The sequence below is a fragment of the Pelophylax lessonae genome, assembly GCF_965119305.1.
Source record: "Pelophylax lessonae genome assembly, chromosome: 1".
Classification (NCBI taxonomy): domain Eukaryota; kingdom Metazoa; phylum Chordata; class Amphibia; order Anura; family Ranidae; genus Pelophylax; species Pelophylax lessonae.
This window is the reverse complement of record NC_138768.1, coordinates 276293241-276364755: the sequence shown is the minus strand read 5'-3', so window position 1 is coordinate 276364755 and position 71515 is coordinate 276293241. Positions and strand designations below refer to the sequence as shown.

Here is a 71515-nt window from a genome sequence, read left to right as displayed (position 1 = left end):
CCTCGCACTCCACTCTTCCCCCCTGAAGTGCATTCCTCGCACTCCACCCTTCCCCCCCGCCCCCCCGCAGTGCATTCCTCACACTCCACTCTTCCCCCCCGCAGTGCGTTTCTCGCACTCCACTCTTCCCCCCGCAGTGCGTTTCTCGCACTCCACTCTCCCCCCCCCCCCCGCAGTGCATTCTTCGCACTCCACTCTTCCCCCCCGCAGTGCGTTTCTCGCACTCCACTCTTCCCCCCCGCAGTGCGTTTCTCGCACTCCACTCTTCCCCCCCCCCCCGCAGTGCGTTTCTCGCACTCCACTCTTCCCCCCCGCAGTGCGTTTCTCGCACTCCACTATTCCCCCCCCGCAGTGCGTTTCTCGCACTCCACTCTTCCCCCCCCCCCCCGCAGTGCGTTTCTCGCACTCCACTCTTCCCCCCCCCCCGCAGTGCGTTTCTCGCACTCCACTCTTCCCCCCACAGTGCATTCCTCGCACTCCACTCTCCCCCCCCCCCCGCAGTGCATTCCTCGCACTCCACTCTTCCCCCCCCGCAGTGCGTTTCTCGCACTCCACTCTTCCCCCCCGCAGTGCATTCCTCGCACTCCACTCTTCCCCCCCGCAGTGCGTTTCTCGCACTCCACTCTTCCCCCCCGCAGTGCGTTCCTCGCACTCCACTCTCCCCCCCCCCCGCAGTGCATTCCTCGCACTCCACTCTTCCCCCCCCGCAGTGCGTTTCTCGCACTCCACTCTTCCCTTCCGCAGTGCGTTTCTCGCACTCCACTCTTCCCTCCCGCAGTGCGTTTCTCGCACTCCACTCTTCCCTCCCGCAGTGCGTTCCTCGCACTCCACTCTTCCCCCCCGCAGTGCGTTCCTCGCACTCCACTCTTCCCCCCCGCAGTGCGTTCCTCGCACTCCACTCCCCCCCCCCCCGCAGTGCATTCCTTGCACTCCACTCTTCCCCCCCCCGCAGTGCGTTTCTCGCACTCCACTCTCCCCCCCCCCCCGCAGTGCATTCCTCGCACTCCACTCTTCCCCCCACAGTGCCTTCCGTGCCCTCCACTCTTCCCCCCGCAGTGCCTTCCGTGCACTCCACTCTTCCCCCCGCAGCGCCTTCCGTGCACTCCACTCTTCCCCCCGCAGTGCGTTCCTCGCACTCCACTCTTCCCCCCGCAGTGCGTTCCTCGCACTCCACTCTTCCCCCCGCAGTGCGTTCCTCGCACTCCACTCTCCCCCCCCCCGCAGTGCATTCCTCGCACTCCATTCTTCCCCCCCGCAGTGCGTTTCTCGCACTCCACTCTTCCCCCCGCAGTGTGTTCCTCGCACTCCACTCTCCCCCCCCGGCAGTGCGTTCCTCGCACTCCACTCTCCCCCCCCCCGCAGTGCATTCCTCGCACTCCACTCTTCCCCCCCGCAGTGCATTCCTCGCACTCCACTCTTCCCCCCCGCAGTCCGTTTCTCGCACTCCACTCCCCCCCCCCCCCGCAGTGCATTCCTCGCACTCCACTCTCCCCCCCCCCCGCAGTGCGTTCCTCGCACTCCACTCTCCCCCCCCCCGCAGTGCATTCCTCGCACTCCACTCTTCCCCCCCGCAGTGCGTTCCTCGCACTCCACTCTTCCCCCCCCGCAGTGCGTTTCTCGCACTCCACTCTTCCCCCCCGCAGTGCGTTTCTCGCACTCCACTCTTCCCCCCCCCCGCAGTGCGTTTCTCGCACTCCACTTTTCCCCCCCCGCAGTGCGTTTCTCGCACTCCACTCTTCCCCCCCGCAGTGCGTTTCTCGCACTCCACTCTTCCCCCCACAGTGCGTTCCTCGCACTCCACTCTCCCCCCCCCGCAGTGCATTCCTCGCACTCCACTCTTCCCCCCCGCAGTGCGTTTCTCGCACTCCACTCTTCCCCCCCGCAGTGCATTCCTCGCACTCCACTCTTCCCCCCCGCAGTACGTTTCTCGCACTCCACTCTTCCCCCCCGCAGTGCGTTCCTCGCACTCCACTCTCCCCCCCCCCCCGCAGTGCATTCCTCGCACTCCACTCTTCCCCCCCGCAGTGCGTTTCTCGCACTCCACTCTTCCCTTCCGCAGTGCGTTTCTCGCACTCCACTCTTCCCTCCCGCAGTGCGTTTCTCGCACTCCACTCTTCCCTCCCGCAGTGCGTTCCTCGCACTCCACTCTTCCCCCCCCCCGCAGTGCATTCCTCGCACTCCACTCTTCCCCCCCGCAGTGCGTTCCTCGCACTCCACTCTCCCCCCCCCCCCGCAGTGCATTCCTTGCACTCCACTCTTCCCCCCCCCGCAGTGCGTTTCTCGCACTCCACTCTTCCCCCCCGCAGTGCATTCCTCGCACTCCACTCTTCCCCCCCGCAGTGCATTCCTCGCACTCCACTCTTCCCCCCCGCAGTGCGTTCCTCGCACTCCACTCTTCCCCCCCGCAGTGCTTTCCTCGCACTCCACTCTTCCCCCCCGCAGTGCGTTCCTCGCGCTTCACTCTTCCCCCCGCAGTGCGTTCCTCACACTCCACTCCCCCCCCCCCCCGCAGTGCGTTCCTCGCACTCCACTCTCCCCCCCCCCCCGCAGTGCGTTCCTCGCACTCCACTCTTCCCCCCCGCAGTGCATTCCTCGCACTCCACTCTTCCCCCCCGCAGTGTGTTTCTCGCACTCCACTCTCCCCCCCCCCCCCGCAGTGCATTCTTCGCACTCCACTCTTCCCCCCCGCAGTGCGTTTCTCGCACTCCACTCTTCCCTCCCGCAGTGCGTTCCTCGCACTCCACTCTTCCCCCCTGAAGTGCATTCCTCGCACTCCACCCTTCCCCCCCGCCCCCCCGCAGTGCATTCCTCACACTCCACTCTTCCCCCCCGCAGTGCGTTTCTCGCACTCCACTCTTCCCCCCCCCCCCCCGCAGTGCGTTTCTCGCACTCCACTCTTCCCCCCCGCAGTGCGTTTCTCGCACTCCACTCTTCCCCCCCCCGCAGTGCGTTTCTCGCACTCCACTCTTCCCCCCCCCCCCGCAGTGCGTTTCTCGCACTCCACTCTTCCCCCCACAGTGCATTCCTCGCACTCCACTCTCCCCCCCCCCCCCCGCAGTGCATTCCTCGCACTCCACTCTTCCCCCCCGCAGTGCGTTTCTCGCACTCCACTCTTCCCCCCCGCAGTGCATTCCTCGCACTCCACTCTTCCCCCCCGCAGTGCGTTTCTCGCACTCCACTCTTCCCCCCCGCAGTGCGTTCCTCGCACTCCACTCTCCCCCCCCCCGCAGTGCATTCCTCGCACTCCACTCTTCCCCCCCCGCAGTGCGTTTCTCGCACTCCACTCTTCCCTTCCGCAGTGCGTTTCTCGCACTCCACTCTTCCCTCCCGCAGTGCGTTTCTCGCACTCCACTCTTCCCTCCCGCAGTGCGTTCCTCGCACTCCACTCTTCCCCCCCGCAGTGCGTTCCTCGCACTCCACTCTTCCCCCCCGCAGTGCGTTCCTCGCACTCCACTCCCCCCCCCCCCCGCAGTGCATTCCTTGCACTCCACTCTTCCCCCCCCGCAGTGCGTTTCTCGCACTCCACTCTCCCCCCCCCCGCAGTGCATTCCTCGCACTCCACTCTTCCCCCCACAGTGCCTTCCGTGCCCTCCACTCTTCCCCCCGCAGTGCCTTCCGTGCACTCCACTCTTCCCCCCGCAGCGCCTTCCGTGCACTCCACTCTTCCCCCCGCAGTGCGTTCCTCGCACTCCACTCTTCCCCCCGCAGTGCGTTCCTCGCACTCCACTCTTCCCCCCGCAGTGCGTTCCTCGCACTCCACTCTTCCCCCCGCAGTGCGTTCCTCGCACTCCACTCTCCCCCCCCCCGCAGTGCATTCCTCGCACTCCATTCTTCCCCCCCGCAGTGCGTTTCTCGCACTCCACTCTTCCCCCCCCCCGCAGTGCATTCCTCGCACTCCACTCTTCCCCCCCGCAGTGCGTTCCTCGCACTCCACTCTTCCCCCCGCAGTGTGTTCCTCGCACTCCACTCTCCCCCCCCGGCAGTGCGTTCCTCGCACTCCACTCTCCCCCCCCCCGCAGTGCATTCCTCGCACTCCACTCTTCCCCCCCGCAGTGCATTCCTCGCACTCCACTCTTCCCCCCCGCAGTCCGTTTCTCGCACTCCACTCCCCCCCCCCCCGCAGTGCATTCCTCGCACTCCACTCTCCCCCCCCCCGCAGTGCGTTCCTCGCACTCCACTCTCCCCCCCCCCCGCAGTGCATTCCTCGCACTCCACTCTTCCCCCCCGCAGTGCGTTCCTCGCACTCCACTCTTCCCCCCCCGCAGTGCGTTTCTCGCACTCCACTCTTCCCCCCCGCAGTGCGTTTCTCGCACTCCACTCTTCCCCCCCCCGCAGTGCGTTTCTCGCACTCCACTTTTCCCCCCCCGCAGTGCGTTTCTCGCACTCCACTCTTCCCCCCCGCAGTGCGTTTCTCGCACTCCACTCTTCCCCCCACAGTGCGTTCCTCGCACTCCACTCTCCCCCCCCCCCCCGCAGTGCATTCCTCGCACTCCACTCTTCCCCCCCGCAGTGCGTTTCTCGCACTCCACTCTTCCCCCCCGCAGTGCATTCCTCGCACTCCACTCTTCCCCCCCGCAGTACGTTTCTCGCACTCCACTCTTCCCCCCCGCAGTGCGTTCCTCGCACTCCACTCTCCCCCCCCCCCCCGCAGTGCATTCCTCGCACTCCACTCTTCCCCCCCCGCAGTGCGTTTCTCGCACTCCACTCTTCCCTTCCGCAGTGCGTTTCTCGCACTCCACTCTTCCCTCCCGCAGTGCGTTTCTCGCACTCCACTCTTCCCTCCCGCAGTGCGTTCCTCGCACTCCACTCTTCCCCCCCCGCAGTGCATTCCTCGCACTCCACTCTTCCCCCCCGCAGTGCGTTCCTCGCACTCCACTCTCCCCCCCCCCCCGCAGTGCATTCCTTGCACTCCACTCTTCCCCCCCCCGCAGTGCGTTTCTCGCACTCCACTCTTCCCCCCCCGCAGTGCATTCCTCGCACTCCACTCTTCCCCCCCGCAGTGCGTTCCTCGCACTCCACTCTTCCCCCCCGCAGTGCGTTCCTCGCACTCCACTCTTCCCCCCCGCAGTGCTTTCCTCGCACTCCACTCTTCCCCCCCGCAGTGCGTTCCTCGCGCTTCACTCTTCCCCCCGCAGTGCGTTCCTCGCACTCCACTCCCCCCCCCCCCGCAGTGCGTTCCTCGCACTCCACTCTCCCCCCCCCCGCAGTGCATTCCTCGCACTCCACTCTTCCCCCCCGCAGTGCATTCCTCGCACTCCACTCTTCCCCCCCGCAGTGTGTTTCTCGCACTCCACTCTCCCCCCCCCCCCGCAGTGCATTCTTCGCACTCCACTCTTCCCCCCCGCAGTGCGTTTCTCGCACTCCACTCTTCCCTCCCGCAGTGCGTTCCTCGCACTCCACTCTTCCCCCCTGAAGTGCATTCCTCGCACTCCACCCTTCCCCCCCGCCCCCCCGCAGTGCATTCCTCACACTCCACTCTTCCCCCCCGCAGTGCGTTTCTCGCACTCCACTCTTCCCCCCGCAGTGCGTTTCTCGCACTCCACTCTCCCCCCCCCCCCCCCCGCAGTGCATTCTTCGCACTCCACTCTTCCCCCCCGCAGTGCGTTTCTCGCACTCCACTCTTCCCCCCCGCAGTGCGTTTCTCGCACTCCACTCTTCCCCCCCCCCCGCAGTGCGTTTCTCGCACTCCACTCTTCCCCCCCGCAGTGCGTTTCTCGCACTCCACTCTTCCCCCCCCGCAGTGCGTTTCTCGCACTCCACTCTTCCCCCCCCCCCGCAGTGCGTTTCTCGCACTCCACTCTTCCCCCCACAGTGCATTCCTCGCACTCCACTCTTCCCCCCCCCCCGCAGTGCATTCCTCGCACTCCACTCTTCCCCCCCGCAGTGCGTTTCTCGCACTCCACTCTTCCCCCCCGCAGTGCATTCCTCGCACTCCACTCTTCCCCCCCGCAGTGCGTTTCTCGCACTCCACTCTTCCCCCCCGCAGTGCGTTCCTCGCACTCCACTCTCCCCCCCCCCCGCAGTGCATTCCTCGCACTCCACTCTTCCCCCCCCGCAGTGCGTTTCTCGCACTCCACTCTTCCCTTCCGCAGTGCGTTTCTCGCACTCCACTCTTCCCTCCCGCAGTGCGTTTCTCGCACTCCACTCTTCCCTCCCGCAGTGCGTTCCTCGCACTCCACTCTTCCCCCCCCCCGCAGTGCGTTCCTCGCACTCCACTCTTCCCCCCCGCAGTGCGTTCCTCGCACTCCACTCCCCCCCCCCCCCGCAGTGCATTCCTTGCACTCCACTCTTCCCCCCCCGCAGTGCGTTTCTCGCACTCCACTCTCCCCCCCCCCGCAGTGCATTCCTCGCACTCCACTCTTCCCCCCACAGTGCCTTCCGTGCCCTCCACTCTTCCCCCCGCAGTGCCTTCCGTGCACTCCACTCTTCCCCCCGCAGCGCCTTCCGTGCACTCCACTCTTCCCCCCGCAGTGCGTTCCTCGCACTCCACTCTTCCCCCCGCAGTGCGTTCCTCGCACTCCACTCTTCCCCCCGCAGTGCGTTCCTCGCACTCCACTCTTCCCCCCGCAGTGCGTTCCTCGCACTCCACTCTCCCCCCCCCCGCAGTGCATTCCTCGCACTCCATTCTTCCCCCCCGCAGTGCGTTTCTCGCACTCCACTCTTCCCCCCCCCCCGCAGTGCATTCCTCGCACTCCACTCTTCCCCCCCGCAGTGCGTTCCTCGCACTCCACTCTTCCCCCCGCAGTGTGTTCCTCGCACTCCACTCTCCCCCCCCCGGCAGTGCGTTCCTCGCACTCCACTCTCCCCCCCCCCCCGCAGTGCATTCCTCGCACTCCACTCTTCCCCCCCGCAGTGCATTCCTCGCACTCCACTCTTCCCCCCCGCAGTCCGTTTCTCGCACTCCACTCCCCCCCCCCCGCAGTGCATTCCTCGCACTCCACTCTCCCCCCCCCCGCAGTGCGTTCCTCGCACTCCACTCTCCCCCCCCCCGCAGTGCATTCCTCGCACTCCACTCTTCCCCCCCGCAGTGCGTTCCTCGCACTCCACTCTTCCCCCCCCGCAGTGCGTTTCTCGCACTCCACTCTTCCCCCCCGCAGTGCGTTTCTCGCACTCCACTCTTCCCCCCCCCCCGCAGTGCGTTTCTCGCACTCCACTCTTCCCCCCCCGCAGTGCGTTTCTCGCACTCCACTCTTCCCCCCCGCAGTGCGTTTCTCGCACTCCACTCTTCCCCCCACAGTGCGTTCCTCGCACTCCACTCTCCCCCCCCCCCCGCAGTGCATTCCTCGCACTCCACTCTTCCCCCCCGCAGTGCGTTTCTCGCACTCCACTCTTCCCCCCCGCAGTGCATTCCTCGCACTCCACTCTTCCCCCCCGCAGTACGTTTCTCGCACTCCACTCTTCCCCCCCGCAGTGCGTTCCTCGCACTCCACTCTCCCCCCCCCCCCCGCAGTGCATTCCTCGCACTCCACTCTTCCCCCCCGCAGTGCGTTTCTCGCACTCCACTCTTCCCTTCCGCAGTGCGTTTCTCGCACTCCACTCTTCCCTCCCGCAGTGCGTTTCTCGCACTCCACTCTTCCCTCCCGCAGTGCGTTCCTCGCACTCCACTCTTCCCCCCCCCGCAGTGCATTCCTCGCACTCCACTCTTCCCCCCCGCAGTGCGTTCCTCGCACTCCACTCTCCCCCCCCCCCGCAGTGCATTCCTTGCACTCCACTCTTCCCCCCCCCCCCGCAGTGCGTTTCTCGCACTCCACTCTTCCCCCCCCGCAGTGCATTCCTCGCACTCCACTCTTCCCCCCACAGTGCCTTCCGTGCACTCCACTCTTCCCCCCGCAGTGCCTTCCGTGCACTCCACTCTTCCCCCCGCAGCGCCTTCCGTGCACTCCACTCTTCCCCCCGCAGTGCGTTCCTCGCACTCCACTCTTCCCCCCGCAGTGCGTTCCTCGCACTCCACTCTTCCCCCCGCAGTGCGTTCCTCGCACTCCACTCTCCCCCCCCCCCGCAGTGCGTTCCTCGCACTCCATTCTTCCCCCCCGCAGTGCGTTTCTCGCACTCCACTCTTCCCCCCCCCCCCGCAGTGCATTCCTCGCACTCCACTCTTCCCCCCCGCAGTGCGTTCCTCGCACTCCACTCTTCCCCCCGCAGTGCGTTCCTCGCACTCCACTCTCCCCCCCCCCCCCCGCAGTGCATTCCTCGCACTCCACTCTCCCTCCCCCCCGCAGTGCATTCCTCGCACTCCACTCTTCCCCCCCGCAGTGCATTCCTCGCACTCCACTCTTCCCCCCCGCAGTCCGTTTCTCGCACTCCACTCTCCCCCCCCCCGCAGTGCATTCCTCGCACTCCACTCTCCCCCCCCCGCAGTGCGTTCCTCGCACTCCACTCTCCCCCCCCCCCCCGCAGTGCATTCCTCGCACTCCACTCTTCCCCCCCGCAGTGCGTTCCTCGCACTCCACTCTTCCCCCCCCCCGCAGTGCGTTTCTCGCACTCCACTCTTCCCCCCCCGCAGTGCGTTTCTCGCACTCCACTCTTCCCTCCCGCAGTGCGTTCCTCGCACTCCACTCTTCCCCCCGCAGTGCGTTCCTCGCACTCCACTCTTCCCCCCGCAGTGCGTTCCTCGCACTCCACTCTCCCCCCCCCCCCCGCAGTGCATTCCTCGCACTCCATTCTTCCCCCCCGCAGTGCGTTTCTCGCACTCCACTCTTCCCCCCCCCCGCAGTGCATTCCTCGCACTCCACTCTTCCCCCCCGCAGTGCGTTCCTCGCACTCCACTCCCCCCCCCCCCCGCAGTGCATTCCTTGCACTCCACTCTTCCCCCCCGCAGTGCGTTCCTCGCACTCCACTCCCCCCCCCCCCCGCAGTGCATTCCTTGCACTCCACTCTTCCCCCCCCGCAGTGCGTTTCTCGCACTCCACTCTCCCCCCCCCCCGCAGTGCATTCCTCGCACTCCACTCTTCCCCCCACAGTGCCTTCCGTGCCCTCCACTCTTCCCCCCGCAGTGCCTTCCGTGCACTCCACTCTTCCCCCCGCAGCGCCTTCCGTGCACTCCACTCTTCCCCCCGCAGTGCGTTCCTCGCACTCCACTCTTCCCCCCGCAGTGCGTTCCTCGCACTCCACTCTTCCCCCCGCAGTGCGTTCCTCGCACTCCACTCTTCCCCCCGCAGTGCGTTCCTCGCACTCCACTCTCCCCCCCCCCGCAGTGCATTCCTCGCACTCCATTCTTCCCCCCCGCAGTGCGTTTCTCGCACTCCACTCTTCCCCCCCCCCCGCAGTGCATTCCTCGCACTCCACTCTTCCCCCCCGCAGTGCGTTCCTCGCACTCCACTCTTCCCCCCGCAGTGTGTTCCTCGCACTCCACTCTCCCCCCCCGGCAGTGCGTTCCTCGCACTCCACTCTCCCCCCCCCCCCCGCAGTGCATTCCTCGCACTCCACTCTTCCCCCCCGCAGTGCATTCCTCGCACTCCACTCTTCCCCCCCGCAGTCCGTTTCTCGCACTCCACTCCCCCCCCCCCGCAGTGCATTCCTCGCACTCCACTCTCCCCCCCCCCGCAGTGCGTTCCTCGCACTCCACTCTCCCCCCCCCCCCCGCAGTGCATTCCTCGCACTCCACTCTTCCCCCCCGCAGTGCGTTCCTCGCACTCCACTCTTCCCCCCCCGCAGTGCGTTTCTCGCACTCCACTCTTCCCCCCCGCAGTGCGTTTCTCGCACTCCACTCTTCCCCCCCCCCGCAGTGCGTTTCTCGCACTCCACTCTTCCCCCCCCGCAGTGCGTTTCTCGCACTCCACTCTTCCCCCCCGCAGTGCGTTTCTCGCACTCCACTCTTCCCCCCACAGTGCGTTCCTCGCACTCCACTCTCCCCCCCCCCCCCCCCGCAGTGCATTCCTCGCACTCCACTCTTCCCCCCCGCAGTGCGTTTCTCGCACTCCACTCTTCCCCCCCGCAGTGCATTCCTCGCACTCCACTCTTCCCCCCCGCAGTACGTTTCTCGCACTCCACTCTTCCCCCCCGCAGTGCGTTCCTCGCACTCCACTCTCCCCCCCCCCCCCGCAGTGCATTCCTCGCACTCCACTCTTCCCCCCCGCAGTGCGTTTCTCGCACTCCACTCTTCCCTTCCGCAGTGCGTTTCTCGCACTCCACTCTTCCCTCCCGCAGTGCGTTTCTCGCACTCCACTCTTCCCTCCCGCAGTGCGTTCCTCGCACTCCACTCTTCCCCCCCCGCAGTGCATTCCTCGCACTCCACTCTTCCCCCCCGAAGTGCGTTCCTCGCACTCCACTCTCCCCCCCCCCCCGCAGTGCATTCCTTGCACTCCACTCTTCCCCCCCCCCGCAGTGCGTTTCTCGCACTCCACTCTTCCCCCCCCGCAGTGCATTCCTCGCACTCCACTCTTCCCCCCACAGTGCCTTCCGTGCACTCCACTCTTCCCCCCGCAGTGCCTTCTGTGCACTCCACTCTTCCCCCCGCAGCGCCTTCCGTGCACTCCACTCTTCCCCCCCCCGCAGTGCGTTTCTCGCACTCCACTCTTCCCCCCCCGCAGTGCGTTTCTCGCACTCCACTCTTCCCTCCCGCAGTGCGTTCCTCGCACTCCACTCTTCCCCCCGCAGTGCGTTCCTCGCACTCCACTCTTCCCCCCGCAGTGCGTTCCTCGCACTCCACTCTCCCCCCCCCCCGCAGTGCATTCCTCGCACTCCATTCTTCCCCCCCGCAGTGCGTTTCTCGCACTCCACTCTTCCCCCCCCCCCGCAGTGCATTCCTCGCACTCCACTCTTCCCCCCCGCAGTGCGTTCCTCGCACTCCACTCTTCCCCCCGCAGTGCGTTCCTCGCACTCCACTCTCCCCCCCCCCGCAGTGTGTTCCTCGCACTCCACTCTCCCCCCCCGGCAGTGCGTTCCTCGCACTCCACTCTCCCCCCCCCCCCGCAGTGCATTCCTCGCACTCCACTCTTCCCCCCCGCAGTGCATTCCTCGCACTCCACTCTTCCCCCCCGCAGTCCGTTTCTCGCACTCCACTCCCCCCCCCCCGCAGTGCATTCCTCGCACTCCACTCTCCCCCCCCCCGCAGTGCGTTCCTCGCACTCCACTCTCCCCCCCCCCCCGCAGTGCATTCCTCGCACTCCACTCTTCCCCCCCGCAGTGCGTTCCTCGCACTCCACTCTTCCCCCCCCGCAGTGCGTTTCTCGCACTCCACTCTTCCCCCCCGCAGTGCGTTTCTCGCACTCCACTCTTCCCCCCCCCCGCAGTGCGTTTCTCGCACTCCACTCTTCCCCCCCCGCAGTGCGTTTCTCGCACTCCACTCTTCCCCCCCGCAGTGCGTTTCTCGCACTCCACTCTTCCCCCCACAGTGCGTTCCTCGCACTCCACTCTCCCCCCCCCCCCCGCAGTGCATTCCTCGCACTCCACTCTTCCCCCCCGCAGTGCGTTTCTCGCACTCCACTCTTCCCCCCCGCAGTGCATTCCTCGCACTCCACTCTTCCCCCCCGCAGTACGTTTCTCGCACTCCACTCTTCCCCCCCGCAGTGCGTTCCTCGCACTCCACTCTCCCCCCCCCCCCCCGCAGTGCATTCCTCGCACTCCACTCTTCCCCCCCGCAGTGCGTTTCTCGCACTCCACTCTTCCCTTCCGCAGTGCGTTTCTCGCACTCCACTCTTCCCTCCCGCAGTGCGTTTCTCGCACTCCACTCTTCCCTCCCGCAGTGCGTTCCTCGCACTCCACTCTTCCCCCCCCGCAGTGCATTCCTCGCACTCCACTCTTCCCCCCCGCAGTGCGTTCCTCGCACTCCACTCTCCCCCCCCCCCCCGCAGTGCATTCCTTGCACTCCACTCTTCCCCCCCCCCGCAGTGCGTTTCTCGCACTCCACTCTTCCCCCCCCGCAGTGCATTCCTCGCACTCCACTCTTCCCCCCACAGTGCCTTCCGTGCACTCCACTCTTCCCCCCGCAGTGCCTTCTGTGCACTCCACTCTTCCCCCCGCAGCGCCTTCCGTGCACTCCACTCTTCCCCCCCCCGCAGTGCGTTTCTCGCACTCCACTCTTCCCCCCCCGCAGTGCGTTTCTCGCACTCCACTCTTCCCTCCCGCAGTGCGTTCCTCGCACTCCACTCTTCCCCCCGCAGTGCGTTCCTCGCACTCCACTCTTCCCCCCGCAGTGCGTTCCTCGCACTCCACTCTCCCCCCCCCCGCAGTGCATTCCTCGCACTCCATTCTTCCCCCCCGCAGTGCGTTTCTCGCACTCCACTCTTCCCCCCCCCCCGCAGTGCATTCCTCGCACTCCACTCTTCCCCCCCGCAGTGCGTTCCTCGCACTCCACTCTTCCCCCCGCAGTGCGTTCCTCGCACTCCACTCTCCCCCCCCCCGCAGTGCGTTCCTCGCACTCCACTCTCCCCCCCCCGCAGTGCATTCCTCGCACTCCACTCTTCCCCCCCGCAGTGCATTCCTCGCACTCCACTCTTCCCCCCCGCAGTCCGTTTCTCGCACTCCACTCTCCCCCCCCCCGCAGTGCATTCCTCGCACTCCACTCTCCCCCCCCCCGCAGTGAGTTCCTCGCACTCCACTCTCCCCCCCCCCCCCCGCAGTGCATTCCTCGCACTCCACTCTTCCCCCCCGCAGTGCGTTCCTCGCACTCCACTCTTCCCCCCCCCGCAGTGCGTTTCTCGCACTCCACTCTTCCCCCCCGCAGTGCGTTTCTCGCACTCCACTCTTCCCCCCCCGCAGTGCGTTTCTCGCACTCCACTCTTCCCCCCCGCAGTGCGTTTCTCGCACTCCACTCTTCCCCCCCCCCCCGCAGTGCGTTTCTCGCACTCCACTCTTCCCCCCACAGTGCGTTCCTCGCACTCCACTCTCCCCCCCCCCCCCGCAGTGCATTCCTCGCACTCCACTCTTCCCCCCCGCAGTGCGTTTCTCGCACTCCACTCTTCCCCCCCGCAGTGCATTCCTCGCACTCCACTCTTCCCCCCCGCAGTGCGTTTCTCGCACTCCACTCTTCCCCCCCGCAGTGCGTTCCTCGCACTCCACTCTCCCCCCCCCCCCGCAGTGCATTCCTCGCACTCCACTCTTCCCCCCCGCAGTGCGTTTCTCGCACTCCACTCTTCCCTTCCGCAGTGCGTTTCTCGCACTCCACTCTTCCCTCCCGCAGTGCGTTTCTCGCACTCCACTCTTCCCTCCCGCAGTGCGTTCCTCGCACTCCACTCTTCCCCCCCCCCGCAGTGCATTCCTCGCACTCCACTCTTCCCCCCCGCAGTGCGTTCCTCGCACTCCACTCTCCCCCCCCCCGCAGTGCATTCCTTGCACTCCACTCTTCCCCCCCCGCAGTGCGTTTCTCGCACTCCACTCTTCCCCCCCCGCAGTGCATTCCTCGCACTCCACTCTTCCCCCCACAGTGCCTTCCGTGCACTCCACTCTTCCCCCCGCAGTGCCTTCCGTGCACTCCACTCTTCCCCCCGCAGCGCCTTCCGTGCACTCCACTCTTCCCCCCGCAGTGCGTTCCTCGCACTCCACTCTTCCCCCCGCAGTGCGTTCCTCGCACTCCACTCTTCCCCCCGCAGTGCGTTCCTCGCACTCCACTCTCCCCCCCCCCCGCAGTGCGTTCCTCGCACTCCATTCTTCCCCCCCGCAGTGCGTTTCTCGCACTCCACTCTTCCCCCCCCCCCCCGCATTCCTCGCACTCCACTCTTCCCCCCCGCAGTGCGTTCCTCGCACTCCACTCTCCCCCCCCCCCCGCAGTGCGTTCCTCGCACTCCATTCTTCCCCCCCGCAGTGCGTTTCTCGCACTCCACTCTTCCCCCCCCCCCCGCAGTGCGTTCCTCGCACTCCACTCTTCCTCCCGCAGTGCGTTTCTCGCACTCCACTCTCCCCCCCCCCCGCAGTGCATTCCTCGCACTCCACTCTCCCTCCCCCCCGCAGTGCATTCCTCGCACTCCACTCTTCCCCCCCGCAGTGCATTCCTCGCACTCCACTCTTCCCCCCCGCAGTCCGTTTCTCGCACTCCACTCTCCCCCCCCCCCCCCGCAGTGCGTTCCTCGCACTCCACTCTCCCCCCCCCCGCAGTGCATTCCTCGCACTCCACTCTTCCCCCCCGCAGTGCGTTCCTCGCACTCCACTCTTCCCCCCCCGCAGTGCGTTTCTCGCACTCCACTCTTCCCCCCCCCGCAGTGCATTCCTCGCACTCCACTCTTCCCCCCCGCAGTGCGTTCCTCGCACTCCACTCTTCCCCCCCCCGCAGTGCGTTTCTCGCACTCCACTCTTCCCCCCCCCCGCAGTGCGTTCCTCGCACTCCACTCTTCCCTTCCGCAGTGCGTTCCTCGCACTCCACTCTTCCACCCCGCAGTGCGTTCCTCGCACTCCACTCTTCCCCCCCCCCGCAGTGCGTTCCTCGCACTCCACTCCTCCCCCACAGTGCGTTCCGTGCGCTCCACTCCTCCCCCACAGCGCGTTCCGTGCACTCCTCCCCCCAAAGCGCGTTCCGTGAGCTCCACTCCTCCCCCCAAAGCGCGTTCCGTGCACTCCACTCCTCCCCCCAAAGCGCGTTCCGTGCGCTCCACTCCTCCCCCACAGCGCGTTCCGTGCGCTCCACTCCTCCCCCACAGCGCGTTCCGTGCACTCCACTCCTCCCCCACAGTACGTTCCATACAACCCACCGACAATGCATTTTCTGTGATTCTTCTGCATCACACACTCACACTGCATCACGTGCTCCCCTAAACACCCCCACCTCCCATGTCATCTCTAGCCTTCCATACACTCAACTACACCCACAATGCATCCTGCGTTCCCCATTTTTGGTCACACACAGTTCTTCCTGTGTATTCCCCGATCCACACACATATTAACACTTCCTACTGACAAGACCGACTACGCCGTTGTCGTCATGAAGTAGCTCCTCCCTCCCATGTGACATCGGACGCCCCGCCCCTCGGTTCCTGTGGTGGAGGTCAGTGTGTGGGGCGCACATAGAGTATGGCGGCGCCCATGAGAGCGGTGAGCCGGTGTTTGCGGCCATGGTGGAGGAGGGGGACAGGCGGCTGTCTGTTCTCTCAGCACACACACAGCTCGGGGAGGGACACTCACTTCGGCTTCCAGACCGTGTCTGAGGAGGAGAAGGGGGAGAAAGGTAACCCCACCCACCCCTCTGTCCTCCTGTGTACAGGCTGTGCTCATCTCTCCCCTCTCTACAGAAGTCCTGGAATGGTTCAGCCTTCTTTCTGTAGGCTCCATATAGTGAGGAAGAGGAAACATGTCTGACTTGTCCCAGTTTGGGAGATTTATTATGTATTGCCAGTACTTGTATAGTGCTGTCGTTTTATTAATTGCTTTACTTTATATAAACAAACCAAGTGGTGCTACATGCTGCCTACACAAACATATATACACTGCTCAAAAAAATTAAAAGGAAAACATTTTTTAATCAGAGTATAGCATCAAGTCAATTAAACTCCTGGGATATTGATCTGGTCAGTTAAGTAGTAGAGGGGGTTGTTAATCAGTTTCAGCTGCTTTGGTGTTAATGAAATTAACAATAGGTGCACTAGATGCGCACCAATGAGACGATCTCCAAAGCGGGAATGGCTTTAACCACTTCCCGCCCGCCCTATAACAGAATGACGGCGGGATTCTGGTTGTATTATCCTGACTGGACGTCCTATGACGGCGGCAGGATAACATAGCTCTGGGCGTGCAGAGCGGCGATCGGTGATGCGAGGTGTCAGTCTGACACCCTGCATCTCCGATCTCGGTAAAGAGCCTCTGACGGAGGCTCTTTACCATGTGATCAGCTGTGTCCAATCACGGCTGGTCACATAGTAAATAGGAACAGCCGTTGATCGGCTTTCCTTAGTTCGTGCCTGACAGGCACGAGTAAAGGAGCGCCGATCGGCGGCTCCCCTGATAGGGGGGGGGGGGGGGGTCGGCACTGGTAATCAGATCATTGATTACCAGTGCAGACCCTGGGGGGGGGGGGGATGCCACTAGATCCACCAGGGATGCCCACTATGACCCCAGGGATGCCCACTATCAGGGAGCCCCCCATTGCCCTCCCCATCAGTGCTGCCCGCCAGTGTCCTCCCTATCAGTGCTGCCCACAAGTGCCCATCATTGCCATCCTTTAGTGTCGCCCACCAGTGCCCATTATTGCCCACCAGTGCTGCCTATCAGTGCCCATTAGTGCCACCTATCAGTGTCCATCAATGCCGCCCAGCAGTGCCGCCTATCAGTGCCCACCAATGCTGCATATCTGTGCTACCTATCAGTGCCTATCAGTGCTGCCTATCAGTGCCACCCCATCAGTGCCTCCTCATCAGTGCCTGTCAGTGCAGGAAAAAACTTATTTATTTACAAAATTGTATAACATAAACAAAATTTTTTTTTCAGACTTTTTTTATTTGTTTAGCAAAAAGGAAAAAAACCCACAGATGATCAAATACCACCAAAAGAAAGCTCTTTTTCCCATAAACAGAGATTTCTTTTGGTGGTATTTGTTCACCTGTGTGATTTTTTTTTTTTACTTTTTGCGCTATAAACAAAAAAAGAGCGTACATTTTGAAAAAATAACAATATTTTTCACATTTTTTATATGAAATTCCCCCCCCCCAAAAAAAATGTAAAAATCAAAATTTATTTAAATTTTTGGCCAATTTGTTTTCGTCTACCTATGTTTGGTAAAAAAAAATCGCAATAAGTATATTTTGATTGGTTTGCGCAAAAGTTATTGCGTTTACTAACTAAGGGAAAGATTTCTGTCATTTTTGGCGTTTTTTTTTTTTTTTTACGAGTAATGGCGATCTGCAATTTTTTTTTTTTTTTTTGCGGGACTGCGACATTGCGGCGGACAAATCGGACCCTTGACTGACATTTTTTACACTTTTGGGGGTACCAGTGACATTTATACAGTAATCAGTGCTATAAATATGCATTGTTACTGTAAAATGACACTGGCAGGGAAGGGGTTAATTTTATTGGAGAGGGAGGGGTTAATGTATGCCTGGTGCTTACTAACGTGTGTGGGGGGAGGTGACTGAGTGACACAAGGACAGATCGCATGTTCAGCTATACTGAACCCTGCAATCTGTCACTGTTTGTCACTTAGGAGATCCGCCCGCTTTGTTTACACAAGTGGGCGGATCTCCAAACTCGATTCCCCGACGATCGGGGAAGAGCAGCGGCGATCGCCGCTGCTCCTCCCCTGGCCCGACTCCCGCTGTGACTGAAAACAGCGGGAGCGAGCCTCCGGCGGCGCGCGAGCGCCGCCCACAAGGGGGGGGGGGGGGAGTCCGGCGACGTAGGTCTACGTCGCTGGACGGAATTGAGCCACTTTGCCGCAGTACGGTCCCAGTGACTGGTCGGCAAGAGGTTAAAGGTGGAGGCCACTGACATTTTTGTCCCTACTCATCTTTTCTGACTGTTTTTCTCTAGTTTTGCATTTGGCTAGTGTCAGTGTCACTACTGGTAGCATGAGGCGATACCTGGACTCTATAGAGGTTGCACAGGCAGTTCAACTCCTCCAGGATGGCACATCAATACGTGCCATTGCCAGAAGGTATGATGCGTCTCCCAGCACAGTCTCAAGAGCATGAAGGAGATTCCAGGAGACAGAGAGTTACTCTAGGAGAGCTGAACAGAGCCGTAGAAGGTCCTTAACCCATCAGCAGAACCAGTATCTGCTCCTTTGTGCAAGGAAGAACAGAATGAGGACTGCCAGAGCCCTACAAAATGACCTCCAGCAGGCCACTGGTGTGAATGTCTCTGATCACTTTTTATCTACATTTTACTCTTCAAATGTATGGTTTGCAATATAATTTGTCTTAACCTCTTATCTTTCTAGTCTATCGCGTATTTGAGAGTGTTGCTCAGAAATACGACATTATGAATGATTCAATGAGCCTGGGAATTCATCGATTGTGGAAAGACTGGCTAATACGTCATATGAATCCCACTCCTGGCACTCAGCTGCTAGACGTAGCAGGAGGGACAGGTAAAAATTAGAATAAATAATAAATTAACTCAAAATGAGGAAGATAAGTTGTTTGTTTACAAGCAGACCTATGCCAGTGCTAATTATTGCATTTAGATTGACCACAGACTGCAAATAAATTCTGGGTACGCTTACATACTGGTTCATTCTTAAAGCGGAGTTCCACCCTAAAAAAAAAAAATGTTTAACAAAAAATATCCCTAGGACAGTCAGGGCTAGTGCATTTAGGCAACAATAGCCTCTGACCTGTCCCCTGTTTCACTTACCTTTTAGAAGAAATACCTTGAAAATGTCTTGTCCAGTGCTGCCATCTCCGGTGTGGGCAGCTGAAGCCGGAGCGTCCCTCTTCGTGTCCTCTTCCGTGATGTCGGAGTCCCAGAATGCCCTGCTCGGCACTTCCGGTGCAGGCCCGTCATCCCGCAGCGGGTTCTGCGCATGCCCAGAAGCTGTTCTAATCCATCGGCAGACAATGACGAACCTGCACCGGAAGTGACAAGGGACACCGGAGCAGGCACATTGACTCCTGGGATTGATGACGCTCATCTCCCAGGAGTCAATGCAAGGAGGAAGTGACATCAGGGGCCAAGGCCGCAGGAGGAGGAAGTGGAAGGAAGTTAAGTTAATTTTCATAAAAAAATAAGGTAAATGAAACAAAAAAAAGAACTATCCAATTTTTCAGGATCTTTTAATCTAACGGAAGGTGCAAAGTTAAACAATAGGGGGGAACTCCGCTTTAAGAAGGGGGTGTGAATGAGGGCCATCTGAAGTAGTGACATACATGTGCTGCAGTAACTTTATACACACAGCTGCATCTAAAAAATTTGAATATCATTAAAAAGTTTATTTATTTCAGTAATTCAATTCAAAAAGTGAAACTCGTATATTATATAGATTCATTACACACAGAAATCCTTGAATTGAAACACTTTCTTTTTAATTTTGATGATTATGGCTTACAGCTGGTGAAAACTCAGTATCTCAGTAAATTAGAATATTGTGAAAAAGTTCAACACTGTAAAACTCCTGTAAAGGTTTCCTGAGCCTTTAAATCGGGGATCTTCAAACTTTGGCCCTCCAGTTGTTCAAGAACTAAAACTCCCATCATGCATAGTCATGTCTGTGAATGTCAGTTTTACAATGCCTCATATGACGTGTAGTTCTGAAACAACAGCTGGAGGGCTGTAGTTTGGAGATCCCTGCTTTAAATGATCTCAGTCTGGTTCAGTAGGTTACACAATCATGGGGAAGACAGTCATTTATACCCTCCACAAGGAGATTAAAGCCCCGTACACATGATCAGATTATCGAACGATCTGTCGTCCGTTTTTTGTGGCATGCTAGTCTGATGTGGAAAGTGAAGAGGTTATTTTCATACGAATTTTCCCGTACGACAGAATTCTACTTCAGAAGTGATGTCATGTGTTGGATTGCTTTCTATGTGTTCTTTCGTCTCTGAGCATGCCTAGTCTTGCTCATAAGATTTTTCCCCGTCGAAATCTGTACTAATGAGACGAAAATCTGACGTGTGTTGACGGACGACAAAAATTATATAGCCTGCACATAAGGATTTTGTCAGCCGAAAAGTCGGGAGTCGGCTGTCGAAAGCACCATCCGAAAATCGGCAGATCGGTCGTCGGACGAATTTTCCCTTCCGAATTTCTTATCGTGTGTACGGGCCTTTAGTCACAAAAGTTTATTGCTAAAGAAGCTGGCTGTTCAGAGTGCTGTATCCAAGCATGTTAATGGAAAGTTAAGTGGAAGGAAAAATTGTAGTAGAAAAAGGTGCACAAGCAACAGGGATAACCTCAGCCTTGAGAAGATTGTGAAGCAAAAGCCATTCAAGAATTTGGGGGAGATTCACAAGGAGTAGACTACAGCTGGTGTCAGTGCTTCAAGTGCCACCACATGCAGACGTATCCAGGACATGGGCTACAGCTATTGCATTGCTTGTGTCAAGCCACTCCTAAACCAGAGACAACGTCAGAAGCGCCTTACCTGGGCTAAGAAGAAAAAGGACTGAGCTGTTGCTCAGTGGTCCAAAGTTCTCTTTTTGGATGAAAGTAAATTGTGCATTTCATTAGGAAATCAAAGTCCCAGAGTCAGGAGGAAGAGTGAAGAGGCACAGAATCTAAGTTGCATGAAGTCCAGTGTGAAGTTTCCACAGTCCGTGATGATTCGGGGAGTTATGTCATCTGCTGGTGTTGGTCCACTGTGTGTGATCCAGTTCAAAGTCAGCGCAGCCCTCTAGCAGGAAATTCTATAGCCCAGCGCTAGGCCTCCCCATGACAGAGCCCCAATGGACGAGGGCTGGCCCGCGAGTGAAATGCCTCGCCGGGAAGCACACGACCTGGTTTGGCCTGAGTCGCAGTGTACCCCTTGGCCGTCAGCGTCAGCACCCCCACCTCTAGGGGAGAGGTAGTCTGAGTGGAGTGGCGCCCACCCGATGTCGTTGGTATGGTGAGTAGTGTGTTTAACCCCCCCCCCCGTAGCTATTGCAGTCTCGGGGTGGAAGTGGGCCCCTCCTTGGGACGGTGGCTTGCGGCCTACTCGCAGGTGTCCGGGTACCATGTCAAGCTGTCTGAAGTGCTTAAAGCGGAGTTCCAGCCATTTACTCACCTGTCCAACGGTCCAGCGATGCGGCCACCGGAAGCCTCGATCCTCTCCCTCGGCGCCGGCATCACTGCTGTGGGCACCCGGCTGTTACAGTTTGCGGCTTCACAGCCGGGTACCCACTGCGCATGCGCGAGTCGCGCTGCGCGCCGTGATTGGCCGGCAATCTTCTGGGACCTCTGACGTGTCCCAGAAGATTGCAGGGAGGGAGGGGGAGAGGAGAACTTCCGCTCAGGGCGCCGCGGTGCTCCGAGCGGAAGTGGGAGCGGGTACCTGTCAAAACTAGGTACCCGCTCCCCCCCCCCCCCCCCCCAAAAAATGACATGCCAAATGTGGCATGTCGGGGGGTCAGGACTCCCTAAAGCGGAAGTTCCACTTTTGGGTGGAACTCCGCTTTAACTGAGCTGACCGACGGATGACGACTTTTCGCCTCACACGGCCAGAAATTGAGGCCGCGACTTGCGGCCTACTCGTGGCTGTCCGAAGTTGCACACCACCATGGAGTTCAATGAAGAAAAGTTCTTTATTCACATAAGTGGTACAAGGTACTAGTAGTGAACACGCGTCTATTGTCCTACCCTGCTGTACCTTGTACCACTTATGTGAATAAAGAACTTTTCTTCATTGGATTCCGTGGTGGTGTGCGACCATTTCTTTCATGCTTCTGGTGGCGAGCCGAGGTTCAGCACCCACCTTGAATCGTGGACTTTGACTAGCCTGAGCGGTGTTATCTCTCCATTATTAAGCTGTCCAAAGTGCCTGACTGAGCTGACTGGCGAATGCCGACGGATCGCCTCAAGCGTCCGGATTGGGAAGAAAATTGAGGCTGCGGCTTGCGGCCTACTGGCAGCTGTCCGTGTATCATGTCAGGTGGTCCGAGCGCATAACCAAGCTTGTCTGAACTGCTGATCAAGCTGATAGAGCAGACGGCGGACCTGTGACCAGGCCCCAAATTTAGGACTGCCTGGGGCCCCCCCCCCCCCCTTGAACTGGGGGGCACTGTGTGGGGGTTCTCTGTCTGCGTCACGGCAGGCCCCCTCTTCCCCTTTATAGGGGGCTATGTCCTATGTCAGTTATGGTCTTTAACTGGCGTCTCCTTGCGGGACTGCGGTCGGTGATCTCCCCTGCTTGTTATGCTCTCAGGGTGAGCTTAGCATGTAGCGACTCTATTGGGTCTGCGTCCATGCACTTCGGGTGCTCTGCAGTGAGGATTCCTTTTTTACTGTACATGCAAGGACACAGGTGGATGCACCGATTGTAGAGTGCAGAAAATTTTAACATGGGGGGGGGGGGGGCGCCAATTCCCTCGGGGCTCGCAGATCCCCTAAAGGCAGCAAAGGTACTCCGTTTTCCCGCTTATTGTGACAAAATTGTCGTGTGTCAGTGGCGTTGTTCTAAACGAGTAGCACACTTTGGCTCTGAGGAGTAGGGTTCTCTCTCGAAACGCGTCAGCCCAGCTAGACATTTGCGGACACCAGCACGTCATCCAACAAAGGGGCTCCCTGGCTATTTTGGACATGACCGGTTCCATTGTGTTTATGTGCGCTATTGTCATTTGCTTGTGAGTACAATGTATGTTGTCTTCGGATTTTAATAAACCTTTTAGTGGTAATGCACAAGGTCTATGCGCCCTTCTTTTGTTATTGTTTTTCACTGTCCAGTCACAGGCTGTGGTTTAGTTGGTCAGTGTGAAGTTGGGTGGGTTTTATTCTGCACAGATGCTGTGTTTATTGAATAGTGTTCGCAATTCTTCAATCTAGGTTTTGTCTTATCTGACCAATTTCATACTAACTTTAGGTGCCTGTTAGCACAAAAATATTTTCTATATAATATATTATTTGCCTTGCAGGAGATATTGCATTTCGCTTTATCAATTACATACGTGCTCAAAGGGAGAAGCTGATTCGCAACCAGTTAAAATCTCAGCAGAATCTGTCCTGGTCAGATATCTCAAAATCATACAGCCATGATGAGCTAGGGTCATTGATGGGATCCCAGGCTGTGATCTGTGATATAAATAAGGAGATGTTGAAAGTTGGAAAGGAGAAGTTACTTCAAATGGGTTACTCTGAAGGTAAACTTGATTTATTATACCAAGAAAACAAAAACCTTTTAAAGGGAAATTTTGTAGCATTTCTTAATGCATTTTTGTTATTTGTGTGTGTATATTATACTCATAAGCAGCCCTCAAATTTTCCACTCGCCTGGTCGCATTTTGCGAGTGGAAAATTCTGTTGGGCGAGCTCTGGGGAAGAGAGGAGAGGAAAGCCGGATAATGTCAGAGCGGCGGATCATCCCGCTGTAATAGCTTCAATTGTAATTGCGGGGCGTTCGCTGACACACACAGTCCCGCCTCCTAGCCCGGCTTCTTTGATAGACAGAACACCTGGCCAACCAGGACGTGTGACGTCTATCAAAGGAGCCGGGCTAGGAGGCGGGACTGTGTATGTCACCGAGCGCCCGGCAATTACAATTGAAGCTATTACAGCGGGATGATCCGCCGCTCTGACATTATCCGGCCGCATACCGATGGGGGGTGTCAAGCCGGCATGAAAATCGATCTCCCAGAGCTACACCGGTACTCGCGCCGATCATCTCCTGTGAAGGCAGCTGCTCCCTCGGTCTGTGCTGCGCTGCTCACGGGTGCTGGAAGCAGGTGAGTGTCCAAGGATTTAGCAGCCTCCCTGTGTGACTGGATAGGAGGAGCGGTGGGGTGGCTGCATATAGAGGAATTGATCTTTCCAGCTGGATGCCTGATTCTCCTCTCTGCAGGCATTGAGCAGCTGCAGGAGGAATATGCAAAGATCAATTCCTCTATATGCAGCCGCCCCACCGCTCCTCCTATCCAACTTCTTTTTTTCTTTTGCTGGCCCCCCAGTGCTGTACAGCCCCTCCCTCTTCAGCCCTCCCAGTGCTCTTCAGCCCCCCCCTCCAGTCCCCCCAGTGCTCTTCAGCCCACCCCTCCAGCCCCCCCAGTGCTCTTCAGCCCACCCCTCCAGCCCCCCCAGTGCTCTTCAGTCCACCCCTCCAGCCCCCCCAATGCTCTTCAGTCCACCCCTCCAGCCCCCCCAATGCTCTTCAGTCCACCCCTCCAGCCCCCCCAGTGCTCTTCAGTCCACCCCTCCAGCCCCCCCAGTGCTCTTCAGCCCACCCCTCCAGCCCCCCCAATGCTCTTCAGTCCACCCCTCCAGCCCCCCCAGTGCTCTTCAGCCCACCCCTCCAGCCCCCCAGTGCTCTTCAGCCCACCCCTCCAGCCCCCCAGTGCTCTTCAGTCCACCCCTCCAGCCCCCCCGTGCTCTTCAGCCCACCCCTCCAGCCCCCCCAGTGCTCTTCAGTCCACCCCTCCAGCCCCCCCCCCCCCCCAGTGCTCTTCAGCCCACCCCTCCAGCCCCTTAGTGCTCTTCAGCCCACCCCTCCAGCCCCCCCAGTGCTCTTCAGCCCACCCCTCCAGCCCCCCCCAGTGCTCTTCAGTCCACCCCTCCAGCCCCCCCCCAGTGCTCTTCAGCCCACCCCTCCAGCCCCTTAGTGCTCTTCAGCCCACCCCTCCAGCCCCTTAGTGCTCTTCAGCCCACCCCTCCAGCCCCTTAGTGCTCTTCAGTCCACCCCTCCAGTCCCCCCAGTGATCTTCAGTCCACCCCTCCAGTCCCCCCAGTGATCTTCAGTCCACCCCTCCAGTCCCCCCCAGTGATCTTCAGTCCACCCCTCCAGCCCCCCCAGTGCTTTTCAGTCCACCCCTCCAGCCCCCCCAGTGCTCTTCAGACCACCCCTCCAGCCCCCCAGTGCTCTTCAGCCCATCCCTCCAGCCCCCCAGTGCTCTTCAGCCCATCCCTCCAGCCCCCCAGTGCTCTTCAGCCCATCCCTCCAGCCCCCCAGTGCTCTTCAGCCCATCCCTCCAGCCCCCCCCAGTGCTCTTCAGCCCATCCCTCCAGCCCCCCCCAGTGCTCTTCAGCCCATCCCTCCAGCCCCCCCAGTGCTCTTCAGCCCACCCCTCAAGCCCCTTAGTGCTCTTCAGCCCACCCCTCCAGCCCCCCCAGTGCTCTTCAGCCCACCCCTCCAGCCCCCCCAGTGCTCTTCAGCCCACCCCTCCAGCCCCCCCAGTGCTCTTCAGCCCACCCCTCCAGCCCCTTAGTGCTCTTCAGTCCACCCCTCCAGTCCCCCCAGTGATCTTCAGTCCCCCCAGTGATCTTCAGTCCACCCCTCCAGCTCCCCCCCAGTGCTCTTCAGCCCACTCCTCCAGCCCCTTAGTGCTCTCAGCCCCCCCAGCGCTCTTCAGCCCCCCTCCAGCCCCTTAGTGCTCTTCAGCCCCCCCTTTAGCCCCCCCCCAGTGCTCTTCAGCCCCCCACCCTCCAGACCCTTGATGGGCACTGATGAGGCTGCACTGATGGGCACTGAAAACGTTGTTATTAAAATCTATTTTTGTAACTTCTGCATTAATTCAAAAACATTTAACAGTGTAATTTTGAGATAATTTATGAGGGCGTGTTTAGGGGCGGGATTAGGGGCGGGGCATGGTAGGGGTTGGGTGGGGCAACTGGTGGCGAGTAACCCTTAAGGCCTGGCTAGTAGCTCAGGACTTTAAATTTTGAGCCCTGCTCATAAGCATATAAATCAAGAGGGAATTGCTATCCATATACTGGAAGAATTCTTTAATTCAGATTTAAAATTCCATCACAAGGTAGCTTAAAAAAATAATTAATACACATTGTTTTGCAGATTAAATGTTTTTTTTTTTTTCTTTTTACTAGAAGCCTGGAAAGCATTGCACCCACAGTTAGCAGATCATGGGTGCAATGCCAGGCTCCTGTAAACTGTCCGTGTACCGTGTAAGGTGTCTGCTCATACCTCGTATGGGCAGGCAGTTACACAATGGCAGGAAGCATAACTTAACTACATAGTATTCATTTAGAACTACAAGCTGACAGCTGCAAAGGATGTTGGTACTTGTAGTTCTCCCATTCACAGAACTCTGTGAATGAATGATGGAGCCCCGCTCTGCCTAGTTTTTTCTAAAATTTTGACAGCGGGTGCAGGGAGAAGATCTCTGTCCCCAACAAGGGTGCAGGGGCTGCTGCAACAGTTACATATTACACCCTGTATACGGGTGTAACATGTTACAAAAGGTGAACTTGGGTGAACGCACACAACAGACTCTTCCTTATCAGGCATGATGTCTGTTCTAGATTGTAAAGGAGACATGCAATAAACGATAATTCACTGATATGAATGTGTATCCCCTAGGTTGTGAAAATACAAAACACCTTCCCAGGTAAAGATAGAACCTCCCCCTCCATATACCATATTAAATAAGGTTTTATACGACGTAGCCACCACCGCCCCCGTCGTGGTTGTCGCATTTAAGGTTTGGGGAAAAAGACGCCAGTGGAAATCAGCCCCCCCCCCAAAGCCAAGGGTAATTTCAAGGTAGCTAAAGATACTTTCTCTTGTTAATCGACAGACACAGTGCTCCATAAATCATAATTAGTGGGTTATATTGCCTCCTTCAGGAGTAGGACTAGGCAGAACGAAAAACACCTGGCTACGCACATGGGCTGTCCCCAGCTGGTATATAACTCCCCCTCTCTGCTCTAGGCAATCGGTTTTAATCTGTCTAGTCGGCAGTAATAAACCTAGGCTCCCGGCTGGGATCTCTGGTACTAGCAATTTGCTCCTTCCTTACATCTTTTTTGTTTTTTCTCTCGGGGGATCTACTATCAACTGTCGGGCTGGGCGGCGGGCTGGATAATCTAGACCAGTGGTCCCCCTAGCCACAGCTACGCACTAGGTTGGCCCCGACAGAGCCTCATGGACAGAGGCTGGCCCGCAAGCTAAATGTCTCGCTGGGTCTGAGTCGTTGCGGTACCTTGGCTGACTGGTCCCCTACTTCGGTGGTGAGGAGTTCTGTCTAGAGCAGCCACCATTAAATGGCGGCCCGCGGTCCAAGAACGGACCGCACGATGCTTCCGCCCAGACCGTCAGGCCACCATTGTAAGCAGTCATTGGTTTGCTGGGACCGTGGGTGTCCAGTGATGTCCCGTGCATGTGCCCCGCCCTCTTGCTTCTTACTACAGCTCCCGCCTCACTCCAGCCGGCCCACGAGTTGAGGCGTGACATCACGTGCCCCGCCCCTCTGCTATTTGCGGTTCCTGGCTCACACCTTGCGAGGTATATCTCGCATTTTCCCTGCCCAAATGTATGTGGGGCACGTTTTTAAGGGGGTTGCTTATTTTGTAAAGTGCAGACTAATGGGCATATTTTAAGGGGCACACTGATGGGCACATTTTGTTGTGCCCATTAGTGTCCCATAAAATAAAATATGCCCATTAATGTGCCCCCTAACATTAAATGTGTCCATCAGCGTGCCCCTTATTTTATATTAGGGGTCATGCTGATGGACACATTTTATGTTAAGGGGCACTCTAATGGGCATATTTTATGTTAAGAGCAACACTGATGGACACGTTTTTGTTCTGCCCATCAGCGTGCCCCCTAACATAAAATGGGCTCATCAGTGTGACCCTTATTTTATGTTAAGGGATACGCTGATGGGCAAATTTTATGCTTAGTCATGCTAATGGGCATATCTTTTGCTTAGGGTCATGCTGATGGGCATATTTTATGCTAAGGGACATGTTGATGGGCACATTTTATATTAAGGGGCACTCTAATGGGCATATTTTATGTTAAGAGCAACGCTGATGGACACGTTTTTGTTTTACCCATCTTTCTGAGTCATAACACAGACTTGAGATTCGGACCTCGGCCCAAAGAAAATTTTAGCCATCGGACTTCCTTGAATTTTAATTCATTACCCCTGGTCTGGAGCGTTATCTGCACCACGGAAGGGTAAGTACAGTCCCCCCTCTCCCCTTTTTGGTGGTTTTCTTTGGGGTGGACGCAGGTAACCTCCACATCCCATCCTTAAATTCCTCACTTTGCTGAGCTTCCCCCACTCCCATTCCCCCGTCTGGACCTAGAATCTGGTGGGGGTCCCAGGGCAGAGAATGCAGCAGAGACCCCTGGGGTCTCCCCCTGCTTTCCCCACTCTGTAAGGGTCCTGGGATAATGTGTGTGTGTGTGTCCCGCCCTGGTAGTCTGGAGGGGTCCCCGTGTAGGAGACCCCTAGGTGCATGCCCTGCTGTTTGTAGTGTGGGTATAGTACAGGGGGGGTCCCAGTGCAGAGATCAGTGAATAGTCTCCCCTAAATGTGTGTCTTCAGGGCGGGGTCCCCTTGCAGAGGGTGCAGGAAAGATCTTGGCAGCATGCTTCAGTGTTTATAGCTGATGAGGCCATTTTCACTTAGTCTGGCTGGTCTCCGGTTGGCGGCCATGTTTGTGTAACCGGGTGATGTCACTGGGGCCATTTTCCCTTAGTCTGGCTGAGCTCCAGTTGACGGCCATGTTTATGATGTCACTGGGGCCATTTTCCCTTAGTCTGGGAGATGCTGGAGACAACTAAAGCCTCGTGGGGGTGCCAAAACTCCTCCTCTTCCTCCTTAGTTTCCTCTTCCTGTGCCCGGGACATATGAAACAGGGATAGCCTCCATGATGATGCTGGGTTCGAATTTTCAGCGCTCCTCCGGTTGGTAGGGTGAGTCTTTGGGGGTCCCTGTTATCTCGCTCTGCTGATAGGTATCCTGAGCCTTGAGGGGATCCTTTAGTGGTGCCAAAAGATCGTTTTTGTACTGAATGGTCTTTCTTTTCTTATGGAGCCTCAGGGTGACATCTCCTCCACTGACCCCCTCATGGAGGTGGCAGGTCCCTCGGAACCCCAGCTTCCCGTGATTGCACTGACAACGGTCCTGCAGTCCTTAGTGTCCCTGGTGGAAGTGGCGTGTGGACAAAGGCCTAGGAGGAAGCGTCCCCCACCTTCCCCTGCTCAGGCTGTGTCATCTGATTCTGAGCCTAGTTGGGAAACTGTGGCAAATGAGGTTTAATGTTGATAAATGTAAAGTTATGCACTTGGGGGCTAAGAATATGCATGCATCATACATACTAGGGGGAGTAGAATTGGGGGAATCCATAGCGGAGTAGGATCTAGGTGTTTTGGAAGATCATAAGTTTAATAATAGCATGCAATGCCAAGCTGCGGTTTCCAAAGCAAGCAAAATCCTTTCTTGTATTAAGAGAGGTATGGACTCCAGAGAGAGATATAGTTTTGCCACTGTACCAATTAGTAAGACCTCATCTGGAATATGCAGTTAGTTTTTGGGCACCAGTTCTCAAAAAGGATATCGGGGAAGTGCAGAGAGGGGCAACCAAACTGATAAAGAGGCATGGAGGAGCTCAGCTATGAGGAAAGATTAGAGGAACTGAATTCTTTATTGAGAAGAGGAGATTAAGGGGGGATATGATCAACATGTATAAATGCATAAGGGGTCCATGTAGTAAACTTGGTGTTGAGTTATTCAATTGAAGATCATCACAGAGGACAAGGGGGCAGTCTTTACGTATAGAGGAAAAGAGATTTCGTCTCCAAATACGGAAAGCTTTCTTCACAGTAAGAGCTGAGAAAATGTGGAATAGACTCCCTCAAGAGGTTGTTGTGGCCAGCTCACTAGATTGCTGGTTCGACATTGCGGCCATTCTTTGCCTCAGCCCTGGTGTCTCAGACCCTAACTGAATGGGCCAAGCTTTTGTGCCAGGGCCTGGGGGGGGGGGGGGGTGCGCAGGTCCCCGCTGCTTATGTTGCTTTAGCGGACCAGCTGGTCCATGGGCTGCAGTTTATTTGTGATGCAGCTTTGGATACAGCTCCTGTGCTGTCCAAACTTTGTTTCAGCGGTGGTGATTAGGTGCGTGCTGTGGCTTAAGAATTGGTCCACAGACCAAGCCTCTAGGAAAGCTCTCATTGATCTGCCCTTTCAAGGCGATTGCTTGTTTGGGGCTACCCTGGATGATATCATTAGGAGTATCATGGGGGGGAAGAGTACCTTCCTGCCACAGTCAAGGAAAGGGAAGGAGCCTCGCCGCAGACGGGGGCCGCCCTCAGCCCATAGAAAAGTATTTTGTGCTTCTGGGACGGAGAATAAGGGAAGTAGCTCTTTTAAATCTTCCCTGGGAGGTTTCAAGCAACCTTGGTCTGGTAAGCCTAGAGCTAACTTCCCCAGACCAGCAGACAAGACTCCTTCAGCATGAAGGTCTGCTCTTACCCATTTTTGGGGGACAAAGCTTGTCCTTTTTCAGGTGGTTGTTTTTTTTTTTTTTTAGATCCTGAGTCTCGGTTCAGGTGATGTCTGAACTACCTAAGGTCCCCCCTATACCTGTCCAGGGAATTGATTTACCTAGGTCCGATTCTATATGTGACCAGGGTGGTCCTTCCCCCTGCACAAACTTCAGGGACCACAGGCCGCGATTCACTGGCTGCTGTCACGCAAATAGTTCTCTCCCCCATTTTGCATACAGGTTCTGAGTCTGGTGGTATCCACCTTCAAGACAGTTCTGTTTGCACAGTCTTACATGCAGATCCTTTTGGCAGGTTCGGCTCCAAAGGAGGATACCAAGGTTTGTGACAAGGTCACGGGGTCCTCTGACAGACGCCTGCAGGCGCCCAAGGGCCACGGTAAGGCCAGTATCCTTGGTCTAAGGCTTCTTCCGCAGTTCCTGCGAGGAATCAAGAGCAAGGATCTTCCAATCATCCCTTGTGGCTGTAAACGTCCCTTTGGGACTTTCTCTCAGAGAAGACCAGTTGTCCCAAGGGCTGATCTACCATCCTGCTTTAGTCGCTTGTTTTTAATGGCTTAGCTGTTGAAAGCCAGGTACTGAGGGATAGAGGTCTGTCTGGATCGGGGATCCCTACTATGGTTAAGGCGAGGAAGTCATCTTCCAGCAAGATATACCATCGTATGTGGAAAGCCTACATTTCTCGATCTGAGTCGATTGGTCCTCATCCATGATCCTTTTCTGTGGCTCGGATCTTAACCTTCCTTCAACAGGGCGTTGATCAGAAGTTGGCCTTGAGTACCATCAAGGGCCAGGTGTCTACCTTGGCAATCTTTCTTTCAGCAACCTCCTAGCCACGCACTTTTTACTTAGTATTCAGGGGGTTCAACATGTGGCTCCACCGGTTCGGTCTCTTTTGCTGCCATGGGATTTAAATTTAGCGTTTTCGGTTTTCCAGAAACCTCCATTTGAGAATATTCAGGAGATTCCCTTGCCTACGTTATCCCAGAAGGTGACATTCTTGGTGGCTATTACTTCGGCCCGCAGGGTATCGGAGTTGGCGGCATTATCCTGTCGCAATCCCTATTTAGTGGTCCATAGGGATAATGTGGCCACTTGGTCGTCCGTGCACCTTCACAAATTCTATAAGGTAGAAACTTTGGCATCTGCGAATGCTTCTTTTGGCCACAAAGTTTTGCAGGCTGCTGTTTAAGAGGGGCTGTTCCTTCTTGAGGGTTGGGTTTCTTTAAACTTTAATTTCTCAGATGGGACTCCTGTGACCCAGCTAAGGGCGCTTATGTTTAGTCTTTGGTTATTTTCCCTATCCCTCGTTTTCCTTCTGCCACTGCTTTTGGACGTCCCACTAGTTATGATTTGCGGAGCGCAGGGTCAGGTGTAATTGTCTATTAGGTTTTTGCTGCTGGAAGGTGGTGGAGAAAAAGCAAGGAAGTACAAGTGCCAGCGCCACTGCTAGTGCACCCTCGACTGCAGCTTCAGCAGCGAGCAGTAAGATGGCATCTGCATCCAAGGATCTTCTTTTTACTTTACAGGCGGTCCTTCTTTCCTTATGAGGGTAATACCATCATTGGAGTCTATATGAAGGAGTGATATTCATATTTGAGGATTACCATTGACTGACCCGCTGGTACTGAGCTTGGTGAGCCTATTCCATGTAAGTGGTTAGGCATGGAGAGTTGGTGAGTTGGTGTCTCAACACAGTGGTGGTGGAGCTTGATGGTGACCCCCTTTAAATATCACAAAGTACTTCTACTATTCTGCTGATAAGCGTGAAGTTGTGTATCAACTTGAAAGCATATGGACTTTTCAATGGATGTTCATTTTGTATGTTTATAATTTTTTGTGTGCACAGTACAAGTCAGTGCTGAGGTGTGTTTAAATGTCAGTTGAAGTTTAGGTATTTACACACTTGCAGATTTACCTCTGGCTGTGTCTCACTGGATGCAGGTAAAGGGTACCATCATCCTTGCGCTACAGATATTTAATATTATTGCTGCCTTGTACAGCAACCTATTGATATCCTCCATATACGGTTTAAGAGGACAGGTTCCACTCAGAACAGGCCTCGCCATGGTTGACCAAAGAAGTTGAGCGCGCGTTCTCCACGTCCTATCCAGAGGTTGATTTGGGAAATAGAAATATAAGTGCTGCCAGCATTGCTGCAGAGGTTGAAGGAATGGGGGGGGGGGGGTCAGCCTGTCAGTGCTCAGACCATACAACGCACACTGCATCAAATTGGGCTGCATGGCCGTCGTCCTAGAAGGAAGCCTCTTCTAAAGATGATACACAAGAAAGTCCACAAACAGTTTGCTGAAGACAAGCAGACTAAGGACATGGATTACTGGAACCATGTCCTGTGGTCTCATGAGACCAAGATAAACTTATTTGGTTCAGATGGTGTCAAGCGTGTGTGGCGGCAACCAGGTTAGGAGTACAAAGACAAGTGTCTTGCCTACAGTCAAACATGGTAGTGGGAGTGTCATGGTCTGAGTGCTGCCGGCACTGGGGAACTACAGTTCATTGAGGAAACCATGAATGCCAACATGTACTGTGACATACTGAAGCAGAGCATGATCCCCCTCCCTTCGGAGACTGGGCCACAGAGCAGTATTCCAACATAACGACCCCAAACACACCTCCAAGACAACCACTGCCTTGCTAAAGAAGCTGAGGGTAAAGGCGATGGACTGGCCAAGCATGTCTCCAGACCTAAACCCATTTGAGCATCTGCCGGGCATACTCAAATGGAAGGTGGAGGAATGCCAGGTTTCTAACATCCACTAGCTCGGTGATGTCCTCATGGAGGAGTGGAAGAGGACTCCAGTTGCAACCTGTGAAGCTCTGGTGAACAAAAAAAAAATTTGGAGGCAACACAATATTGACACTTTCGGCCCAATTTAGACACTTTTACTTAGGGGTGTACTCACACTTGTTGCCAGCGCCTTGTTCAATTTTTTCATAAACAGCATTGAGGACGGGGTCATTAGTTCTATATCAGTTTTTGCAGATGACACAAAATTGGGCAGGGCAATAACTGCACAGCATGAGGCAGATATCTTACAGAATGACCTGAACAAAATAAGAGTGGGCAATGACATGGCAAATGAGGCAAATGAGGTTTAATGTGGAGAAGTGTAAGGTTTTGCACTCAGGGACTAAAAACATAAAAGCACAATACACTTTGGGGGAATCATAAATGGAGAAAGATCTGGGAGTCTTGGTAGAGGATAGACTAGGCCAGGGGTAGGGAACCTTTTTTCTGCCAAGGGCCACTTGGATATTTATAACATCATTCGGGGGCCATACAAAATTATAAATTTAAAAATTAGCCTGGTATATTTGGCCAAACGCTTAATTTACTCACCCCTAATGTGATGGCTGGAACTGCGTCTCTTTGGTGAGGTATGTGATGTTAGCTGGTATTGATGATGTTGCTATTCGCAACTGGTTTTCCAGGTTTTCGGTCAGTCTGGAGCTCAGTCAACTCTTTGCGGTGGTGAGTTTTGAAAATAACTGCTGTGCGTGCTGCTGGCTGATACTGCTGTGGGTACTGCTGGCTCAGGCTGGTAGTGCTGTGGGTACTACTGGTGGGAAATGCTGGCTAAAGACTCAGGAGCGGCGCCACGCTGGAGGAAGATAGATGTTCCTGTATCTCGGTCAGTCTCCTCACAGGCGAAGTGCATTTGCCATCACTCCACCTGTGACTCACTCAGACAGAAAGGAGCCGGAACTATACAAGAAACATCAACTCCGTTCTAACAGCTCAGCAGCGACAGACAGACCAAGCGGCACAGGGGGCCAGACCAAATGATTCCGGGGGCCGCATACGGCCCACGGGCCGTAGGTTCCCCACCCCTGGACTAGGCAATAGCATGCAATGTCAAGCGGCAGAATATTAGCATGCATAAAGAAAGGGATGTATTCAAGAGATAAAACTATAATCCTACCACTTTATAAAACTCTGGTCCGACCGCATCTGGAGTATTCTGTCCAGTTCTGGTCGCCAGTCCTCAGGAGTGATGTGTTGGAGCTGGAGAGAGTCCAGAGAAGGGCAACTAAACTAATTAGGGGATTGGAGGACCTTAATTATGAAGAGCATCTACAATCGCTTAATTTAATTCTCCCTGGAGAAGAGACGCCTGAGAGGGGACATGATAGCAATTTACAAATACCTCAATGGTGATCTCAACATAGAAAAAAAGCTATTCAGTTGCAAGGATTGCGTGAGGACGCGAGGACATATAATGCGATTTAGATGAGAAGCGTTTTAACCTCAGGCAACGCAGGGGGTTCTTTACTGTTAGGGTTACAAGATTTTGGAACTCTCTACCACAAGAGGTAGTTTCTGCGGGAAGTATGGCTACTTTCAAAAGACTCTTGGACATAAATCTCAAGGATCAGAACATTAAGGGGTATGAGAGATGATTACGGTCACACACACCTACACAGGTTGAACTGGAAGGACTATTGTCTTTATTCAACCTCAACTACTATGTAACTATGATATTAACCACTTAAGCCCTGGAAGATTTTACCCCCTTCCTGACCAGACCCCTTTTTTCAGCTTGGCACTTCGTGACTTTAACTGACAATTGCGCGGTCATGCAATGCTGTACCCAAACTAAATGTATGTCCTTTTTTTCCCACAAACAGAGCTTTCTATTGGTGGTATTTGATCACTTCTGGGCTTTTTTATTTTTTGCGATATTAATAAAAAAAGGGCGACAATTTTGAGAAAAAATGACATTTTCAACTTTGTCTTTTAAAAAATGTCCAATATACTCAATTTATGTCATATTTTGGCCAAAATATATTTAGCTACATGTCTGCCAAAAAAAATTTCAATGAGCGTATTTTTATTAGTTTGCGCGAAAGTTAAAGCGTCTACAAACTATGGTGTAAATACTGAAATTTACGCAGCTTTAATTTCTGACTGCCTATCTCATTTCATGAAGTGCTAAAATGGCAGGGCAGTACAACCACCCCCCCCCCCCCCAAACTACCACTTTTTGGAAAGTAGACATCCTAAGGAATGTCCTGAGAGGCATGTTGAGCTTATTGAATATTTCATTTTTTATTTACACAAAGCTGTCATTGAAATGATATATTGCTCACACATGCCATGGGTATATGTGTAATTACACCTCAAAATATATTCTGCTGCTCCTCCTGAGTACAGGGATACCACATATGTGAGACTTTTTGGGAGCCTAGCTGTGTACGGGACCCCGAAAACCAATCCCCCACCATCAGAATTTCAAAGGGCGTACATTTTTCATTGCATTTTCTCACTACCTATAACGGTTTAGGAGGCCCTGAAATGTCAAGACAACCCAAAACCCCCCAAATGACCCCATTTTGGAAAGTAGACACCCCAAGCTGTTTGCTGAGAGGCATGGTGAGCCCATGGAATATTTTATATTTTGCCACAAGTTTTGGGAAAATTACCATTTTTTTTTTTTTTTTGTATTTTTTTTTTTTTTTTTTAACACAAAGTTGTCACTAAAAGATAAATTTCTCAAACATGGCATGGGTATGTGTAGAATGACACCCCAAAATACATTCTGCTGCTTCTCCTGAGTATGGGGATACCCCATGTGTGAGACTTTTTGGGAGCCTAGCTGTGTACGGGACCCCGAAAATCAATCACCATCTTCAGGTTTTCTAAAGGCGTAAATTTTTGATTTTACTCCTCACTACCCATCACAGTTTAGGAGGCCCTGAAATGTCAAGATACCACAACCCCCCCCCCCCCCCAAAATTACCCCATTTTATAAAGTATACACCCCAAGCTGTTTGCTGAGAGGCATGGTGAGTCCATGGAATATTTTATATTTTGCCACAAGTTTCGGGAAAATTAAACATTTTTTTAATTTTTTTTTTTTTTTTTAACACAAAGTTGTCACTTAATGATAAATTGCTTACACATGCCATGGGTATATGTGGAGTGACACCCCAAAATACATTCTGAGTACAGGGATACCACATGTGTGAGACTTTTTGGGAGCCTAGCTGTGTACGTGACCCCGAAAACCAATCAACACTCTCAGGTTTTCTAATGGCGTAAATTGTGCATTTCACCTCTGCACTACCTGTCAGTTTTGGAGGCCCTAAAATTCCAAGATAGCACAAACCCCCCCCCCCTCCCTCACACATGGGGTATTCCTGTACTCAGGAGAAGCAGCAGAATGTATTTTGGGGTGTCATTTCACATATTCCCATGGCATGTGTGAGTAATATATAATTTAGTGACAACTTTGTGTAAAAAAAAAAAAAAAAATTATATAGATATATTTCCCAGAACTTGTGGCAAAATATAAAATATTCCATGGACTCACCATGCCTCTCAGCAAATAGCTTAGAGTGTCTACTTTGCAAAATGGGGTCATTTGGGGGGATTTTGTGCTATCTTGAAATTTCAGGGCCTCTGAAACTGTGACAGGTAGTGCAGAGATAAAATAAGCAATTTACGCCACCCCATGGGGTGGGGGGGGGGGAGTCCCCTCCCACTGCATGTAAAAGCAGTCCAGCGGCCAATTATCTGCTAGGATTGCCTTTACATGTAAGCTGACCGCTGGCTGTAAAAATCGATACCAAGGTGATGCCTAAATCTGCAGGCATCATCCTGGTATAACCACTCAAAGTCCAGCAACGTACCAGTACATTGCTGGTCCTTGTTTGGCATATAGTGTAGGTTTGTTTTTGTTTTTTTGTTTTTCATGCAGCCTGTGGGCTGGACGAAAAAAAAGGAGAACCTAACAAAAATCACCACAGGAATATTGTGTAGTATTACACACCATTAACCGCCCAAACAGCCACCCACTGAATTTAATGATGGGTATACATGACAATATTCCACGTATACCTAAAAGGTATTTTAACTGCAGTGCTGAAATCAGCCTACCACAACTGCCATCAGAGGTATCCATATATGCTGAGCGCAAACGCTGTTTGTGTCAGAATATATAAAATCAATGTGGCAGCTGACGGGTACCTGCAAGAGAAACAGGTTAACAAAAGAATGAAAAACAAAGTACAGTAAAAGTACAGTAGGAAGAGTAGAAGAACATAAAAAATGACTGACTTAACAACTGTTTTTAGATTTTTTTATTTGGAACACTTTTTTTTTTTTTTCTGTGAACTGCGATTTTCCAGCTTGGGTCTCTCAAAATGTCGATAGCCATCAAACCTCTTTCAAGACCCTGTGTTTGTGTGCCCTACACTATGTTGTGCTGTACCCTACACTAATACTCTACTAGTGTATGGTAGCGCTCAAAACATTCCCCGATGCAGAGACCAGGTTGGTCAGGACATCTGGGACAATAATAGCGAGTGTCAACGCCTAAATCCGCGCCTACTACAGACACAACATCTTCTTTTGGGGTGAGTTTGGCTAGGGGTACGCGGGAGATCATGTGGAAAATGTCTCTCATGCAGCCGGCTCACTGCATCTGGAAGGGGAAGTTGGGCAGGCATGCCTCCTGGGTACAGGTAGGCAAGGATGATCGCTTCCTGGAATTCTCGGAAGGATCCAGTTCGTCCTGACGCCCTGTATAGGACAAAGGCATTCAGCATAGCTAATTGGAATAAATAAACAGACACTTTTTTTGTACCAGCGTCTGGCTTTACGGGCAGCTAAATACAGCGCCAAAAGCTGGTCGTTAAGGTCCACCCCTCCCATATTAAGGTTATATTTGTGGACACAGAGGGGTTTCTCCATAATGCCAGTTGCCGTAGGAATTTGGATCGTTGTGTCTGCATGAAGGGAGTACAGAATGAAAACATCCCGTGTATCCCTCCACTTCACTGCAAGCAATTTGTCAGTTTTCAAGCAGGCTCTCCCCCCCCCGACTAAGAAGGCAATTTACAAGCCGTTGGAGGAAGCCCCGACGATTAGGCCGCACGGTGCCACATGCGCCAATTTGTAATTCAAGAAGATGACTAAATAGTGGCACGCTTGTGTAGAAGTTGTCCACCTACAAATGGTACCCCTTTCCGGATAAGAGTGACACCAAGTCCCAAACTATCTTGCCGCTGCTCTCTATGTAGTCTGGGCAGTTGGGGGGCTCCACAGTGCTATCTTTTCCCTCATAGACCCGGAAACTAACTGTATATAGCCTGTGGCCCTGTCACAGAGCTTGTACAGCTTGACCCCATATTTGGCACGCTTGCTGGGGAGGTACTGTTTCATAGCAAGGCGGCCAGTAAATTTAAGGGATCAGGGACTCGTCAACGCAAATAACTTGTTCGGGCGTAAACAAGGCTGCAAACCGCTGATTGAAGTGGTCTATGAGGGGCCGAATTTTGTGGAGCCGATCATATGCAGGGTCTCCCCGAGGACGACAGATTTCATTGTTGCTGAAATGCATAAATCGCAGAATTTGCTCGTATCTCGCCCTGGACATGGAGAAAGACTACATGATCATATGGTGAAGTGGGCTAGTGGACCAATATAGCCGCAATTCACTCTGTTTGGTTATGCCCATGTTGAGGGAAAGGCCCAGAAAGATTTTAAAATCGGGAACCGTTATAGGTTTCCAGCCGAATGGTCTGGCAAGGGGCAAATTTGGGTTGGTGGCGATAAATTGTTGTGCATATAAATTTGATTGATCCACAATAGATCCGAAAAGATCTTCCGTGAAGAACAGCTCAAAAAAGTTCAGGGGCGTAAAACCAGCTGTCTCCATGTGGATTCCAGGTTGGGCAGTGAATGGGGGAAGTACTGGCACTGTAGAATCAGTGGGTTGCCAATTGGGAAATGCCAGCGCATCAGGGAGGGCACTATGGGCTCTACGGGCCTGTCTTCGAATACGCGGTGGCTGCGGGCCACTACTCGTGCTAGCCACCGCACCAGCTTCAACTGCCCTTATGGGACTCGCCACGTCACCAAGTGTTACTGCAGTGCTGGTTGTACTAGGTCCAGGGTGTACTAGGCCGCTGGCGCTTGCCAGGCCGCCAGAAGGATGAGCGGCACTAGTACCGACACTCTGCTCCATACGAGCACCCTGCGATTCCTGCATCTCAACAACTCCAGAATGGGGTCGGGTACACCTGGGTCTAACAGGGACCCATCCGTCGTCGGAGCTATCTGTCAGGGAGCCGCTGCTGTTATCAGGTTCGTATACTGACCCTGATTCTGCCAGTGAGGCTTCCCCATCGCTCTCATCTGACATGGTCAGTATTCTATAAGCCTCTGCACTACTGTACGAACGTTTGGACATTTTGGTAACTAAATTTACTGGTACAGTAGTGTGACTCACAGGTAATAAAAGCACCTGGTTGTCAAGGACTATTTCAAACGCTACCAAAAAAAATTGCTAATGCTAGCAGGGATCAGGCCTGACTCTGCTAACACAGCGGTTTTGTGCATTGCGTTTTTTTGTAAGTGACAGTAATCTATTGATTACTACACTTGCCTGGGTGGGGTGGGGTGGGCTGGGCGGAGGGGTTAAATGCAGGTGCTGGCAGGAATCAGTGCTGATCGTGCAAACACCGCGTTTTGGGGACCCTAAACTATGGGGACGCTAGTATAGTTCTGATCAGATATTGATCTGTTCAAACACTATACTAGTAATGGAAGTGTGTGTGGTAATCAAGGGGTTATTTCTAACAATGCTTCGGGGATCTGCGCTATTTTAGACTGACACTAACACTAGCTAATGTCACCTGTGTCACTAATAATAGTGAGCAGAAAAAAAACTGTACACTATAAAAGTGACACTGTGACAGGGCAATGGGGGTGATCAGGGGGTTAAATCTTTATTGGGGGGGGTGGCAGGGACCCTAAACCTCCTTTGGAACAGAAACTAACTCGCTAGCGCTAACTGAAGTCACAATCGCACTAATACAAAATACAGAAAAAACAGTATATTACGTTTGTATTAGTGTGCAATGTGACAGGGGGGGAAGGGGTTAACTGGGGGGATCAGGGGGTTAAATCTTCATTGGGGGGGGGGTGGCGGGTATTTTAAGTGAAAAAGGGGGTGCCGCAAGCGCTACACCTGGTCACAAATCACACTTATACGGGTATATAGGAAAATGCTATATACTGTATACAGTGTGTGTTGTGACGGGGGGTGTAGGGGTGATCAGGGGGTTAAATCTTTATTGGGAGGGGGTGGCGGGGACCCTAAACCTACTTGGGACAAACTTAAGTCGCTAGCGCTAACTCAAGTCACAATCGCACTAATACAAAATACAGAAAAACAGTATATTACGTTTGTATTAGTGTGCAATGTGACAGGGGGGGAAGGGGTTAACTGGGGGGATCAGGGGGTTAAATCTTCATTGGGGGGGTGGCGGGTATTTTAAGTGAAAAAGGGGGTGCCGCAAGCGCTACACCTGGTCACAAATCACACTTATACGGTATATAGGAAAATGCTATATACTGTATACGGTGTGTGTTGTGACGGGGGTGTAGGGGTTAACTGGGGGGGGGTGATCGAGGGTTAAGTGTGCCTATCTAAGTGTATGTGGATGTGCTTGGTGCTGTACTCAGTTTTTAGATGTGCTCTCTCCTCTCGATGAATCCAAAAAGGATCATGGGAGGGTAGAGCACGTCTTTTCTGAGCCTGTGTTTACATTACACAGGCTCAGAATAGAATCTGATTGGGCAGGACCGATCAACAGGTCCAGGCCAAAAATAATTGGCCTGGACCTGATGACTGATCGGTTCTGAACCCAATCAAGCCATCGGCGGGGGGGGGGGGCGCGGGAGCACGCACCAGACCGGCGGGAATGAGCGACGTAGTCCTGCATCACTTTGCCTGCACGGGGCTGACCACCGCAGTAAATAGTCGTGCGGCGGTCGGCAAGTGGTTAATGGCTGTGTGGGTTATATTTAGGGAGATAGCAAGGAGATAGTTTACACTGTTACACAAGCTGTACACTCACTACTTTACATTGTAGCAAATTGTCATTTCTTCAGTGTTGTCACATGAAAAGATTTAATAAAATATTTACAAAAATGTGAGGGGTGTACTCACTTTTCTTAGATACTGTATCCTCTCGTAATTTTTCCAGCTAATAGCTCTATGGCCAGGGTGAATACAAGGGGGAACTGAGGACATCCATGTCTCATCCCCTGAAATATAGCGAAGGGATCAGACATAATACTGTCAATGTGTATACGTGCTACCGGGTCCGTGTATAGCAGCTGTACCCAGGACACAAACCTAGGCCCAAACCCATAGTGCTCTGATAAAAGAAGAAATGGGTAAGACCAATCGACAAAGTCAAAGGCCTTCCTGGTATCCAACAAGGCCACCACCCTTGCACCACAGTTATCATGCAAAAACTGTAAATTCACAAAAAGCCATCTGATATTCATCTGGGCACATCTACCAGGCATAAAGCTGTTTTGATCAGCATTAATAAGTTTAAAAATAAATGGCTTGTAGTCTACATGCCAAGACCTTGGCAAAGATTTTAGTGTCAACATTCATCAGCAAGATCAAACGGTATGAGTCACTATCTTTAACGCCTTTTCCGCTCTTGGGTATCAAAACTGCAAAAGCCTCCCTCATGGAGGGATGCAAGGTACTCTCCTTTCTCTCTGTATTGAACACTTGAAGCAAGTGGAGTTGTAGTACTTCCCAAAAGGTTCTGTATCATTCTAAGGACAGACTATCAAACCTCGAGGGATTTTCGGGGATAAAAGGAGGCAATAGCCACCTCAATATCATCAAGAGTAATGTCCTTATTCATCAACCCCGGGTCATCATTAGACAACTCTGGGAGATCAGTCGCAGAAAGATGAAAGGAGAGGGCAGCCTGAGTTGCAGTGGCATGGGACGTGTAAAGATCTTTATTATAATTAACAAAAGCCTGAAAAAAGTCTGCAAATTACCCACTTCACTTCCTTGTGGCGAGCGAATATTGGCAATGTAGACAGGCACATATTTAGGTCGTGCCAGATTGGCCAGCAAACGACCATTTTTGTCCCTGTATTCAAAAATTTGTCATTGTTGAGCCAGCATATTCTTGGTGGTATGGTCCGACAAGGCCTGCTGCCAGTGGATCCCATCCGCCTATCCAGAGAAGGGTCCACCACAGCATTGAAGTCACCCAAGATAAATATCCTTCCCTCAGCAACCTCTAGGTTCGCCTTGAGCATCCCATCCAGATGGGTAAGTGAAAAAGGGGGAGGTACATAGACCTAAAGCAGTGTTAAAGCAACATTCCAAACCTTCATTACCAAAATAACAAAATTGCCATATGGGTCTGTTTTTTAATAGTGTGCACAGAGATGGACAACGCCTTTGTTACTGAAGTAGACACTCCCCTGGCGTACGAGGAAAATCTGCCATGGTAGGAACCAGCTATATGAGCCCCCTTCAGAGAGAGAACCCTGGAGTCCTGTAAATGCCTCTCCTGGAATAGAATATGTGGTTTATACTTTTAAGGTAATCGGATACCAAGGAGCATTTAAATTGTGAATTAAGGCCCCAGAAATTCCAGGACACCAATCAATGTGTTAATACCATGTTGCATAACCGGTGATGGCACAATAGTGAATTAAAAACACAAATAAGCATTCACCTTTTGGGCTCCAGAATTTCATCAATCACAGGGCGCCACAATAACCACACAGGAATCTGATCATCTAAAAGAAGGTACCACGAGCAGACCACACTCCCAACACCCCCAGGACCAGAAAGAAATGAGTCAGAAAATGAACATGCCAGTAGTCATAACCCCAGCCCCAACCCGCTAAGTGCCTCATACCAAAAACCGAAAAACATGATTTGGGGAACAGAAGTGGGACCTCCGGGAGACCTCATGGGCCCAAATGGACCTATGACACCAAAAATCTGAGAGTTCAAAAGTCCATGAAGAAACCGTAACAGGAAATAAAAAGCAAAACATTAAGTGAACCTGTGAGCAGTAATGTCCAAAATTAAGTAAAGCATAGTACTTAGTCTAAAAAAAACTCAGAATAGCCAAGAGCAGGGCGTATATTAACAGGGGCCATAAGAGGCAATCAACCTTACACAGGTACCATCCAAAAAATAAGAAGGGGGAAAAAAGATCCCGCTAATCCCAGAAAAATAAATGGTAATCTTCAGGGAGGTCTTGGGGAGCCACCATTTTCTCAGGCTGCCAAGAGCATCCAGCTACCTGAAGCTTCAGTGGGGGTAGTGAAGTACACTTTCCCACTATCAACCACCCGCAATTTGGCAGGATATAACATGCTGTGTAGATCAAATTAAGATCCCTGAGACACTTTTTTACTGGTTGAAAGCTAGCCTGTTTCTGGGTAGCAACAGAAAAATCAGTATATATTGAGATCCAGCAGCCAATAAATTCCATTTCAGGATTTTCTCTCCGCTCTCAATGTTCTTCCGGTCACGAAAATGTAGAATACGCGCAATCATGGGATGAGAAATCTCCCCAGCCGGTGGCGCCCTAGAAGTGATACGATGGGCCCACTCGATTGCAAACAGCCAGGTATCCACCACCATATTTTCCTTGAGCCACATTTCCAGAAAATCTTTGGGGTGCTTCCCCCAGCGCCTTCCAGAAAGCCCACTAATCTGATGTTATTTCTGCACATATGGTCTTCCATATCCCCCATTTTCACTGAATATTCAGACGGGGCTTTCCTAGAGATCTGAGCCTTTGTCTCCAGGGGTATTAGAGCATCTTCCATGGTGCTGATATGCTGTTTAGCTGCAGCCATTCTCTTAGCTTTTGCACGTTCTGCCCCCGCCACAACCCTCCCTTCTCCCCCCCCCCCCCCCCCCCCAGCTCAACATTTCCGTCATCCCCTCTCCCCCAGGGCTGCGTGTCCCCTGCTCAGCATGGCCGCCGGCATCCTCTTGAGATCAAATCAATTGGTCTTCCAGGGGTTAGCTCATGTCTGGCCATTTTTAACTATCCTAAGGGTTGCCGGTGTGTGCATGGATGGAGCAAGAATCGGGCACTCCTCTCCCAGGATCAAGGAGGCAGGATGTCGGACTCAGTCTGAGCTCGCTGTCCCCACTGCCTACATGTCCAGCGCTAGGCCCCCCCCCCCCAATAAATACCAGATATAATCATTTCTAACTTTTTTTTTCATGCTAGCCCCTATATATGACCACCCCTTTGGGTGGTCATATATATATTTTCCCCTATTAATTAGTTGCTGGCATGACCCCATTTGCATACTTCTGTGAATGGTATAAATCCCATCTGTTGTATGTGAAGACGTAGATATTCACGTATAACAATTAGTACTTTGAGGAGGCCTGTGCTGTCATGGAAACCAAGGCCGTAGAATTAAATATAACCAGAGATGTCCTAGATTGTGAAGAAATGGCATGTTGCAGTTGTACGTATTGATAAAATCTAGAATAACACAAAAGAAACTCCTTTGGTGCAAAAGAAGAGGCTGAATAATCTTGAAACTATAGTTTCTGGATATCAGGCAAGTTAACAAATTACATAATTTTGACTTTGGAGGCTGATTGAATCCTTTGTAACGTGTATGTTAAAAGTATTTATTTTGTGGAGACTAAATGGGGGGATTTATATGTATCCTTTGCCTACTTGGTTAAAAGGAGGCAGCTGTTGTATAGGTATATCCAGCATTTGCATGATATTGGACTCTATATCTTTTTAGGTCCACCTCACTACCTCCTTAGGGGAAAGGGTTTGACACCTGAGCAAAACAAAGTGTCTGTAATTCTCACTCCTGTATAGATGGTCAGAAAATATGGCTATTGTAGTTTCACCTGCAGCTCCTGCTCCTCTAAGGCAAGCAGGCCTAGTGGTACTTTGTGTAATAGGTCCTGACAGCAACAATGTTATATTCTCTGGCCAATCTATAGAAGAGGCAGAGCAGAAAACTAAGGAGGTACCCATGATATGCAGGCGGTACAGGTGTCCCTTGAGGATGGAGATGACTGGGTGCCTCGACTGGTGCATAGTCAAAGGCAATGTGGCAGTAGGTGAAACAGAAGATTGGGCTAATAGAAGGAACATACTGATATTGGTTGGCAGCAGGGTGACCACTAAGCCAGGGTAGAGACAGTCAGCTGGTATGCAGTTGTTCTAATGTGCATAGAGGTCAGTCCAGGCAGCAGACAGAATCAGTAATCTGGCAAAAGGTTAGTCTAGGCGGCAGGCAAAGATTTGATCAGTAAACTGGCAAGGGTCGGCTAAAAGGCAAGTCAGGATTTTGGTACAACAGTGGCAGCTTGTGAGGAATGTTGAGGTGCGTGAACGCAGTCCAGACAGGTAAGGTCCTTACCCGTGGAAGTAAGCTAGACAGAGTTTAGGGCAATACAAGCAGTGTGAAGTGAACGTGTAGTTGATTGTCGCTGCATTCTGAGCCATTCAAATGTGTACAACTTAAGCAGTAAACTTGTCATGATGGCATTAGGAAGGCTGCAATCCTTGACACTCTTCTAAAAACACTCATTTTTTTTCTGTTCCTCAAATCTATATCTGGCTTTAGGACATTTTGAGTCCCAAGTATGCAGATCAGGAGAGTCAGAGAAAAGTCAGTAAAGCCAGTGGATAATCATGACAACTGCCATTTTCATAAATCATTTAGGAAAGGCAGTCTCCGTTCTGATTTTGGTGCTAATTTTAAACAGACAGTTCCCAAATCTGTTTTATTGATTTCATAACTTTTTTTTTTTTTTAAAGATACTCTTTAAGTATTTTGCAGTTAAGGTACAAAACAAAGCCTATTGGGCATTGATTTTATTTTTTGACAAATGGTACTTTGCTTTTGAAATACTGGCAATTCTAGATCTGAGTCAGTTATGACAAACCTAGAATGGGGCTAAGGAAATTTTGTAAAACCTTCACAACATTGTAGTTATATTAAAACCACATCTATTGATTGGTGTCAAACAAGTGCGTTTTTTTTTTTTTTTCCCCCCCTTTTTCAGGTTTGTCTTGGGTAGCTGGTGATGCTGAGGAACTGCCCTTTGCTGATGACAAGTTTGATGTTTATACTATTGCCTTTGGGATTCGAAATGTGACCCATATAGAGAAGGTGAGTGGAAAACAAGCAAAAATGACAATGCAGAACTATTTGTAAAGTTTACATTTACTATAATGCTTTGATTGTAAAGGCCAGGCAGGTTTCCCCACCCAGGCATAACCCCTTCCAGCTCACTTTAAGTCTCAGTTTTGAGCTAGTGTCATTAGGTGATGGATGCATCTGTGACATCTCAAACTTCTTTCCAAAGCTATTTTGCCTGTGGTCTTTTATCGGAAGGGCATTATCCAGACTGGTCTCCTTTTTGGTCCTGGAGCTCAGGGGAATGGTACCCATATTCTCCTATGGAAGATTAGGGGCAGTCTGTAAGGTTGTCTTTTGGCACTGGACCCTGCAGACCGCAATCAACAGGGGAATTGCATCAATTCCACTGGCTGCATGCTGTACAGGTCCAAGGCAATGATTTCTTGTGGGAGTCATGTCCCTAAATTCTCTTTCAGGTATGCCTGCCATGATGGGTGAAGTTTTAGCCTTTTATGGCCCTGCAGTTGGATGGCAGGTGTCCCTATCGGTGGTGTATTTGTGGTGATCCCTGTGTGCCCCCAGTGTGCTGGCTAATACCTGCTATACTATTTGTTTCTGCTATATGGAAGTAGTACTTTTTGACAAAGGCAGGACCGCACCACATGTGCGCAACACTGATCTCTTTGAACTGCGTTTGTGCATGCCCAGGGACCACCTTGAGGTTCACGTGTATCCAGCATATCTTACAACCTCATCTTCTGCTGTAACAGTGTCATGGTCACTCCAACACTCAGGTGCTTTAAAAATAAATTCTTTATGCCTGAGATACCTACTGTAGAGGTTTTTTCCCCATCAGATGTCTTGGGTTTTTACCAGACACTCTCAGTTGGGGACTGCTCACATATTGGGTTATTATACATATACAGGTCTATTATCTGAACAAGCCATGATACTGAGAAGGTAGGGAGGTGAGTGGATTGTCGATAGGGTGGGCTCCCAAATCCCTTTTATCAAGTAGGGAGGACCCCCTGCATAGTCTGCCTAGCAATGGTTCTCCTAAGGGTCATCTTCGTTTTGAATCCTTGCCCTTCTCTAATACTTCCACTATTTCAGGGGTACATTTATCTAATTCTTTTGTATCTAGAGAGGAATTTTCAGTGGCCATTTCTGGTTTGCATGAACAGCTCTCAGATTTTCACTGCATTTTAATGCCTGGGATGCAAGTGCGGGTGCTCTCCCTCACCAATCCTCCCCCTCTTGTGAAACATTTATTTTGGTCAAAGCGGAGGTGGTGGAAACCAGTGGGGATTGGGTATCCTGTTTGGATAAATATTCTCAGAAGGAGCCTCCCCAGTCCAGGGCTGTCTAGGTTCAGTCACAAAGGATCACATTAGGTTTTCCTGCTGACCCAGTATGTACAATTTAAAATGTTCACTTCTGGATTCCTCTTCTAAAGTCACTGGATTTGCATCCTGGCAGCCGCGTAAGAATCCGAAATCTTTTCCTGCACATCCCCATATGGGGATCTATCCTAATTGTGCTTACTTGGAGAAGATTTTCTTGCCACCCAAGTGATTTGCTTAGCAGTAACCAATAGAGGAGGAATAGGGCAAAAAATGGGGTTCTCTGTTCATCTGGCAATTTCCTACTTGATTAGGATCCTGCCAGTCCCTCTGGATGAGGTCCCAGTCTTCAAAGACACTACAGATTGTTTGGAGGCCCTATTTAAGCAATCCTTCCTTCTGGTTGGTGCAGTACCGAAACACTGTGGTTGGGTGTTTGCCAAGCTCCTAAAGTTTCAGCAAAGTGTTTGCTTCCTTCCAAAAAAGCATGTCAAATGGATCCTGCCATTTTGCAGTACCTGGAGGATTTCTTCAGGGTGCTGATTTCTCGTTTGATGCCTTGGGGGACTCCGAACAGTAACTGTGTAAGCTGGGCACCATGTCCATCAATATGAGGAGAATCCTGTGGCACAAGTGCTGGCTAGTAGAAGAAGCAACTTGGGAGGCTGCCCTTTTGATGGGGAGGCATTTATTTGGGCCATCCTTGGATGGGTGCTTTAATTCAGAAGGTGACAGTGGGAAAATGCACGATCCTACCCCTACAAAAAAGCGAAAAGAGGTCAAAAACTGGTGCAGCCTTCAGAGGCCAAGAAGCATTCTTCCAGTAAGCAGCAACCCCCCCTACCCCCAAGTGGAAGCCTACCACCCAATTTGTTTGTTTTTTTTTTTTTTTTGTATATAAGCACTACACCATTATTTTAATTTCTTGGTTGTCTTTGTGGTTGCCCTTACATTAGCTTGTAGTGTTTCGGAGGTGGCTACACTCTCTTCCAAGGAACCTTTCCTGATTCTTCACCAGGATAGGGTGATATTAAGGCCTCTGTCCTCATTTTTTACACAATGTGGTTTCCTTGTTCAACCTAATTCATGATCTTGTGTTTTTGCCATTTTTTTTTCTGTCCTAATCCTAAACATCCTAAAGTAGCTTCACTACTTTATTCAAACTTTATGGAATTATCCAAAGTCTCTTGGCAGTCTGATTCCATTTGTTCTACCTGAGGGTCTATGCAAGGGTTGGGCTGCTTCTTGATCCACTGTTTCTAGGTGAATTTGACTTCTTATTTCTCAGACCTATGGTACCAAGGACAAAGTTCCTCCAAGGTTCTTGGGCCAAGGCCTACTCCATCGGGAGTGTCAGTGCTCCCTGTTCAACAACAAGCGTTTGTTCAAATTTGTAAAGCTGCTACCTGGTCTTCTCCTTACATGTTTAGTAAGTTCTACTAGGGTAGTGATCATGCCTCTGCGGACACATTTAGTATGTTTTACTAGGGTGATGGTAATGCCTCTACCACCAATTTTGGACAAAAGGTTTTGCTAGTGGATTTGTAGTGGGGTTTTCCCCTATTCGGTTTTAGGCATGTAGGCTAGTTTCAATGTTGCCCACCCCTCAGGTTCAGGCAACCAAGTAGTCATGACTGTGAAGAAGCCCTGTGTCCTGTGATGCAAGACAGTTGGATTTTTGGTTTACCTGTAAAATGCTTTTCTTGTAGCACATTACAGGACACGGGATCCCTTACCTCTTTCGTCTGTGTTGCTCATTTCTTGCTACAGAACTGTCTAGCTTGGTGAGCTGGCAGAAGTTATGCCTGGGGAGGGGGGACCTGACTTTTATTGGCCAGTGTCCTTTTAAGGTGGCAGCATAGCCCAAACAGTTATGAATATGAAGAAATCCTGTGATCTAAGCTGAGAAGAATATTTTACAGGTAAACCAAAAATCCCATTTTTTTTTTTTCAAAGGCTCTTGAAGAAGCGTATCGTGTGTTAAAACCAGGAGGAAGGTTCTTATGTCTGGAATTCAGCCAAGTCAATAATCCATTAATAGCAAGGTAATATTTAACTTTACAATAAATTGCAGCACTGCTCATCTTAAATGGAAAGTGAACACCTTTTGGACTTTGAATTTACCTTTTTAATTTTTAATGAAACACAATTTGTGCCTGCACTATCATATTTCATTATTGTATTCTATATAAAGGTTTGTAGATACTCCATCTAGTGGCTATCTGAATTTAACTGAAATCAGTCTCCCTCACCAATAACCGATTAAAATCTCAGCCACATGGAAGTATTGTCTTCGGTCAGTCAAACTTGACTGACTAAGGTGCATTAAGCAAGATCTATATGATGCATTTCTAAGCAAAACCTGCACGTGTAATGAGCAAATAGGACTGCTCTATGCGTGTTTTGCAATTGTGCATGCAAAAAAAAAAAAAAAAAAAAAAGCAACAAACATTAGCAATTATAAACCATTATTCCCCTTTAAAAGTATAGTATTACTTTCCCTTAGAATGTAAAGGGCACCTCCTAATCAGATAAAACAGCGAGGACGGGGGAGGGACATGTAATGTGTTGCTCTTGACTTGCTGCATCATCCTTATAACTCATTACACTGATGATTAAAGGTTAGGATTAAAGGCTAAAGTAGAACTATAGGCAAAACCATTTTTTATTTTGGCTAGAGTAAGGGAGGGTTATAAGCCCTGTAGGAATTTTTTTTTCTTTTCAGCATCTGTGTCCCATTGTGGAGATTTTTCTTCACTTCCTGTCTCATTGCCAAACAGGAAGTTAAGGAAATCCCTGCAAATTAGGGAATTCCTTTGTCTCCTGGGTCAAGATTTCCTCTCTTGCTGTTCTGGGGACAAACCAAAATGGGGTTTTCTTTTACTTTCCCTTTTAATGATAATAGTAAACAAGACAAATAGAGAGGTAAATCTCCTTAACGTGTTCTAATCTATCTCCACTCTATGCAAAACTTTAGTTGTACTTTAAGTTTAGGAACAAAATGTTTTTTAAAAAATCAGCACGAGGGACATTACGTATTTTAATCTAAAGTGTCCCTTGTGCTGATGTTGACTGTAATAGTGGAAATCCAAATTATTCTGCCCATCTCTCATTCCCCCAAGCTCATCAAGAGTACCAAAGATGCCCCTGCCCTTTCCGCTCTGATACTTGATTGGGGGTGGGCTTGTAGAAAATTGGTTTCATAAAAAGTCTGTCTTATTTGCTATCTTGTGGTACAACCCTAAGCAGCTGGCATTTGAAGTGGAAAAAAATCACCTAACAAATGTGTTTATAAAATATGCCAAGCAAAATGCAAATCAATCAATCCTATCGTGCTTAAAATCTAATGCTATATACCCATACAACTATTGTATATCATCACATGAATAAAAGAAATCAACAAATTGTGTATCACATTAGTAAAAATCAAAAACTCAATATTAAACCTCCAAATTAGATAGGCCTTTGTATCACAATGTCATGGAGAACAGGGCTAACTGTAGAGAAATTTGGCTCCCTCGATACAGAGGTCTTCAGGCATGATGATCAACTCAACAAAGATAAAGGAATCCCTAGTTTTATCCATAATACCCAAAAGCTTTATTATGAAGCTAGTTACACTTGCACGAGTTTTTTAAAATAGGCTTATCTAATGACTGCAAGAAAACACCTTTCAAGGACTGGTTCAGGCATCTTAGGCAGCACCTCCCACATGCACAGATTGGGAGGACAAGGAGATATGGCGGTGACCGGGCAGACATGCCCACATTTCTTTGGGTGATCCACAAATTGTATGTATTTTGTAGGTTGGCTCCATTCTCCTTTCTAGTGGCTCTTGTTGAATTGAGGACCACTTCAGTCTGTTACAGTGGGGAAAATAATTATTTGTGCCCCTGCAGATTTTGTAAGTTTGACCACTTAAAAAGAAATTAAGGGTCTATCATTTTTATCATAGGTATATTTTAACCATTTCCCACCCGTCCTATAGCAAAATGACAGCTGCAAAGTGGTTGCACTATCCTGACTGGGCATCCAGCAGGATAGACCACTCTGCGTGCCCCTGAGGGCCGCGCAGAGTGGTGATTGGTGGTGCGGTGTGTCATTTACCACATCTCCGATCCCGGTAAAGAGCCTATGACATAGGCCCATCATTGCCATCTATCAGTGCTGCCTATCAGTGCCCATCAATTCTGCATATCAGTGCCACCTATCAGTGCCCATCAGTGCTGCATATTAGTGCCTCATCAGTGCCTGTGAGTGCAGCCTCATCAGTGCTCGTCAGTGCAGGAAAAAACGTATTTATTTACAAAATTTTATAACATAAACCAAACTTTTTTTTTTTTTTTTTCAAACTTTTTTAATTTGTTTAGCAAAAAAGAAAAAAACTTGCGGTGATCAAATGCCACCGAAAGAAAGCTCTATTTGTGGGAAAAAAATTACATAAATTTAGTTTAGGTACATTGTTGCATGACTGCGCAATTGTCATTCAAAATGCGCTAAAAGCTGAAAACTGGCCTGGGCAGGAAGGGGGTGAAAGTGCCCTAAATGGTTAAATAAGAGACAGAATAGCAATCAAAAATCCCAAAAAAACAAATGCTATAAATTAGGCTGCAGTTCAGTGAGTAAGATTAAGTATTTGATCCCCAAGCAAAACATGACTTGGTACTTAGTGGAGAAACCGTTGTTTACAAGCACAGGGGTAAGACGTTTCTTGTAATTGGTTACCAGGTTTGCGCACACATCAGGAAGTTTCTTGGCTGTCTCTTGGCAACTCAGTTTCAGCTCCCTCCATAAACTTTCTATAGGATTAAGGCCTGAAAACTGACTAGGCCACTCCATGACCTTAATCTGATTCTTCTTGAGCCACTCCTTTTGTTGCCTTAGTGGTATGTTTTGGGACATTGTCATTCTCGAAGACATATCGACAACCCCTCTTCATTGTTCTGGCTGAGGGAAGAAGGTTCTCATCCAAGATTTTACAATACATGGCCCAGTCCATTGGTCCCTCCAATTTGGCAAAGTCGGTCTATACCATTATCAGACAAACAGCGATAAAGCATAATGTTTCCACCTCCATGCTTGACTGTAGGGATGGTGATTTTAGGGTCATAGTCAGCATTTTTCTTCCTCCAAACACAGCCAATCGAGTTAATGCCGAAGAGCTCAATGTTGGTCTCCTTTGACCACAGCACTTTTTTTCTCAATCCTTCTCTGAATCATTTAGATCAGTGGTTCTCAATTCCTGTCCTCAGGACCCACCAACAGGCCAGGTTTGCAGGATAACTAAAATACATCACAGGTGATATAATTTGCTGCTCAGTGATTGCAGTATTCTAGTCTACATCTCCCCAAGGTAATACTCAAAATCTGGCCTGTTAGTGGGTCCCGAGGACCAGAGTTGAAAACCACTGATTTAGATCAATATTTTACATATTCTTTTTTTTCCAAGTTAAATATATATTTTTTCTGGTTGTGGTACACCCGACCGAAATACAACTTGCCACTCTCCCCTTACGCAGCGCCACCTATCCCTCTCACCCCTTTTTTGTTCAGATCTGTATAACCCTTTGGTTATATTTAAAGGAGGCTGCAGCCAATTACTGACCATAGCGTGGAATCCTTTTTTACATTACTGAATTATTAAGATGTTCATTGGCATGACTGTACATGTGCCTTCTTGAGGAGGGGGACTCGTCCTGTTTGGAGGAACAAAAAATGCTAACTAGGACCCTAAAGGCTCGTACACACTTGACGAAAATCAGACAAAATATTTTCTCTCTCTCATGCTCAGCGGTCATAACCGTTTTTAGTTGACAGTGCATAATGCTCACCAAATTTCTCGTCCAATTTTTTTTATTTTTTTTTTTGTTTTTTTTTTTTGGGACATTTGTTCCTATACTTCTGGGTTGTCAGCAACTTCAGATCATGCGTGGCCTTTCGTGTCCGATTTTTCGCGAACGTACTGCATACACATTAAACGAAAATTGGTTGTGCTGGGGACTGACGATAAAAATTTTGGTGTTTGTCCCTCCGTTTTTTTTTCGTTGAAAATGTCGGCATCGGCTAATGAAAGTTGTGTACACACTAACCGAAAATCGTAAAATTTTACCTCGGACGGGAAATTTCGGCAGATTTTCTACTAGTGTGTACCCCACTTAAGAACACCATCCCTACAGTCAAGCATGGAGGTGGAAACATTATGCTTTAGGGCCGTTCTTTGGAGTGGTCTAGCCAGGTCTCCAGACCTTAATCCTATAGAATGTATGGGGGTGGCTGAAACTTTGAGTAGCCAAGAAACCTTAAGGATTTAGAGAAGATCTGTAGATCTAAAGAAGAGTGGACCAAAAGCCCTCCGGAGATGTGTGCAAACCTGGTAATTAATTATAAGAAACGTCTTACCTCTGTGCTTGCCAACAAGGATTTCTCCACCAAGTACTCAGTTATGTTTTGCATGGGGATCAAACACTTATTTTTACTCACTGAACTGCAACTCAATTTATAACATTTGTATCATTTGTTCTGGATTTTTGGTTGATATTCTGTCTCCATCATTTAAAATACACCTATGATAAAAACTATAAACCCTTCATTTCTTTGTAGGTGGGCAAACTTACAAAATCTGCAGGGGATCAAATAATTATTTTCCCCACTGTATGCTAATATATTTTTTCTTTTTCCACGGATGGTTCTGCCCTCTTCATGTCTTGGATGAAATGTTTTGTCTGCATTTTTGATCCAATTGTTTTTAATCACTGTGTAAATATGTCATTTTAACAGGTAAGTACCGTAATTTGACACTCATTCTGTATCTGTAAAGCCCGATCTCATTGAGAACCAGTTATCTGGTTCTTTTTTTTTTTTCTTTTGTTTCGTTTTCATAGGTATGGATGTAGATACTGGGGTTGTCCTCTTAGGCTTCTTGTACATTAGCAGCTCCTAAGCTTGAGTTTAGGAGCTTTGATGTTTGGGTTTTTTTTTTTTTTTTTTTTTTTTGGCCAAAGCTCCTAAACTCCCCTCCATAAAAGCCTGTGTGTCCATGGACACACAGGCTTTTATCAGAGTTTAGACGCTGCCGCATTTGTGTAAGCTTCAGCTTTCCTCTCCTGAACGTGGAAGAATCGCATTCCGGATAGGAATGTTTTGACCGGCGGCCGCAGGAAAACACGTATTGCGTTTTCCTGCAGCTGGGGTACATGTAGGCCAAGTAAGTGTACATGAAGCCTTAGTCACATTTGGAGGTTTGTTATTGTATTTTGGATTTTTATACTAATGTAATACACATTTTGTTGATTAAGTTCAATCATGTGGTACATGTCATTTATTTAGTATATAATCGAAAACAAAAGGGTTCCCCTGTGGGTGAGACTTTAAAGGCACTGATATTTCAGAAATTACACATAGGTAAGAATACAAAAATGTAGCTTTATTGAAATTGTTTATACAAAATATATAAAAGATAAAAGCAGAGGCAAGCAAAATTATACATCACATTACAGGGTTGAACATCCACCATAGGACCCCCATGTAAACACCCGACGCGTTTCGGAGAAACACTCCTTCTTCAGGGGTGCCTTGGGAGGGTGGTCTGTAAACAATCAGTGTAAATGTACATATTATACATATTGCAAAGTTAATCTGGCAAGAAAAAATAATCAAGTCAAAAAAAGTGCACTTACATGTTTCACTGTAATGGTTAAAGAAAGAGTGCCTGCCTGCAAGGCTAAAAACAGAACATCGACAATGCCAGCGTGGGTCTATGGTAAGCCGATTAAATTCGATGGAGTTGGCTTCATACAGAAGGAGAATTTTTTGATTTGTAGAATTGAAGTTAAATCAAGGTTGCTTGCTACCAGACAACTGTGTGGGTCTGGGTGGGGACAGCTGAAATCCCAAAAAGAGGCAATCCTGCTGGGCAAAAAGCCAAAGTAAAAAAGAAAAAAAGAAAAGGAGTATATGGTAAAAAGTGTGTCATATGAACAAGTCAGGGGACACACAAGACACCTAGGGGTTAATCTCACCAGAGAGCTACTACCCATATAGGAGCTACAGGCTCTCTGAGGTGAGAGAATCATCCTGGAGGCTCCAATGCTCATAGATATATAGCCAAATAGAATAATTATTGAGTAATTTAATAAAGAGAGGGAGGGGGGTTGGTTCTTTTTTCTCTAAGTGAACATTACAACTACTTAAGAGCAGAGGAGCCAACAAGAATGGAGATCCCAAAAACAACAATCAAAAAGGGTAAAATATGTCTAAGAAATATAGAAATACCTTTTCAAATCCAATCTTGGCAAAATGAATGCAATAGCAGGATAGATGTTGCTCCACGCTCGGCAACATCGTGGAGCAACATCTATCCTGCTATTGCATTCATTTTGCCAAGATTGGATTTGAAAAGGTATTTCTATATTTCTTAGACATATTTTACCCTTTTTGATTGTTGTTTTTGGGATCTCCATTCTTGTTGGCTCCTCTGCTCTTAAGTAGTTGTAATGTTCACTTAGAGAAAAAAGAACCAACCCCCCTCCCTCTCTTTATTAAATTACTCAATAATTATTCTATTTGGCTATATATCTATGAGCATTGGAGCCTCCAGGATGATTCCCTCACCTCAGAGAGCCTGTAGCTCCTATATGGGTAGTAGCTCTCTGGTGAGATTAACCCCTAGGTGTCTTGTGTGTCCCCTGACTTGTTCATATGACACACTTTTTACCATATACTCCTTTTCTTTTTTTCTTTTTTACTTTGGCTTTTTGCCCAGCAGGATTGCCTCTTTTTGGGATTTCAGCTGTCCCCACCCAGACCCACACAGTTGTCTGGTAGCAAGCAACCTTGATTTAACTTCAATTCTACAAATCAAAAAATTCTCCTTCTGTATGAAGCCAACTCCATCGAATTTAATCGGCTTACCATAGACCCACGCTGGCATTGTCGATGTTCTGTTTTTAGCCTTGCAGGCAGGCACTCTTTCTTTAACCATTACAGTGAAACATGTAAGTGCACTTTTTTTGACTTGATTATTTTTTCTTGCCAGATTGACTTTGCAATATGTATAATATGTACATTTACACTGATTGTTTACAGACCACCCTCCCAAGGCACCCCTGAAGAAGGAGTGTTTCTCCGAAACGCGTCGGGTGTTTACATGGGGGTCCTATGGTGGATGTTCAACCCTGTAATGTGATGTATAATTTTGCTTGCCTCTGCTTTTATCTTTTATATATTTTGTATAAACAATTTCAATAAAGCTACATTTTTGTATTCTTACCTATGTGTAATTTCTGAAATATCAGTGCCTTTAAAGTCCCACCCACAGGGGAACCCTTTTGTTTTCGATTCTGTACCCGGGATGTGGCACGCTAGGGACCACTCCACATGAACTACATATGTACAATTTTATTTAGTATATAGTTTACTATTTGAAGCACTAGATAGGATTGATTATATGCATTCAGCACGACCTAATTTACAAATACACTAGAAAGTGTAACTCTCTAATATACATTTTTTTTTTTTTAGCAGACTGGCATGCTTAAGGTGCCCATTTATTGCCTAGTATTTTGTAGGCATTGTGCTTTATTCGATCATCACTTGCAATGACCAGACCATGTTTGGATCAGTGAAGAAGAGATTTTCTTGCTTAAAAAACAGTATCCTTGTTGCTCAAGAAACCACTTATCTGTAGAGCACTGAGAATGCTTGTTGAGTTGTGATCATTCATTTTAAAGTACAGCTAAATCATACATATCGATACTGAATAGGCACATTGGTGTTGTGATAGTTCTAAGAGGAAGACAGACAGTATAAAAAAATGGCATAACGTTCTTTGTGTATTTCTGCATGAAAACAGCCTTTACAATAGAATGTAGAATCTCAAACATTACCTATTATTATTTTCTTCTTTTCAGGCTTTATGATGTATATAGTTTCCAAGTTATACCAGTGCTGGGAGAAGTCATAGCTGGAGACTGGAAATCTTATCAATATTTAGTAGAGAGTATCCGACGCTTCCCTCCGCAGGTAATATTTATGACTGATTGGTGTCCCATGTGCCTTTTATGTTCCAGTTTTAGGAAATGGTTCAGATTTGTTGTGATCTTGCAGGAAAACCCCCAGATGTTTGTAGGTAGTGCAATTTAGGCTTCATCCCAGCCAAGTGTAAGGTTTGTAAGATACCTGATCTATAATGTGTTAGAACAAATATGCCACACTAAGGTAGAATAAATGTAACTGGGCATTACCTGAGATTATACTGGAATATGGAGTTTTTTAGGTCATTTTATATGTAAACCCTCACCTTGTAAAACAAAGCATTCAGTTTAAAATAGAAATACAAGGCAAAACGCACAAAACGCACAAAACGCACAAAACGCACAAAACGCACAAAACGCACAAAACGCACAAAACGCACAAAACGCACAAAACGCACAAAACGCACAAAACGCACAAAACGCACAAAACGCACAAACACACACACACACACACACACACACACACACACACACACACACACACACACACACACACACACACACACACACACACACACACACACACACACACACACACACGTTTTTTGTTTTTTTTTTCATAAGTGATTACATACCCTCTGTTCTCAACTCCATAAGAGCTGGGGAAGGAGAAAAAAAAAACAGCACACTGAACTTCCCAGTGAAAGGCTATTTTTCAGGACAAGTCTGATCATTGGAGGAAAGCATGCTTAGTTCCCAGCATAGCTAGAGAACTGACCACTGTGTGCTCTCATGCTTAGTATGGTCAGTTTTTTAATGGGAAAGCAGAGGGACTGGCAGGAACACCAGGGTATTTCACATAAATAAAGCAATACAAAGAGAACAGAATACTTTTTCATACAAGTACATGGTACGGCACATATGAAAAAGTACACATGTAAGGCACATATAAGGAATATGAAATGTTGGGTTTACATACTCCGGAGGTTCTGTCCCAAGTAGGCACTAACACTCTAATGCCTGTATAAGACCCTAGCAGGGAGCCAAACAATCTGCTAAACTGTTTCTGGATTGTGGGAGGAGACCAACATAAACCTACAGAAGACATTCCATTCACATAGACATAGATGTCCAATTCTGAATGTCGTCTCTTTCAGAACAAGGTGTTGGCAATGTTTGGATGGGATTTGTAAAGGTGAAGTTTGTAGCCAAGTGTTTGGATAAGATGGTTAAAAGCTAAAATAAAAACCGCTTTAGATGCAACCCTTACATGCAGTGCCAAGCTGGCCCCTGCAGTGATACCTTTTTGCCATTAGATGTCCTCAATGTTCACAGTTAAATGGCACCAGAGTCATTCAGCCCACTTTCTTTGTGCTTTGGTTCCAGACTCTGCAATATTGCACTGCAATAGCTGAATTTTATTCTTTATTTTAATGTCTAATAGACTATAAACAGAAAATACAGAGTTTCATTTGTGACCAGTGATTGATATGTAATTGATTGATATGTAACTGTCTTTTACTTTTAGGAGGAATTTAAAGAGATGATTGAAGATGCTGGCTTTTTCAAGGTGAACTATCACAATCTAACATCAGGTGTTGTTGCCGTTCATTCAGGTTTCAAATTATGATCCAAAATGCAAGAAACCATAAGGAACAGAAACCACACCACTGTGCAAATACAAAAAATACTCCTCGTGTAATGTATGCAGATATATTTGCTTAATAGAATATGTAACTTATTTTTGTATAAAATATTGATTGCTGTAAAAATTTGTACTTTAATAAAATAAACCAGCTATATGTGTGGTTGCAAGCTTTACATGCTTGAACATTTTGGTAGTTTGAATGCAGGAATAATGCAGAATCCAGTTTTTGTGCTTAAAGTGGTTGTAAACCTCTGACATGAAATATGAACAAAGCATCCCTCTGCGTGCTTGTCTCAATCAAGAGCACAAAGTTTCATTCTGCCTGTTGGTTCGTTCCTCTGCTATCTGTCTGACAAGTTTTTCCTGACACCAAGAGAAAAAGGTGACAGGAAAGTAACCTCAGCACACAGTGTGATTGACAGCCTCAGCTCTGCTCCTGTGTGAAGGGGTAAGAGTGTCTTCCCTCCAATCGGCTGTAGAGCTCTTCTCACTGAGCTCTGCAGTGAGTAACTTAAATTCCCTGCACCCTTTATTCTGAAGCTCAGACGAGCTGTATAGATCCTGCACTTTAAACCTCTGAACAGAAGACTACAGATAAACGGGTACAATTTATGTAGGAGGATTTGTTTTTAATTTGTGTATTACCTGAGGCCAGTCACTTCACTGAGTATACAATGTTCAGCATAAATGAGTACTAACCCTTTGGAAAAGTAAGATTTTAATCCATATCTCAATGAACACAAGAACAATTTCCAAATTTTTTACAAAACTGAGTTTTATTGAACATTTGTTTAGCTCATTACATGAAAGTAAGGTTAATAATATAACTTGGATTACAAAATCTTCAGTTTTACTCAAATTATTTCATACAAAAATAAATACACCCCACGACAAAAACTACTACATCTAGTATTTTGTATAACCTTCATGATTTGTAAGGACATTCGCCTAGTCTTCTAGGCATGGAATGAACAAATTGGTGACATATTGCAACATCAATCTTTTCCATTCTTCAAGAACAACCTCTTTTAGAGCCTGGATGGAGAGTGATGCTCAGCTTGTCTCTTTAGAATTTCCCATAGGTGTTTGATTGGGTTCAGATTAATAGACCTACTTGGCCATTGAATCACTTTCACCCTGTTCTTCAGAAATGCAACAATGGCCTTGGATGTGTGTTTTCGATCATTGTCTTGTTGGAAAAGCGCACAACGACCAAGGGCACGGAGTATGGTAGCATCTTCTCTTTCAATATAGAGCAGTACATCTGTGAATGAATGAGACCATCAATGGAATGCAACTCCCCAACACCAGCAGCACTCATGCAGAAGGACACTTCCACCACCATGCCTCACTGTAGGTACCATGAATTTTTCTTTGTTCTCCTCACCTTTGTGAGACCATACAGTTTTGAAGCCATCAGTTCCAAAAAAAAAATTATCTTGGTCTCATCACTCCAGAGTACAGAGTCCCAGTAGTCATCTTCTTTTTCTGCATGGGGCCCTGGCAAATTCTAGGTGGGCTTTTTTGTGCATGGGTTTTAGGAAAGGCTTCCTTCGTGGAAGACACCCATGCATGCCATTCCTCTGCAGTGTATTGTGTCACAGGAAACAATCACCCCAGTTTGGCTTTCTACTACTTTAGCTAACTGCAGTTAACTTGCATGGCGATTTTCTTCAACCCTTCTCAGAAGACGCTCCTTTCAAGGTCCTTTTTGGATGGCCTAAACATCTCTGTGAGATGGTTGCAGTTCCATCATTGTTAAATTGTTGAATTACTTTTGCTACTCTATTCTGACTGATGAGTAAAGCTTTGCTGATCATCTTGTAGCGTTCACCTTTCTTATGTAAAGAAATTATTTTCTTTCTCAGGTCTTATGATATTTCTCTTCCATGCGGTGCCACCATTTGTGACCGCATGAAGATACCAGAGAAAGATTCGGCTGCACTCCACAGCTGGGATAAGATTATGAAGTTCCTTTATTCATCAAGAAGAAACAAAATATGGTTGTACTTTGTTAGTACCCTGTAAAGCACCTTCATCCCTATTAAACATACAACTGCAGAGTTTTGCCCATTGGGACTTTAGATGAAGCGCCACACAACCAGTAATGAAAACCTAGTACAAGTTTGAGTATATGCCAGCAATAAAATGGAAAGAGTGTCATAATGCCAAACAGTTGGCTGAAGTATACAAATCCTTTACCATTGGTACATATAGTAAATGTGTCATGGCATCTGTGGTGGTCTGACGGTTTCGTGTGTTCAGTCTCACTCTTCAGGGGTTGATGCATAGACCTAATCTATAAAGTAAAATGGTTAAAAAAAATATCACATAGTAATGAACATGGAATGTATCAGGTAGATTGGAATCCGATTAAGGGATCCATGCTCACAAAAATGCAGGATGCTGCATGCCAAAATCGTGCCGGCAACCACCGGAGACGTCTGTCCCGGGAGCTGTGGGTAAAAGTTCCAAAATGGGCTGGCAGCGCAAAACAGGACCGTCCAACATAACCTGCCAGAAAGAGAGTGTAAATGGGCTTTGATGTGCACAATTAAAATAAATAAAATGAAAAATTATGGAAAGGTAAAAAATCAGTAAGGAAAAAAAAATGTAAATGATAGAATAGCCAAAAGTGACCACCTGGTATAATTAGGAGTGGTGAATGTGACCTGCACAGCGGAATTAAAAGAATCCACATGTGCAACTAAATGTATTGATTTATAATGTATAAATGCAACTTGGTGAGGCAAAGCATAGGGGATGGGGTGGACACAGAGGGCAGATCTCCCCTATGGTTCTCCATATATTTTTTAACACTTTTCTTGGCAGAGATTTCTTCATCCACACCAATCAGAATCTGCTGTGTTCTTTTTTTTTTTTTTTGTTCAGCCCATGGGCTAAATGAAAAAAAAGAACATTGCATGTATGCCCATCATTAGAAGTGGGTGGATGCTGGGAGGTCTAATGGTGGGCATATCACACACTTTCTGGCAGAGACTCCCCCCCCCCCCCCCCACACCCCCAGTCCCACCGGGTAACCCGAGACTGCAGCCGGTGGTTCCGCCAGCTGACAATAGAGCTGATTGGAGACCAGAATGGCTCCAATCATCTCTACGGCCTAAGATACTGAAAGCTACGAGCATTTAATGACTTCAGTTTCACCAGATATAAACAGCGCCATTGGGAAATTGGGAAAGCATCTGATCACACCAATCTTGGTGCGGTCAGATGCTTTAAGGGCAGAGGAGAGATCTAGAGACTAATAGACCCCAATTTTTTTTAAAAAGAGTACCTATCATTACTTATCGCTATCATAGGGGATATTTAGGGATAACAAATAAAAATTATATAAAAAAAAAAAAAATGAAAGGGAAGTGGTGTCAAAATGCAGTAAAATGAAAAAGCAAAATATATAATAATAAAAAAAATTCAAGCACCCCTGTCCCGGGGGTGCGCAGTTTTAAAGCATGTCATGTTTGGTATCTATGTACTCAGCATAAGATAATCTTTTATATTTTATCAAACAATTGGGCAATATATAGTGTGAGCATTACATTTTAAAAAAGTTATTTTTTTCCCCAAAAAAATTACGTTTGGAAAATCTCTGCGCAATAACTCTGCTTAAAAAAAATATATAATGTTTGTGGGTTCAAAGTAATTTTATAGTAAAAAAATAATAATTTTTTCATGTAAGCAAAAAGTGACAGAAAAGGTTTGGTCTTTAAGTGGTTAGAAGAGTGGGTGATGTGTGGCATAAGCTTCTAATATTGGGCATAAAATGCCAGGACATTTCAAGCACCCCCCAAATTACCGCTTTTTGCAAAGTAGACACCCCTAGCTATTTGTTGAGAGGCATGCTGAGTTCATGGAATATTTTATATTTTGCTACAAGTTTTGGGAAAAATAGAGTTTTTGTAAGAACTTACCATAAAACTCTTTTCTCTGAGTCCTCCGACAGTCGCAGCCTTTCATACCGCCTTCACGAGTGGGTAATAGCTCCCTCTGCAGGAGAAAGCTAGATAGTTTTAAATATTAATAAAAAACTTTCTACACTTAGGCACACCTCCAGGGGGGCCGTCCCTCAGCCATTATCCTGAGCCAGTTACCACTGTCCTTCAGTTTTGTAGCAAGCAGTACTGGAAGACAACAACCCCAAGATCCAAAAACCAAAGGGGCGGGGGCTGCGACTGTCGGAGGACTCAGAGAAAAGAGTTTTACGGTAAGTTCTTACAAAAACCCTATTTTCTCTTATGTCCTCCGACAGTCGCAACCCCTCATACAGCCTTCACGAGTGGGACGTCCCAAAGCAGTGCAGGTGTGAGGGGTGGGAAGATGCAACCTACCGAAAAGGCAACGTATCAACCAGGCCAGAAAAAAAAAAAACAACTGAGCCAACAGGGCAACAAAAGCTCAAACAGGAGCTAACCCAGAATAAGAAAAAACACCCTATGAAGAGACAGAAAAAACACGTCTCTTCAAATAACCGCCGCACTCAAAACCTTGCGGCCAAAGGAAGCATCCAAGGATGCCATCACATCAAGTTTGTAAAATCTTGTGAAAGTGCACAGACGAACAGGTCGCCACTGTGCACACCTAAGCCACAGAAGCCTGATGGCGAAACGCCCAAGAGGCACTGACAGCTCTAGTAGAATGAGCCCTGACAGGGAAAGGAGGAACCTGGCCCTTGATTGAATAGGCCTGAACAATCAAATGTCTGATCCATTTAGAAATGTTCGCCGCGGACACAGACGAACCCTTCTGAGGTCCCTCAGGAAGGACAAACAGGGAATCAGAGTTCCTAAAAGACTCTGTGGCAGACAGGTAAACCCTGACCGCCTGGACCACATCCAAGGAATGCAAGGCAAATTCCTTGGGATGTTTGGGCTTCGCACAAGACGAAGGCAACACAATATCCTCATTGAGGTGTAAAGTCGACACCACCTTTGGGAGAAAAGACTGATTGGGTCGCAAGACCACTTTATCCCTATGAACAACCAGATAAGGCGAACGGCAAGATAGAGCCGCCAACTCATACACCCTGCAAGCAGATGTGATAGCTACCAGAAAGGCAACTTTCTGGGAAAACACAGGCAGAGGTATTTCTCTGATGTTCTCAAAGGGAGGCCATTGCAAAACAGATAACACTAAATTCAGGTCCCAGGGAGGCAAAGAAGCCTTCCTCGGAGGAGCCAGATGCCGCACCCCCTGAATAAAGGTGCATATCAAGGAATTAGTCGCCAAGGGACGCTGGAAAAGAATGGCTAAAGCCGACAACTGACCTTTTATCGTAGTCCGTGCCAAAGGCTGATCCACACATTCCTGCAGGAAGGCCAAAATCCTTGCCACCAAAATGGAGCGGGATGAAACCCTTGCGACTCGCACCAGGCAATATACGCCTTCCAGGTGCGATGATAAATTTTTCTAGAGGTAGCTTTCCAAGCCTTCAATAAGATAGGAATGACAGCATTTAGGAGACCCTTGTCTCTCAAGACTTGGCATTCAACAGCCATGCTGTCAAAGCCAGAGACTGTAAAGCAGAATGGAAGATCGGCCCTTGAGACAGAAGATCGTCTCTCAGCGCAAGCCGCCAGGGAGGCTCGACGACCATCTGCACGATGTCTGCATACCAAGACCAACGCGGCCAGTCTCGTCCAAGGCCGCATCACACAGGTACATTACGGCCTGCGTCACTTGATCCACAATGTCAAGAGCAGTTGGAGAGGCCGATTCCGCCACCAGGGTACACCGCAGCACCCTGGACCATTCTGTGACAGCCTGAGAGACCATCACCGAAGAAACACAGGATTGAGCAGGGAGCCCACTACCAAGTACATGTGGCAGAAAAGCATCTCCAAACGCCTATCTGCCGGATCCTTGAACACCGGGGGGGGTCCTCCACAGGCATTTATTCAACCTAGAAACAGTGTGGTCCTCCTTAGATGACACCGTCCAATGCTTGTCTACAGGATCTGCAAAGAGATAACGGTAGATGAACCGCTTGGGCACCACCAGAATATGTTTTATGCGACGCCTTTGGTCGTTCACTATTTCATGAAACTCCTCGGGACAGGGGAAAACCTGACCCGACTTCTGGGCTTTGCGGAACCCGAAGGCAGCCCGCTTACTTGACTGAGAGGGCTCATCGTCAAGATTTAAAGTTTCCTTAATAGAGCTAATAAGTGCATCCACTGCTGCACGTTCTCATGCCGCCGTAGAGGAAGACTCTTTCTCCTCCCCATTGGAATGTGAGGACTAGGACCCCTCCAGGGGGACATTGTCCATGGCAACCAAATCAGAAGACTGGGAGGGCATAGGCCGTTTTTGAGAGGTGCGTTCAGACATCAGCAGATCCACTTTGGATGCCAAAGTCGCAAGAGCAGCAGATAATGAGGCCATGGAAGAGGATTCAGGAGTTCCTGAAGCACCAACCAGGTCTGTGGGGAATTTGCTATCCTGGGACTCCTAGAGCGCTGGCCCTCATAAAACGGCGGTTGCCGCAAAACTGCACCACCCGTGGAGACCCCTTAGAAACAGCAATAGCCACAAGAAGAAACAGTTTTTGCATGAAAATGCCAGAGAAAACAGTAAAAATCACCCCACAGTGTCCCAGTGTACTTGCCACACGCTGTTAAGTGAAAAGAGGAAGTGACCTCACGCACTAGAGGCTTATGCCCACCCGGAGCCACAAAAAAATGGTGCCTGATAGAAAACATATAGGAGGAAGCACTGGCAAAATGGCTGCCACCCTTACTAGGCGGTCAACCACACGCAAGATGGCGCCCAAACCAGTGCCAAAATTAGGAGCTAAAATGGCTGCTGCCCACACAAAAGAGGCCAAAACAGCCTGCCCTCACCCAAAATGGCGACCGGGCGAACGGCGCCAAGGAGAGAAAAAAATACATGCGCTGGAACCCACAGGGAACTCCAGAGAGCACCCCCGGGATGTACTAAGCCCCCACACCCCCCAGTCATGGCAGTATGCACCGCAGAGCGCCCCCAGTAGGGGCAGGGAGGAAGAGGGCCGTACCCTTCGGCCAGGAGGGGGATACCACAGAAGCTGCTATGTACTGCCATCCCCTAAGAGTGGGCCCACAGAACACCTCCACAGATAATAGCCCCCGTTATGGGGACCCAGGGGTAGGGGTAGTAGCACTCACCAGTCCAGCGAACACAGGCACCACTCTGATACGTAACACCTCCCACCCAGAGTAGGGATGCTGTCAGCCAGGAAGGATGCTAGCAACTTACGGGCATTCCAGCGTTGAGACATCCCGGCGAAGAAGACTCCACAGGCTCGTCCCATCTCAAAGGGCACTGTCGTTGCGAGGCCAGGGCGCACCAATGACCTGTGATGCTCGGTGGCAGGCTGGACTCCATAAGGATCTATATTATCCAGTGCAAGGCCCAGCTCTGCTGTCGCTTGTAGCCTTCTCCTGACGCTAGGCAGCATAAAACTGAAGGACAGTGGTAACTGGGTCAGGATAATGGCTGAGGGACGGCCCCCTGGAGGTGTGCCTAAGTATAGAAAGTTTTTTATTAACTTTTAAAACTGTCTAGCTTGCTCCTGCAGAGGACGCTATTACCCACTTGTGAAGGCTGTCTGAGGGGCTGTGACTGTCGGAGGACGTAAGAGAAATGACAATTTATTTTTTACACAAAGTTGTCACTAAATGATATATTGCTCACACATGTCATGGGTATATGTGGAATGACACCCCAAAGTACATTCTGCTGCTTCTCCTGAGTACAGGGTTACCACGTGTGTGAGACTTTTTGGTAGCCTAGCTGTGTATGGGACCCCGAAAACCAATCACCACCTTCAGGTTTTCTAAGGGCGTAAATTGTTCATTTTATTTCCACATCACCAATCACAGTTTTGAAGGCCCTGAAATGTAATTTTTTACACAAACTTGCCACTTAAAGGATATATTGCTCAAACATGCCATGGCTAAATGTGAAATGACACCTCAAAATACATTCTGCTGCGTCTCCTGAGTATGGGGATACCCCATGTGTGGGACTTTTTGACAGTCTAGCCGCATACAGGACCACGAAAACCAATCACCGCCCTCAGGCTTTAGAAGAACGTAAATTGTTGATTTCACTCCTCAATACCTATTACAGTTTCGGAGGCCATGAAATGCCAAGATAGCACAACCCCCCCCCCCCCAAATTACCCCTTTTCGGAAAGTATACACCCCAAGGTATTTGCTAAGAGCCATTGTGAGTATTTTGCAGTTCTCATTTGTTTTGGAAAATAAAGAAAGAAAAGGAAACATTTTTTTTTTTCTTGATTCAATTTTCAAAACTTTGTGACAAAAAGCGAGATCTGCAAAATACTCAACATGCCTCTCAGCAAAAATGTTGTCATTTTCCCAAAACTTGTGGCAAAATATAAAATATTCCATGGACTCAACATGCCTCTCAGCAAATAGTTTAGGGTGTCTACTTTCCAAAAACGGGTCATTTGGGGGGGGGGGGTTGTGCTTTCTTGGAATTTCATGGCCTCCACAACTGTGATAGGTAGTGAGGAGTGAAATCAACAATTTACACCCTTAGAAAGCCTGAAGGCGGTGATTAGTTTTCGGGGTCCTGTACGCGGCTAGACTGCCATAAAGTCTCACACACGGGGTATCCCCATACTCAGGAGAAGCAGCAGAATGTATTTTGGGGTGTCATTTCACATATAGCCATAGCAATATATAATTTTAATGGCAAATTTGTGTAAAAAAGAAAGATTTTTTTTTTGGTCATTTTTCAAACACCTGTGACGAAAAAATTAAATATTCAATGGGCTCAACATGCCTCTCAGGAAATTGCTTAGGATGTCTACTTTCCAAAAAGGGGTAATTTAGGGGAGGGGGGGGGGGTTGTACTGCCCTGCCGTTTTAGCACTTCAAGAAATTAGATAGGCAGTCAGAAAGTAAAAGCTGCGTGGGGGGGGGGGGGGGGCGTGGCTGACTTCCGGGATGTGAGGAGCGTTTTCTCCTAGCTCCGCTGCCGAACATTGATCCGTTGCCTAATCCTGTGTCATCCGGGGTCTGACTTACCTGCTACTTACCTCCTTTGACTCCCTGACTGATCCTGCAGCCGACTGCGATGGTGAAGTACGGCAGAGACAGGCCGGTGTCCCCTGCAGACCGCGATCCGGGTCCCTCGGCGCAGGCCCAAGATGGCGCCCGATACTCTCCCACAGGCAGAGCGTTCGCTGAAGCCACGCAAGCGTCGTGGCTGGGTGACAGTCCGGAGTGGCCGGCGCTTTCGCCTGGTGCCCAGAATGGAGCGAAGCCTGCGGATCCACGTCCCTCTCAGGTATCGGAGCCCACCCTGTCCCAAATTATGGACGCCATTAAGACCTGCCAGACCTCCCTTACGTCCCACATTGACGCTCTCAGGGTCGACTTCTCCCTACTTAAAGATGATGTTCATAAGCTCAGACAATGGGTTACCACTGCTAAACAGCGCATAAGCTTGGTAGAGGATGATGTTTTCCCTCTCCCTGCGGCCATTAGAAATATACAGGTGGAGCAGAAGGCTCAGGCGGCAAAGCTGGGGGACATGGAGGACCGCCTGCGCCGCAATAATCTTCGCTTCCTGGGCTTCCCTGAAGGGGCTGAGGGCAGGAACCCTGAGGCTTTTGTGGAAACATGGCTGAAACAAGCGCTGGGCCTGACACCTTCTCTCCACTTTTTGCTATAGAAAGGGCTCATAGGGTCCCCTTCAAGGCCCCGGAAGCCAGGCCTAGACCCTTACTGGCACGGATCCTTCATTATAGAGACAGAGACTCAGCTTTGCGGAGGGCCAGGGAGTTGCCGGATCTCCGCTTCAACAATGCTGTCATTACTATTTTCCCGGATTTCTCGGCGGGCACGCAAAAGCAAAGGGCTGCGTTTGTTCATGTCAAGAGGCGTCTCAGAGAAAGGCAGCTACCATACAGTATGTTATATCCTGCTAAGTTGCGTGTGGTGTGTGGGGGCAAGACGCAATTCTTTTTGGATCCTGCGGAGGCTGATCAGTGAGGGCATCAGAGGGCGGTGGGTTTTACTCCTCCTTCCCCTCGATTGTGGTACTGTTCACGTGCTGGGGATGCTACCTATGCTGCGGATCCTTTTATTTGCCTGAGGGATGTATTCTCCTGACTGTCTATCCCGGATGGTAACTTTACTATGGTCTGACTATATGGTGGCATTCTAGGAACACTTCTTATGCCTGGTTCTCCACTCATTCTACTCACTTGGTTTGGTTTGGGGTTCAAGCTCGGGCAAGTTGGGGCTACGGGCAGGGTGGGGGTTTGTTTTTTTTGTTCGGGTCTGGTTCATACCCTTCACAGGTGCTTCATATGTCTCCTATTTACTGTATACTGATGTTTCCCACTGCAGCTGCTGCACTGCCCCCTGTTGGTCAATCGCTGGGAGGGCTCAACGGACTGGGACTGGTATCTCTCTTGTCATGGCTGTGGACAATTTAACTATACTCTCCTGGAATGTCCGGGGGCTTAATGACAAAGTGAAACGGTCCTTGGTTTTTAACTACTTGCACAAATATAAGCCACACGTGATATTTTTATAAGAAACACATTTAACAGGGTCCAAAGTTCTGGCCCTTAAGCGGGCGTTTTCACTTAAATGCTTGGTGAAACATGTTGTTACTGATGTCTATGGGCGCTATGTCATTGTTTTGCTGCAACTTGATAATGTGGTGTATACTTTCTTGTCTGTTTATATCCCACCTCCATTCACTCTGGCATTTTGGGACAAGGTGATGGCTCAGCTACTGCAGGTGGCTGAAGGACCCCTGCTGATAGCGGGGGATTTTAATGCAGTGATGTCACCTGCCCTGGATAGGTATCCGGGGGATGTATCGGCTTCCTCCTCTCTTGCGGCTTCGGTTTGAAAATACCAGCTGGTGGACTGCTGGAGGTGGAGGAACCCGACTGGTAGGGAGTACTCTTGTTACTCGGCCTCCTATAAGACTCTTTCCAGGCTGGATCTGTGTTTGGTCTCCCATGACTTGCTTCCGAGATTATTGTCTGTCTCCTACTTGCCCAGGGCCATATCGGACCACTCTCCTATGCTGATTAGGCTTAGCCGGTTATAGCTTATGGCGTCTGAGCCCTCAGTGGCTTAATGAAGAAATTTTTTTCAATATCACTGCAAAGGAGATGGCTCACTTCTGGCTGGTCAATCAGGAGACGGCTTCCAGTGCTATTGTGTGGGATGCCTTTAAGGCTACCATGCGGGGCTTGATGGCTGGTGTGATTAAACAACTCAGGGAGGATAGAGCCTGGCGGGTGGAATCTCTCCAATCAGAGGCGACTAAGGCTGAAATGGAATACATCAAAAACCCCTCCTCGGCTAATTACTCCCTATGGCGGGATAGTGCTCGACAATTGGATCTTGTTTTAATAGAAAAGACTCAGAAAAAATTGCTCTACCAAAAGCAACGAGTATTTGAATACGGTGATAAAAATAGTAAGATTTTGGCGTATCTCTCTCGCTCTGAGCATCCGGTCACGGCCATTTCTGGTGTGTACGATGGCCAGCATCGATTATGTACAGAGGGTACAGAGATAGCGGGAGCCTTTATAGATTTCTTTAGGTCTTTATATTCGTCTATGGCCACCTACTCTCAGGCAGACTTGAACTCTTACTTGCAGGATATCCCGGTGGTGACGCTTGAGGCGGAAGATAGTCTGTCTCTTGAGGACCCTATTGCTGCTGAGGAGATTGCGGCTGCGATCTCCTCTTTTGCAGCCAATAAAACGCCGGGGCTGGACGGCTTTCTGATTGAGTGGTACAGAGCTTACTCGGAGGCCCTGATCCTGCGACTGTCTAAGATCTATGCTGAAGCCTTTGAGAATGGGACGCTCCCGGCCTCCCTCTGAGAGGCTTTGATAGTGTTGATACCTAAGCCGAACAAGGACCCGAATTACTGCAAGTCATATAGGCCTATATCCCTGATTAATGTTGATATTAAGATTCTGGCAAAGGTTTTATCCTGTAGGGTGAATAACGTTATCTCTAAGATTATTCATTCGGATCAAACTGGGTTCATTCCCGGATGCTCTACGGCCATAAACCTGCGTCGCCTTTTTATCAACCTGCAGACTCCACCTTCTGGAGTGGACACTAGACTGATATTATCCTTGGATGCCCATAAAGCATTTGATTCGGTGGAATGGCCCTATTTATTCGCAGTACTGGGTAGACTGGGATTTGGACCGAAATTTGTCAGATGGGTGAAATTGCTCTATGACTCGCCGGTGGCGCGCCTTCAGGTCAACAACAGGGTTACAGAACAATTTTCCATATGTCGGGGTACTCGACAGGGGTGCCCTCTGTCCCCCCTGTTGTTTGTTCTGGCGCTGGAACCACTGGCAACTCTACTTAGACGTGACGGGAGGATTCGTGGTTGTCGGGTGGGGGAGCTGGAGGAGAAAACATCCTTATACGCTGATGATATGCTTCTCTATTTAGCTGATTAGCGGGAGTCATTGAATGCCACCTTGGAAGTGATAGAGTCCTTCGGGCAGTTCTCAGGGTTTAAGGTTAATTGGGATAAATCGGTGGCCTTCCCCTTTGACCCGCAACAGGCCTCTGGCCTGGTGCTTCCACGTAGGTTCCAGGTGGTGACTAAATTTCGATACCTGGGCGTGGTCGTTCAACAACCGGTAGGGGTGTATGTTGACAATAATATTGCTCCGATGGTACAGCGGTTGAAACAAACCTTGTCCACCTGGAGCAAATTACCGCTTAACTTGATGGGTAGAAGTAATATATTCAAAATGATCTATTTGCCCCGCTTTCTTTACCTATTTTGGCAAGCGCCGGTGTATCTTCCCAAGCGGCTGTTTGCCAGT

At 49.9% G+C, this 71515-nt stretch overlaps 1 protein-coding gene across 1 annotated transcript; it reads left to right on the top strand.

Annotated features, from left to right (window-relative positions):
* Positions 1-14890: 14890 nt before the first annotated feature.
* On the top strand, positions 14891-58790 carry COQ5 (coenzyme Q5, methyltransferase). The gene is made up of 7 exons (XM_082269653.1): positions 14891-15094; positions 17801-17950; positions 22410-22634; positions 45615-45721; positions 48991-49079; positions 56943-57054; positions 58534-58790. The coding sequence occupies exons 1-7, from the start codon at positions 14941-14943 to the stop codon at positions 58633-58635; spliced, it is 939 nt and encodes a 312-aa protein (XP_082125779.1). The 5' UTR covers positions 14891-14940; the 3' UTR covers positions 58636-58790.
* Positions 58791-71515: the final 12725 nt, after the last annotated feature.

What these genes read in the sequence shown, in the direction of transcription:
- COQ5 (XM_082269653.1), top strand. Translation starts at nt 14,941, where the DNA reads ATGGCGGCGCCCATGAGAGCGGTGAGCCGGTGTTTGCGGCCATGGTGG. An exon ending in AATAATCCATTAATAGCAAG is followed by an intron (nt 49,080 to 56,942) that starts GTAATATTTAAC and finishes TCTTCTTTTCAG; the next exon opens with GCTTTATGATGTATATAGTT. An exon ending in TCCGACGCTTCCCTCCGCAG is followed by an intron (nt 57,055 to 58,533) that starts GTAATATTTATG and finishes TTTTACTTTTAG; the next exon opens with GAGGAATTTAAAGAGATGAT.